The sequence below is a fragment of the Panthera pardus genome, unplaced genomic scaffold, assembly GCF_024362965.1.
Source record: "Panthera pardus isolate Hobbes unplaced genomic scaffold, ASM2436296v1 HiC_scaffold_17, whole genome shotgun sequence".
In the NCBI taxonomy this organism is placed as follows: Eukaryota; Metazoa; Chordata; class Mammalia; order Carnivora; family Felidae; genus Panthera; species Panthera pardus.
In genome coordinates, this window is record NW_026526732.1 from 38,125,203 (window position 1) to 38,197,291 (window position 72,089).

The 72,089-nt window shown below is 36.1% G+C and overlaps 1 long non-coding RNA gene across 1 annotated transcript; it reads right to left on the bottom strand.

Moving 5' to 3' along the window:
• Positions 1-21,992: 21,992 nt before the first annotated feature.
• Positions 21,993-23,936, bottom strand: LOC128777648 (uncharacterized). The gene is made up of 2 exons (XR_008422897.1): positions 23,900-23,936; positions 21,993-22,182 (listed from the first exon to the last, which is right to left on the bottom strand). It is a non-coding gene; the product is annotated as an uncharacterized LOC128777648 (long non-coding RNA).
• Positions 23,937-72,089: the final 48,153 nt, after the last annotated feature.

Consider the following 72,089-nt stretch of genomic DNA (forward strand, 5'->3'; position numbering starts at 1 on the left):
TTCACTAATCTCCACCCCTCTCTGCTCTCTTTGTTATTTATATTCCCAATGAGAGTTAAGGGATTTTTAGAGTCAAGAAGACCATTTACAGAGCTTTCCTTTGAAAATTTTCATCTTGGTCTGGCATCTCACTTTAGAATTTCATAGCCCATTACATTCTAATATTTTAATTAAAACTTCACTTTAACATCTGGCCTCAATAGTGGTTTTTTTTTTCCATAATAATCCTAAGTTAAAGCAAATATTTAAATGCTGTACAGACAAAATATTTCCACGTTTAAATTAATAGTAGCGTTACAAATATTTGACACTTGATATAAATCTTTTTTTCCCCATAATCTCTGATGTTACAGAATGAGGCATAAAAGGTTAATGAAATAAAAATGATTGGGTTCTCTTTGTTGTGGCTATTGCCATTGTTGGCCTGGCACCTCCATCACCCTTCTTTGAAAAACAGTCCTATATCTTGACCATAGAGGTCATCATGAGACTGAGGCTGGATAATTCATAATTTGCTTTAGTTCTGTCTACATGGATGGGTCTAGGAATGGGGATATGTGTCCAGGTAAGTCAATCAGAGTTCTGCCCCAACCAGGATTTTTCTGTTAATGATGATAAGATCTCTTTCCTTAATGATCATGAAGCTTAAATTCTGAGACATCAGAATTTCCAGGAGCCATGTCCCTAACACCCAGAAAGAAGCACTGATTAGAAGTAGAGAGTTTCCGACATCCAGAGCTATCTTATTTCCTGTTATCTTCCTTTAGTGATCCACTCTGGCATCTTTCCTATAAATCTCCTTTTTAATTTAAGCTAATTTGAGAGCTGTTTCTATCACTTTTAGCCAAACATGGTTAAGATATTGGTAATTCATTTTTTTAAATGTATATACTATGTGGGATCTTAAAATGTTTCAAACCCAAATTAACAGAAGTAAGCTCAATTTTAAGGGCAACTATAATACCATTGATATTAAAGTAGCTGTGATAATTGAAAAGGCATGAGCAGGGGGTGCCTGGGTGGCTCTGTCTGTTAGGCGTCCTGACTTCAGCTCAGGTCATGATCTCACGGTCTGTGGGTTTGAGCCCCACGTGCGGAATCTGTGCTGACAGCTCAGAGCCTGGAGCCTGCTTTGGATTCTGTGTCTCCCTCTCTGTCTCTGCCCCTCCCCTACTGACACTCTGTCTCTCTCTCTCTCTCAAAAATGAATAAACCTAAAAAAATTTTTGAAAAAAAGGCATGAGCAAAGAATAAAAGAACATATTCTATTATTTAACATTCGAGGGAATGAGTTGACAGTAGCAATAGAAAACAACCATATATTCTCAATTTAGGAATTTTGTGACATCTAAGTGGCTTATACCTCTGTTTCTTCTAGGTACTTTGTGGGGACTAAAGGTCAGTGTAGCAAGTTCAAATAAACTAATGGGTAAAGAGCATTACTTTCAATTACAAAATATATATAATAGGAAGACAAATGTATAAATTTCTCTTCTCAACAAAAACAAAACATAAAAGAACATGTAGAGCATTAATTAAATCTAAACATTTCAAAATACATGTATTTACTTTCACCTGTTCATTACTGTTTTCATTCAAAAAAAAAAAAAAAAAAAAAAAGAAAGAAAGAAAGACTTGAAGAAGCAGAGGAACACTTGGATTCCAAACTTCCAATGATTTGAATCCCCCATCCAAAGAGTCTCTAAAATACTTAAGGTACCTTGTGTTTATAGAATCTTCTTATGAATAATTTGTTCATTATTATTTGCTTCTGGCTTCACATATTTTCCATAGAAATTCATTTAATTCTCTCATAATTTAGAAACACCACATAAGTAATATAGTTTCATATTTAAATGGCTAGCTGAAGTAAATTATATTCCTCATTCTGCTATTGAATGCATTTTAGATTACGGGACAGGAAACAGGTTCATGTAGAGTGAAGAAAGAGTGTATCAAATTAGTAATTTATCTGTAATCCAGGATTTCAAAAATTTTCTAAGTAGAGTAAAACCTTGGATTGCAAGTAACTTGTTCTGCGAGTGTTCGGTGAGACAAGCAAACATTTCTTTTAACTTTTTTAACATTTATTTTTGAGAAAGAGAGAGTGTGAGTGGGAGAGGGGCAGAGAGAGAGGGAGAGGCTCCAGGCTCTGAGCTAGCAGCATGGAGCCCGATGTGGGGCTTGAAATCATGAACCATTGAGATCATGATCTGGGCCCAAGTTGGCCACTTAACCGACTAAGCCACTGAGGTGCCCTGACAAGCAAACATTTCTAATAAATTTTAACTTGACAAATGAGTGATAATACAAGTCTTGCCATACAAGTAGTACGTGATGCCAAACACCACATGATCACAACTGAGCCAATGGTTCTTCTCTCTCTCTCTCTCTCTTGCTGCGTGATTGTGGTTAATCATTACCCATGCTCAGATGCTCGATCTCAGGCCGTGTTTCGCAGAAATAAGAGATTTTTCAGAACACTGGAAGGTTCCCACAACTGGCAAAAGTGTATTTTTTGTCACTTCAGAGCACCTATGGACAGTCCTTTGCTTTTCCATATAAGAGTAAGCTTAGGAATGCTTTGCTTCATTATAGGTCAGGCTGCCTGCAGATATAGACCCTTTCTCCTGCTGCCTTATTGCCAGTTACATTAAACACAGTATATGACAAGAGTTTATTAATACCGTACTGTAGTCAACATCCATGCTACTGTATACAATGGCCCCCATGCAGAAAAAGATTCCATCCAGCCAATAGATAGCAGTGATCCCATTAGTGACAGTGAAAGTCTTCCTACACAATAACCCTTCTCTCTCTTATCTCCCTCACAGCAGCCACAAAGGTTTTCAAAGGTAAGTGCAGGTTAATTTGTTTATTTTTCTTTATATTTTGTATTTTATTTAGTATTTGTATTATATTACAGTATTGTAATCATTTTGATATGAGTATTTTTGGGTTGTGGAACAAATCATCTGAGCTTCTATTATTTCTTATGTGGACATTCGCTTTGATATACAAGTGCTTTGGATTACAAGCATGTTTCTGAAATGAATTATGCTCCCAAATCAAGGTTTTACTGCTCTTTGAATTACTTCATTACTCACTCATCACATATTAAATTGGGCTTTTTAATTTAACAAGTACGATAAGAAGGCATTTTCTGTATCTTATAGAACTCTTACGATCTATAGAGGAGGTGACCAGGCAAAATCAGGGCCTACATTAGAGCGCGATGGTGTCTCTAATGGAAGTGTGCATGTGTATCTACATAAAATGTAATAGGAGTACAGAAGGAGGAAGACCTAAATTTAGGCTTGTGATGGAATTAAGAAATTGATGGGATCTTCAAAGAACAGGTAGCATTTGATCTGAGAATGAATTCAATTTTTGGTTTAGGCATGAAAAATATATACTGATGTAGAAGTGGCTTTGGTCACCATCATCTTTTCAGGGGTCAATATACATATATTTACACAGCTACTGGGACATAGATGCTAGATTCAGGTTTGAGAAGGATAGTTGAATGTAAGAGGTGTTAAATATGGCTGGGAGGAAGGCAATTGCCAGCAAAGCCAACTGAAGTCTATTAGGACTTCGTAAAACACATGGGGCTTCTGAATGGAGACCTCATATTCCTTAAGGCATAGTTTATTTTTTAATTATATTTTTATATTAATTATAAATGAATATTCTTGAAGTGCCAATTTTTCCAAATAGCCTGCTAATAAAAAACTATATGTTTATTTTGAAAAAGACAATAGTTTACAAGAATCTTATCATCATAAAATAGTTTTGTTGTTAAATGGAAATGAGGCCATAAACCAAATATAGTAATTTATCTTTTTACTTTATATTTTCTCTTTGTAAAGTAGAACATTCAGAACAGAAGAAACTTCAAACTCTATTGTTGGAAAAAAGTATCTATTACCTTTCATGTGTTTCTCATAATCCTTTTAACTATCCCAGATGATTGTCAAAGCTATTTATATTTAAACAAGGTTTTTCTTCCTCTCAGTTTGAGTTCTCCAGCTATTGGATACTAAAATGAAATGGTGAATTTGTGGCATCAAAATCCAATCTAAGGCAACCGATTGTTGTTGTGGTCAATCGTGACTTTTACGGTCTCACTGTAACAAATGAGAAAAATTGCAGCAAAAAAGAGTATTTGTACAAAATATTCAAACAGTAGTAAAAATTGTCCTTATGGCAATAAATAGATAAATAGCTAACATAGCTCCTCCTTAATTACAGTCCTCTGTTTCTACATTCATAGAAATATAAAGCAACCTTTTTTTAAAAAAATAGTACCTCTCCTCTTTTAAAGACCATATTCTTGGGGCGCCTGGGTGGCCCAGTCGGTTGGGCTTCCGACTTCGGCTCAGGTCACGATCTCACGGTCCGTGAGTTCGAGCCCCGCGTCGGGCTCTGGGCTGATGGCTCAGAGCCTGGAGCCTGCTTCCGATTCTGTGTCTCCCTCTCTCTCTGCCCCTCCCCAGTTCATGCTGTGTCTCTCTCTGTCTCAAAAATAAATAAAACGTTAAAAAAAAAAAAAAAAAAGACCATATTCTTAAATGCATGCAAATATACACAGCTAGTATGAAAATCACCATGTACTGCCCCCATTTGATCAGATTAAATATTAAAGTTTGTGAGGAGCAGTGAGAGGCCAGAAAGGAGGTGAGTTGATCTCATCTTCCAAGGCTTTGAAGCACATTTTTGGCATCTAAACCAAAGACAAACATATTATCCATTGCTGCAGTACTTTGGCACAAATGTGCATTATGCACAAGGGTCATATATTTGTATTTTTCTCTATTGTAATGGATTAAGGTTGAATCCCATAGCGCTATAATATTTGTATTTACAAATAGAAACCATATTTATTCTGAATGCATTTGTAACTAAGTGTACAATTCACAGCTTTATCGCTTGTTTTATGAGTCCATTTGGCTTGGCACAGAAAAAAAATAATTAATCAAGCCTGTAGATTTTAGGGCCTGGTCTTTATTTATGCAGAAACTGCTTATTTATTAACATTAACCATCTCCCATTTGGTCTCAAAGAGACGTATAGTTACATGGAAACAGAATAGCTTTCAGTAGATGATTGCACAACTACAGATGCTTTTTTCCGACACTGTCACAGCTGAGGAGGTCCAACCAAATGAAAAACAGTACTGATGAAGTGAGAAACAGAAAAGCGGTACCATGCAAACGTTATTACATAATAAAATGCAGGCCAGCACACATTTTTTTTACTCTCTTTATTAAATTTATGTGAATCAAGAGGAAAGGGTGAAAAGCATATTTACTGATGATAAAAATTATTCTCTGGATAATTTCAGTCATCTCATTTAAAACTTATTCTATATACGTTTCTAGTTTTCCCCATTTCCTTTTAGCTCTCTGTCATCTACTCCAAAGTTAAACTTTTTGGATTTAATAAAGAAATAGAATTTGCAGGTGGTAAGTTCCTGAACAGACGGTCTAATATCAAGTGATATTACAAAACACTTAAATGAAAATTAGTAGGCTGTCTTCACTAATCCTAGTCTTTAACATATTTTCAGATGATTCATCTTAACTTGTTTCGACAGCCATGTTAGTGTGTGTCTCTCTTGCCCCACTGGGAACAATGCCAGCCAGATAATGCATGAAATCATGAGATGTGTTATGATGCTATCCCTGAAAGATTTCCAGCCTAAGTTATACTCAACAGCATTATACTACAGGGAGCCTAGTACCCTGATGGATTCTTAAAGTACATGCAGATGTGTTTTCTGAATAAGCAGTGCTAGAAATATTGCTTATCCTTCTGGAATGTGCTAATATAGAAACAGATACAAATATTAGAATAAGTAATTGTAAAACATATAAATGGATTATGAATATTCATTTATTACTACCTAAAGTGCTTTTTTTTGCATTACTTTATATATATGCATGTGTACCTGTGTTGATATGTGCATATTGTGTATATACATACCCACATACATTACATATGTATTTCTATATAAATTTTTGCTGAATATTGAATTGTTGTACTTCAAGTAATCATCTCAAAGTATATTTCCTCATATTCAATTAGTGAACCTATACTGGAATGGAAAATAATTTTGTTCTTTTCATTTTTGCTATCAATTATTAAACATTTATGCTTCACCAGGAAACTATGTTGAGTGTTTAGCATATATTATCTCATTTAGTCCTTACAATGACCTTATAAGGTAAATATTTTTGTGCCTGTTTTACTAAGGAAGGAATTGTGCATCTGAGAAATCAGAGCTTATGTGAGATAATTAGTTAATACATGGGGAATCCAAAATTCAAATTTAGGCTCTCATTCCATAGCCACTGCTCTTAACCAATATTTCTTTCAAGTCACCAAACCAATAAACTAACTCAATATATTAGCACAAAAGGGATATAAAAGTGATTCCAATTATGTATGCTTCATTAAAGAGGTCATACTAAATGAATAAAACATATTAATTTTAATTAAAAGCAGTAGGAGGGAATTTATTGCTCTGCTGAGTCTCTCGCCTTAAGTATCTTCCTGTTCCCTCACATCAACATCCAAAAACATTTGAAAGGAATATAAATTTAACATAAGGTGTGAGATTTTTTGACATTTTACATTTCTATAGTATTTCTTTAAATACTGTTGATTATTTAAATTCTACAGCATTGTCATTGCTCAAGTTAAAGTGCAGAATGCTTTGCACATTGTTCCTTCAATAGATTTCATCACACTTTTAATTTCTGTACAGTGAGTTCTATTCTCCTGGCATACATTTCCCCTTCTGCCTTTTGTACTCTCTTCAGAGGTGCATCCAAAGATAGAAAAGATAGGAATGGGATGAAAAGGGCCTATTATCATAAACTTCAGAAAAAGCAGAATAATATATTATCAAAGTTTGCTAAATTTTTTTTACTGGTCATCTGAAATGTTTTTTCAGCATACATAACCTTTTCTTGTTCTTTTTCAGAGAGAGTACAAAGAAGATGGAACTAGCATTTATTGTAATATAAAAGTAAATCTAGAGCTAGCCCTACACATGGGCAAGTAATATTTGAGGCCCTATCTACTGGATTTGTTAAAGTTCCTATCACTCCTTTTCATTAGATAAGAAAAGCAGATGTGGTCTCCACCGAAAAACCCTTAAATGGCTCAATAAAACATGCTTAGATGCCAATGCGATTATTTTTGAGAGAAGATAGAGACAATCCCTTTTCCGAAATATGGGAAATTAAGTAGATAGTACCGACTTTGTCTTTTTCTTTCTTCTACTCTAAGTAAAACTGTATAAACCTTTTTTCAAGGACAGAGAAAAACAGTGCAAAGGAAGAGTACAGTGCCAAAAAAAAAAAAAAAAAAAAAGAAGGCTTAATTTTATACTAGGTATTTTCCAGTCTAACTGGAGGATAAAAAAAAAATTTTATGTTGCAATTTGCATGTGTATTTTGTATAGTAATCTAGGAATCCCAGCTTTAGTTACAAAAATACACAATTGAATGTAACTGATGTTGAACTGAAGCAACAGCAAACCAAGAGATTATGAATTCTTTACAGTCACTATAAAACCCTGATAAATAACATTATCATCCTGACCCAGTAGAGTCTGAGATACATTGTTGAAACTAAAAGAAAGAGCACATAATTTGGAGCTAGAACAATAAATGAAGAACAGGATCTAGATAAGAGCAGTACAGAGCATTCCCATATGAACAAGAGTCTAATCACTTCATGACAATAAGAAATTACAAGTTAATGCAAATTTGTACCACCAAAATTACAAATGCATGTACTCTTTGAACTGGATTACTAATTATAGGAATTGACATACATATGTGGTTATCTACTGCAGCATTCCTACAACAACAAAAAATTGGAAACAACCCATTCTTTCATTAAAGGGTACTAGTTTTCTAAATAATGGTATATTCTTGCAATAGAATACTATGTAGCTATAAGAAATAATAAGGAATCTCTCTATGCATTGTCTTAGTCTACTTGAACTGCTATAACAAATTGCCATAGACTGGGTGGCTTAAGCAACAGACATGTATTTCTCATAGTTATGGAGCCTGGGAAGTCCAAGATCAAGGTACCAGTAAGGATGCAGTTCTTGTCAAAGGCCATCCTCTTACTGGCTTGCAGAGAACCCTATATTCTCACATGATGGAGAGAGCTCAGGTGTCTTCTTATAAGAACACTACCTCATTATGAAGTCTCCACTCTCATGACCTCATCTAAATATAAGCACAACCCAAAACTTCCACCTCCAAATATCATCACATGGGGGTTTAGAGGAGGAGGAGAGAAGACACAACATTTTCAGTCCATAACAATACTAGATAAAAGCTTTCTAAGACCTATCAAGTGAAAAAAAAACACTGTGCAAAACCACTTTATAGAATTCTATGTGTTTAAAAGGTGGAGCAAATTAGAAGATATATTGATATTTTCTGTTAACTTATGTTTTAGAAATTCAGAAAGCTTACAATACCGGGAATTAATAAAAGTGTTTACCTGTGGATAAGGAATGAAAACTGGGAAGATTCAGAATAGAAGTACTTAGCACTTTTTAATATCTAAATTATATGCCTGTATTAAGTAAATGATTAAATTGAAGATAAAGGGGAATGCCGGTATTGAAATTGGGCCTATAATTTTGTCAAAAATTCAATACCTATTAATGATAAAACTCTCACTAAACTAAAACCAAAATGTTGAACTGAAACAACAACAAACCAAGGGACTATGAATTCTTTACAGTCACTATAAAATTCTGATAAATAATGTTATCATCCTGACACAGTATAGTGTGAGATATGTTGTTGAAACTAAATGAAAGAGCATATAACTTGGAGCCAGAACATCTGAAGATAAAGAACATCTGGAAAAAAAACTTTATAGTTATTATATATTTAATGGTGAAAAACAAAATTCTTTCCCCCCCAAGATCAGGAACAAACCAAGGATACCTACTCTCATCCATTCTATTAAACATTGTACTGAAAATCCTAGTCAGGGAAATAAAGCAAAAGAAATAAATACAAGATATACACATATAAAAGAAAGAGGCAAAACTTTCTTCATTCACAAGTAACATAACTGGTATAGAAATTTATATGGAATCAACACAGGAAACTATGAGAACTAACAAATGAATTTAGTTAGGCTATAGGGTACAACTCATGAAAAAATATAAGAATACGCAAAATCAGTTGTATGAGGATGAGCTTTCAAAAAACAATTGGAAGTTCAAAATTATAAAATTCCATATACAGTAGTAGCATAACTATAAAATACTTAGGGATAAGGTTATCAAAATATATAAACTACCTGTCCCTGAATATTATAAAATACTGTTAAGAGAAATTAAAGACATGTGAAATAAATGGACTGGAATATCATATTCATTGATAGGAAGACTCACTATTGTTAAAATGTCAATTCTGCCCAATTGATCTATTGATCCAATGTAATCTCAAACTATGACAAGCTTTTTGTAAAAATTGGCATAGTGATTCTAAGATTCTTATGGAAGTAAAAAGGAACAAGTAGAGCCAAAACAATGTTTAGAAAGATGAACAAAGTTAGAAAATTTATACCACTTGATTTCTATACTTACTATAAAACCCCAGTAATACAGATTAGACATACAGATCAATGAAACAGAAGAATCTAGAAATAAACCCACATATATATGGTCAGTTGCTTTTTACAGTGCCAAGGCAATACAATGCAGAAAGGGTAACCTTTTCAACAAATCGTACTGGAACAATAGAATAGCCATATTATTAAAACAAACAAACAAAAAAAGAACTTAGTTCTTTACTTTTCATTAAATATATGGAATTAATTTGCAATGTATCAGAGGTCTAATATAACAGCTGAAACTATATAACTTTTAGTAGAAAACAGAAGAAAATATAGGATGCCTGGGTGGCTCCGTCAGTTAAGTATCCAACTCTTGATTTTAGCTTAGGTCATGCATTATCTCAAGGTGGTGATAGGCATGGAGCCTACTTGGGATTTCCACTCTCCCTGTCCTTCTGCCCCTCTCCATGCATGCACACACACTCTCTCTCTCTCAAAAAAAAAAAAAAAAAAAAAAAAAAAAAAGCTTAAAAAATAAGAAAAGAAGAAAATCTGTTACGTTGGGATAGGCAAAGATCTCATAAATTGCACGTAAAAAGCATAACTATATGATTAAAATATTGATAAATTAGACTTTATCAAAATTTTAAACTCCTTTGAAAAACATTGCTAAAAATAAAAAGGCAAACCACAGAATAGGAAAAATTCACAGTATGTACATCTGATGAAGGGCTTATATTCACAATACATAAAGACTTCTGTGGCACCAGAAGCTCAGTCAGTTAAGCATCCAACTCTTAATTTTGGGCTCAAGTCATGATCCCACAGTTGTGAAATCGAGTGCCACATGCTTGGGATTCTCTCTCTCGTTCTCTTTGCCCATTCCCTGCTCCTGTGCGTGCGCTCTCTCAAAATAAATACACATTTAAAAAAAAAAAAAGACTTTTTTACAATTCAATAAGAAAACAAACTGAAGTAAAAATGGACAAAATATTTGAACAAATATTTTGCAAAAGCAGAAAAATAGCCAATACTCATACAAAACAATGCCTACCACCTTTCTTTACTGCTCAGTGACTGCCTGAAGGCAGGGCTGGTGTGTTGATTGCAAAGATAGAAAAGAGAATTTGGGGGAGAACTGGATATGATTTATGACTTCAATTAGACTAGTGGTTAAATAGGTGTACAAGTATTTGTCAGAACCATCCAACTGTTCACTTAAAATGGGTACATTTTATTTACGTGAGTTATAGCACAAAATTTGATTAAAAAAGAAAACATTATAATACAAGGAGGCCAAATGTAAAGAGAGGGAGAAAGAGTGGCCAAGGAGGTAAGAAAAAATCCCAGAGAATGTATGCATTAGATACCTCCTGAACACTACCTAAAATACTCTTGGCCACACCTCTTATTACAGCCACGCAGCAGTGACGTTCTATGCTGTCTATGACCAGCTTTGCAGAGTTGCAACCTGACAGTTTCCCACCTCTGCCTGTGCTCTGGTTCTATCAGTTCTTGCCTTCTCTGATACACGGTACCAACTCGGCACTAAAAATTTCTCAACCTGAAAGTATAGGGAAGTTAATGTTCGTGTAGCTATCCTAACCAACAGGGTGTTAGAGACAATGAACAAATGTAGTCAGCTTCAAAATGCATTACATAAGCTCCTATAGAAATGCCCATAAACTTGTGTTGGCTTTTCCTCCTTCCTTGTTTTATTCTTTTGGGTCCTTACTTCTTCCTTGGGATCATTTCACAATAAACCACTCTCATGCCAGCTTTGATTTCAGGCTCTGCTTTCAGGGAATGCAGAGTAGGGAATGGTAGGAAGGCAAGTAATAGTAAAATAACAATAGCCAGGAAGTATTATGTGCTTACAATGTGCTAGACACTACTTTAAGATTTCTACATATACTAACTTATTTAAAGCTAACAACAACCCAATTTATATGTGACAAAACAGAGGCAGGAAAAAGGTTAGCAGCAGGTAGGAAAGTGGTCAATAAAGACAAATACTATTAAAAAAATATATGAAATTCAATGGATTTTATAAGTAGGCTATTACTGATGAATTTCATGCAAGCAACTTCAGTGCAGTAATGAAAGTAGAATCTAGATATGAGAAGACTTTTTTTTTTAACCTTAACTGAAAATCAAGACCTGACTGCAGAAACATATAACATATAAACATATCTCTTGGAGAAATAGTGAGAAATACTGTGTTGGATAAGCTTAACAAAGCCTTTATATCCGCTCAGATTCTAAATGTTTCTAAATTTCTTCCATACAGTGAATTTGATATTGACTTGAGGATATGCAGTAAAGGAATTTTTTTCTGGGATTTTCAAATATATGGATAACAGAGTGACTAAAGTAAAACAATAATGAAATGTGTTGATATAAGAGAAGAACTAAGATTGAATAGTGGTAAGAAGAAACCCAAATATATTCAAGGCCAACTCTGATGGCCTTTACTCACTTATCATGATAGAACTTTGGTATCCCAGAGTGAATTCATCAAAATAACATATTTCATGTTTTAGTTTTCTTTGTGTCAATGCTGGCTTTGTATACTATCATTTCTCCATAAATGCTAAACAAAAACAAAAACAAAAACAAAAACAAGAGAAGTATGGACATGAAGTCCAACAAAGGACTATTGATTTGAAAGTCTATTTAACATTTGTCATACTTTTGCTCAAATTTTCAGGCCAAATTGTTGGTCATAAGTAAACTTTAAGACTTTAAATTTGTGGTAAATGAATGTCACATTTCTAATGAACTTGCAAGGTCATGATTGCTAACCATCTGTTTCTGTTGTTACTCAATACAGTAACAAAATGCAACAAGTTCTAAGAATCCAGCCTCAAAATCCTGGCTTCTTATTTTGAATCTAATCAACACAAAGTTCAGATTTGAAAGTTAGCCAGTATGTTCAAATATAAATCCCAATAAACAAGACAGAAGTTGATATTCTTAGTAGACTCATGGCAATTGGTGTCCATCTGCCATCTCTTGTTGGAACATCATTCCAGCTAGTATTTTCATCGTTGTATCAAATTCTATCATTTATCAGGTGTTCATCACATTAAAATGAAACTAAACTTGAAAAAAACTGAAAGCAAAACTTCCTAGGATGTCTGTACACTCCAGAAACAAGAAGATGTGTTGCAGAAATAAATATGTGCTGGCAACACATCTCTTCTCATATTTCAAGGACAAAATTGAAACCATATTTCCATGGGGTGCAAACATTGATTGCTATGTGTTCTTATAAACAGAGAACTACAAACAGTACTGTAGTATTCTCTTGATCCTCCTTTACTTTTATGTGAAGTCCAAAAATGTATCAGTTAAAGGAGCTTCTGAATTCAATTCAGAAAACAGGGATTCATATGTCAAGAATAGAAGCAGAGCATACTCCAGGTAAGAATAAAAATAAACAAAACCACAGTCCTGTTCAATTTGAAAGATTTAAAATTATTATTCACGAACAGATATAAAACAAGTGAGCACAAATCAAAGATTATCTCAAAGCTTCATTTAATTGTGAATTTTGTGCTTTCCTTTCCCTTCCTCCCTACACTCCCTATAGGTGTGGTCATTCAGTCCCATGCAGCCAAAGCACTTAATCCCTTTCCACCTAATTCCCTTCAGGAGCTTTATCATCACTCACAAGGCACTGCATTATTTAGCTTCTGCCCTTTTATGGAGCCTCATCTTTGTCCACTCTTTTTCTTTCTCTAGTAAGCCCCAGTAACATTGAATTTCTTTCAGTTCCTCCAATTTCTGCCCACCCCACCCCATCCCTGAGTCTTTCTGCGTACGCCATTAGCACATTATTCCCTCTGCCTGAAAAACCACTTCCCATCAGAGTTCACGTGACTAACTTATATGCATGCCTCGGATTCCAACTATAATGTCACTTACTCCAGGAAGATGACCACCCCCATCAAGATTGTTTCAAGAGTCCTATTATATTCTTTCAATTCATCCTTTTCTTCTTCATAGCACTTACAACTAGAGCCAAATCATTAATTTTCAAACTATGAATTTATTTAGTGTTTGAGGGCAGGTTTTTGAAAGGCTGATATCTTGCCTGTTGTTGGTCATTGGGTCCAAAGTACCAAAATTAGTGCTCTAAACACATAAGTGCATGAATAGTTGTTTGGGAGGGAAGAAGGCAGGCAGACAAAGGAGAGAGGAATAAAGAAAAAAGGAGGTGGGGAAGAGAAGAATGGAAGGAGGAAAAAAAGAGGGAAAGGAAGAAAGGGAAGAAGAAGAAATAGAGGAAAAATTAAGTGTCTATTGGCCAAGTTCCGTTGTATAAAACCAGAAGGCAATTATCCAATGTTATGTATAAGGATACAATGACCAGTTAGAAAATTATGTTTAAAATCTATCTCAACAAAGTATCAAGATTCAAGGGGAAAAAAAATCAGAGAAAGCAATCAAATTGCAAGTAGGAGCATAGAGTAGGATGTAATCTTATATGTTAACTTGACTAGCTGAAGGGAGGGGCAACGGGGGGGGGGGAGTGGGTGGGTGGAATCTAGATTAAACATTATTTCTGGGTGTGTCTGTGCGAGTATTTCAGGATAGATTAGAATTTAAGTCAGTGGACTCAGTAAAGTAGATTGACCTTCCTAATGTGGGTGGACATCATCCAGTCCACTCAGGGCCTTGAATAGAACGAATCTGCCCCTTTTTTGCTTCCTGCCTGCTTCCTTGAGTGGGACATCACATTTCATCTTGTCTGGCCTCAGACTGGGATATAAACTATTGGCTCCCTTGTTTTTCAAGCCTTTAGACTCAGACTGAATTACACTATTGACTATCCTGGGCCTTTAGCTTGCAGATAGAAGACTGTGTGACTTTTCAGGATACATAATCACATAAGCCAATTCCTCATAAGTGAATGAATGAATGGATGAATGAATACACACACACACACACACACACACACACACACACACACACACACACCCTATTGGTTTTGTTTCTCTGGAGAACCTTGACTAAAGTAGAATCCAGAGATGAGGAGATCAAGGAAGGACCAGTGATTGCAAAGAAGTATTATATAGTGTACAATCTTTCTGATATAATAAAACCTGACCATGTTTTGAAGTCACAATTTTATGAAAACAAAGGATTCTTAAGAATGATTACACCACAGTTTCTAGCCTCCAGAGATGGCTACCATCAATTCTTTTCTTCCCTGTTTGTGTGTGCCACTCCCCTACGGGGAGGTAGAATTTATTTCCCCTTCATTTGAGTCTGGGGTGGCTATGTACTGCTTTGATCAACAGAATGCAATAGAAGTAATATTCTGACCTGAGACTTTAAGAAGACTGGTAGCTTCTGCTTCCTTACCCTTAGAATTCTTGCTCTTGAGAAACTCTCCTCCCTTCACCCCATGGACCCAATCAACATGCTACATGAAGCCAAAGACAAAAGGAAAAGCCATATTGAGGAGAATAGAGGCACTCAGATTGATAGTCGCACCCGAGTCTCCCACCAACAGTTAACCTCCACAGCCAACCGTGTCAGTGAGCATCTTGCATGTCCTAGCTGAGTTGAACTCTAAGATAACTACAGCATCACATAGAGCAGAAGAACAACCCAGCTGAGACCAGTCAATCAAACAACAATGCTCTTTTGAGCAACTAAGCTTGGGGATCACTGGTTTCAAAGTAGATAACCAAAGGTACGCTGCCATGACATTTGTTTTACTCCAAGAAACCATCACGGAAATATATGCTACAAACTTTGAATATTGTACAGAGAAGTTCTGACTTGCATTTCTAGTTCTTCCTATTGACTAATTTATAAATATCTTCAAAGATTCTGTTTGGGTTTCTTCTGGATTTTACTTCACATGTTCTTCAACCTTTGTATTCCTTCTTCTACACGGTCCATGCTTTACTCATACTAACGTGTCCACTTTAGGCTTTTTACTTACTTGATAGTACTATTTATAGGCATTTTTTAATATTTTCATAAGCAAAAGCTCAAAATTTGCCTTAAATGACAAGTCTTTTTCTATGTAATGCAGAAAAACATTATGATTTCCTTTAATACGTTCTACAAACTGATGTACTCAGTGCACACACTATACTCAGAAGACAAACAAAAAGCAACTACATTTTTTCTTAAAACTTCCTGTTAAACTCACTTCAACAAATAATTCTTTCCCTGCCCTTGAGTGAAATCTTGGAGGAATTCCTATAGCTTTAATAACAGCTCATAAATAATTTATGAATATTCTCCTTTTCAAAGTCTGATAAAGTCCAGTCCAGTGTGATATTAGAACTCCAATCTAACTTAAAGCTTCTCCCTTCCTGCAGCTTGGGACTACACTGGGCTTGGAAGACTTATAGAGATAAGGGAAGAGGGGGTGGAGGGCTGAGTGACAGTTTTGTCATAGCATCCTGGTTTCATCTCCCACCCTCCTCACTTAACTGGTGCATTTGAAATATGGTGTTGGAGTATGCTATGTGCAGAGATTTGCATCCTTTCTCTCATGAGGGACAATTGTGGGTTAACGCATGATATGCCTGCTGGGGAACTCTGGCTTTATTTCCTTGATATAAGAGATGTCTCCTCTGGATGCCACTATTGAGTCTTCCCTCAGCTCTTGGTTTATAGCAATTCATTTTTTTGATAGCATACTTTCTCCTGTATAAGTCCTATCCGTGGGATCTGTATGACAATCCCAGGCCAGCTCTGTTTTGTGAGATCCACATTGATTCTGGAAACAACCAATTTCCCTTTCCCCTACTATAAATGCACCTCTTTCTCAATATGGTCAGGCTGTTTGATCCAGCCCTTAGGCTTCACAGGTAAGAGTCACATATCAGTCATTATGCTCCTCTAACCACCTAATGGGGACATATCAAGCTCTCAAATGATATTCTTCAAGAATCCTGTAGTTGGTCTGAACTGAAAGGAATCTTCCCTATTACTCTTCTCCCCCAGCAGGATAGAAGGAATACATAGTACACTATCAGTGCTCTCTCAAGAAATTCATAACCACATCTTCACTCTCTAGTGAACACTGTCTTTTTCTTATGTAGGCTAGAATCAGATGATGAGTCAGTGGAAATTCATGCCCTCCTCTAATGTTTGAAGGGCCTGCTCAAGAGTACAAACGGAGGCCCACCTAACATTCATATATATATTTAGAAGTTTAAGTCAAGCTAATAAACAGTTAAATAAAATGTGTCCTGTCCTCCAGCCTTGACAAATACACCTTTCTAAAAACTAAACTGAAAACTACATGCATAGCTCTGGTTTGCATGTGAACTAAAATTGATAAAGACTACTGACTTTAATTATTACTGGGTATTTTCTGAGCATGCTTTTGCCAAACTAGCAATATCTGGGTAAGCAATAAGATAAAGACAAATTCTGATTATTATTTATGTCCTAAAAGTTATTTGCCTTACCTTCAATTTAACAAAATCACTAAATATGTTATAATCAGTAATTTTACATAATTTATGTTTTCTTGACAGTGATGCCAAATTAAGCAACCTTTCTTGAGTCAATGTAGTACTTCAGTATGATTTTATAAATGGTAGTTTGTAGAAACTTTTTTTTTCTGACTTGGTAGCAATAAAATTAATACAATTACTTAAGGAGTACCTGGGTGGGTCAGTCGGTTGAGTGACCGACTCTTGATTTCAGCTCAGGTCTTGATCTTGGGGTTTTGAGGTTGAACCCCATGTCGGGCTCCAGGCTGGGTATGGAGACAACTTAAAAAATTATTTAAGAAATTTAAAGATTTGAAAATAAACCATAAATCTTACCTATTTTTTTCAAACATTAAAATGGGATCAGAAATATTTGTAATCACAGAAATGTGACAAAATAGTTTAATTTCATTAAATAAATTACTATTGCTTCAGCAATCCTCACATTTTTTTGACAGAGAGAGAGAGAGAGAGCATGAGCAGGGGAGAGTGGGGAGAGGGGAGAGGGGAGAGGGGAGAGGGGAGAGAGGAGAGAGGAGAGAGGAGAGAGGAGAGAGAGAGAGAGAGAGAGAGAGAGAGAGAGAGAGAGAATATCTCAAGGAGGCTCCACACTCAGCACAGAGCCCAAGGTGGGGCTCAATCCCATGACCCCAGGATCACGACCTGAGCCAAAATCAAGAGTTGGATGCTCAACCGACTGAGTCACCCAAGAACCTCTCCTCACATATCTTTTAAAGCAATATCTGGATTCGCACAGCAATGTAAACTCACTATCATACTTCACTTATGCTATGTTTATAAGTATATAGACCTTAAGCATAATATAAATTATTCGATACTGCTGTTTTCACATTGCTAAATGTTCCTCAACCACCATGTCCAATAATTACAAATAACCATCCAAATTTATGATTACTTCTGAAACCATAAATGAAATATGAAAAGGAGGAAATAGACACCAAGTATTACCATGACACCATACTACATTATGTAAGACTCTATAATGTTTGTGCTAAGAGGAAGGATTTGACAAGCTAATTAATTTGTCTTTTCTCTTTACACCTTAAGCCCTTTTGCTTCTCAAACCCTCCTTCCACTTCAAAGCTGTGTCCACCACCAATACTGGCAGTTGAATAACCCACACATTTTCAAGGTATTCAGAGGAGTCACCTTTCGGTTCAGAAAGGGAACTTGCACTATGGGAACAAATGTCAACAGTTGTTTCAGAGGAAACCATATGATTCAAAAGAAGATACTCAGTCCTCTGAATATTTCAGCAACATTTGTAATATTTATTTGTTATGGCCCAACATTCACATAGAAGACCTCTGATTATTAATTTGTGCTGATATTGGAATATAAGTAAATATATTTATAAGTATAATATAAATATAGGTAAAATGGTAAGCCCAGCCATATCTGTAGGTACTTCCATTTTTAAGGAAAAGGTATAATTTTATAGAGATTTATATATTGATTTGATCTTCATGTTCGCAGCTCAGTTTTTAATTTGATGAATTACTGTAGTTTTGGAAAGTGGCAGTTCCATGGTTTATTTCACCAAGTTTTTTCATCCAGCAGGCATTCAGCAATGTCAGTGTGCAAGGCATACAGTGTGTGCTTCTCCAGGCAATGCAATACAACTTACCCTGCGTGAAGATCCTATAATAACTTTTTAGTTGCTACGTTTCTAGTTTGAAAAATTGAATCAAATTCTGTCTTCTAAAGAGTTCATCATGTCTACATTTAAACATTAAATTACTTAAAAAAACATTGAATTATTAGTCTCAAAATGCCATTGTGATATAACTGGCACCATATAGCTATTCAAAATGTTCGATGGAATAAGACACACTAAAGTAAATTATTAACCTCTCTAAAGTATTAAAAAGAACAGCTTTCATGACATATGTGAGGGGTTTTTTTAATTTATGGTTTCACACTATTTTTTTCTTTTTATTAGATTCCTCCTTTCCATGAATCAAGCACTATCATAGGTCATTTCTTCTTTTACTTATAACATTAGACAGAGGTAAATAGCTGTGAACTGTGAAAGCAAGTCTTTTAATTTCCTTGTTAAAAGCCAAAGTTTAGCTTTCTGATACAGCCATTCCGAGATGCTACAAATCGGGAGCTGGAGGCTTGGTGCCATACAAGGAAGGCCACAGCCACACCACTAAAAACGGAGAAAGGGCTTCATTTGTTCTTTAATTTATCCTTGTTCATTGGGGATAAGCAGAACACACCAGAGTATGGCACTCAAGGAAAAGACCCTTCATGTCTCTGAGTCTAAAGTGAGGACACCATGGCAAGCCAGTATAGATGGTCTAAAATTTCTCATATATTCCCTTCTGACAACTTGTCTATTCAGGAATGCTCTGGGGGGTTGATGCTGAACTGGGGTTCATTATCATATAAACTTGAACCAAAGGTATTTTTCTGAGGGAAATAAATTTATCAATCTCCCAAATATATGGAGTTCTTATGGTTTTTTTATGCAATCAAGTCTTCAAGATGCCTATTAAAAACCATGTCATTTTAGGGGTACGTAGGTGGCTCAGTTGGTTAAGCAGCCGCCTTCGACTAGGGTCATAATCTCACAGTTCGTGGGGTCAATCCCCACATCGGGCTCTGTGCTGACAGCTCAGAGCCTGGTGCCTGCTTTGGGTTCTGTGTCTCCCTCTCTCTCTGCCTCTCCCCTGCTTGTTCTCTCTCCCTCTCAAAAATAAACATTAAAAAAATAATAATAATAAAATAATTAAAAAACCATGTCATTTTACTTGAAAACAAAGGATAATGAACAACAAAATTCTTAAAATTCTGGGATGGAAAAGTCTTAATTATAAACCAAACATTTTTCCACTTTAATGAATTCCTAATCTGGATCAACATCTCATTCGTACTTTATAATAACATCTATGTTCTGACTTAAGGAGGTTCTGGTCCAGAGATTTCCCAGGTTATAGATCAGTGTCAAATCAGTATATGTATGGATGAGCCATTCAACTCCAAAGTTCTCAGATTCTTGGCCTTTGTAGCCTCAGTGAACCCTCCCTCCCCCATACCTTCCCCTGCCACACAAACATCATTTCAATCACCATACCCATAGCTACTTCTTGGACCTTGATTACCTCCATCCCCTAATTTTAACTATTCCATCCCCTAATTTTAAACTCCCACATTTGTCTTTATTTTGTCCAAAGTTTAATAGTGAGTGTTAGGTCTGTCTATTTTGTTTACCACTGTATTATATATAATTTATCTTTCAGAGCCTCGCTTCTTGATATTATATTCTATATTCTATATTTGTTTATCATCTCTCATTCCCCTTGTACTATAAAATACATGGGGTCCTGAACCTTGTTTTAATCATTGCTGTGTCCCCAACATCTAGTAAAGTACCCAAGTTATCACATGTGCTCAGTAAATATTAGTTGAATGAATAAATAAATGAGTGCTACATCAACATAGCACCCTGAACATGACCTGTTGTTAACAAATATGCATCGCATAAGTGAATAATGAATAATAACAGCCAATACTTATTGAGTGTTTAAACTGTGCTGGCTAATTCTAATTGCTGTAACTGGTTTAATCTCATTTTATCTTCAAAATTCCCTGTGGAGTATATGGTATTATTATTGCCATTTTACGGATGAACAAACTTAATTATGCAAACATACAAATAAGCCAAAATAAACTTAGACACTGTGTAATTTCAACTAAGGCATAAAGAAAAGAGGAGAAAAGACCTGAAGATTCCCACAGCTTCCCATAATGTAGGAGTGGGCTAATGCCTACCCAGGACAGTGGAATGTGGGTACCTTAATTCCATCCCCAGCAAAAATTTCTGTACCTCAATCTTTTAAAAATAATGCTCACTGTAATGTATCCAAGTCTTTTTTGAGAAGGAGTTAGGACAAATGCATAGTCTGTTTCCATGGCCAAATATCTCCAGCATGGTTGGATGCCACTCACAAAGAAGAAAGGACAAAGATTCACAGTTCTGAGGTATCTATTCTTAAGTATTCTGTCCTCTAACCCATTCCCTTTCCCCAAAGCAGAAGTGCATTTAATGCTTTAGACCACCAGAACTAGTGAATGAGAACTAATGTCAACTAGTACAACCTCTAAGCAGTGAACTATTTCTAAGACGACTGGGCCCCATTCACATACTTCTTGTAAGATTACATTTACCACTTTCTTTTTAAAGCATCTCATACTTACTGAGAACAGAATCTTTGCCATCTGCAGTAGTGCAGTTTTGATCCATATTGAGGATTTTTCCTAGGACTTTCTCTTTAGTATTTTGGTTGGGGATAGTTTATGCTAATGATAAAAGAAATGAAAAGTTCTTTTTTGATTTCGTCTTCACTTCCACTGGAAAAGTAATCACTGACATTCAATAGCTTAGAGGAAAATTAACCTTACCACTGAATTAAACTTTATGATGTGTGAATTTTAATTAGGTGAGTTTTTCAATTGCTCCTATAACAAGCTAAGTTGTCAAATAAAAATAAACTGAACCGTGGAGAAAGGAATTGATGTCAAAGATCTCATTAAAAGGTAAAACAAAGTAAAACACATTGTAGCTGGAATGATTAGGACTTGAGTGGTTGACAGCACAGAAGCGGCAGTGGATTTTGAAACTTTTATAGTTTAACTTACAAGAGTCATAAAGATTCCAGTTTGTATAGAAAGAAGGTCAGGAAGAATATAATGCCACTGCAGGGTACAGTCAAATCTTATCTCTCCAGGACCACCCATCAATGAGGAAAGAAATTAGTCATGAGCCATACAAAAGTCAAAAACAAAATTAATTTAGGCATTTTGGGGGATAAAACATACACAAACACATCATTCACTTTTTAACTCCATAGAAAATATAAAGCTCTGTTCAACAAAAAGTAATATATATGCATCAATCCCATGCTTTTTTTTGGTAGAGTGACCAGCACAAGTCTGAAGAGATGTGTTGCCTTACTTAACAAAGGCCCCTCCTTCTTCCTACCATCTATTAACGTCTTCTCCTATTTTATTGTTTGTTAGTCAATTCATTAGGTGACAGGTGTCTCCATAATTCATGGCTCCTTCTCTTCTAATTGCAAAAAACAAAAACAAAAACAAAAACAAAATGCATGCATGAAACAAAACCTTCCTTTGACCGTATGGCTCCCACTAGACTACATTCTAGCTCTGTCATTTCCTTTTCAACCAAGCTCCTTGAGAATAAAACTAACCCTAATTCTATCCTCAAAACACTGTAATCCACCTTCTGTCCCTGTATTTTCTTCCCAACTACTCTCAAAATTCCACTAATGGTTTCTGTCTGCAAATCCAAAGAGCAATTTTTAGTTTCTATTTGATTTCTTTTGCAACATTTGTCATCATCTCCTACTCACTCCCTGGGTTTTTGAAAGACTGATTTTCCACTCACATTTCTATCTACTTCTCCTCCATCTCTTCCATTGACTCCTCTTCTCCTCTATACACTGAAACAGTATGCAGTCAAGGATTCTATCCTTTCCTCTTTGAAGCCTGATTCCCAGATATTTATACCTCAGGTCCCAGAAATCTATATCCAGCAGCCCAATTAACATGACCCATTGTGATTTTCCATAGACTTTTAAATTTAGCATGGGTCAAAAGGTCAACCCCTCTACAAATATTTCCTCCTCCTCCATCTCTACCTAAGCAAATGATCCTGCAATGCCCTTAGGCACCAGAGTCAGAAGTCTGGGAGGAGCCTGCTCCCTTATTGTCTTTTACATTCTCATGTCAGTTCAGCATAGCTTTTTTTTTCTTTCTACATCTCATCAATACTCTTCAATAAATTCCCACATCTAATACCATCTACCTTAGTTTTGACTTTTATAACTTACCTTGTGAATTGTATCCGTAGTCTATATATGTCTTCCTGTCACCAGTATAATCTTTCTCCTTTCTATTGTCTCTCTGCTTCCACATTGCTGTTTCTCAAAAGCATATCTAAGAATTTCTTCCATCTGAATTTCTGTAACATCTAAATATCTTTCCCTTAACACCCAAAGACTTTATGAGAGTCTTGTGGGTTAAGGTAAAGCAATTAGACTGTATTTGAAGTGCAATGAGACCCACTGAAAAGTTTCATTCAGGCGGGTGTAATAATTTGATTGATACTTTGATAAAATCACTCTAGTTGTAGGGAGTGAATTATAAGGTAGAAAAGATTAGAAGTGGGGACATCATTTAAGGAGGTTGGCAGTCAAGGTGATGGTGGCATTCGCTAGTATATGAATTGTTGAGACGGAGAGGTGAACAAATTCAAGAAATTCTATGGAGATAAAGGCAAAGGGTCTTGCTTTTGGGTTTGACGTACAGAGTAAGAAAATGAGAAGACTCAGGAATAAATGGCTCCAAGTTTTACGCTAAAGCAAGTTGTCAGATAATTGTGCTGATTACTCAATTTGAGAAAAAAGACTGTGACAGGAAGTTTTGATGGATGAGGGTGTGGGGATTGGAGAGAATCAGGTGATCTGTTTTAAGACATTAAAATTTGAAATTCCTGTTAGACATTTCTATGGACTGAACTATGTCCTCCCACCCTATCCATATGGTGAAGGCCTAACTCCCAATAGGACTATATTGGAGATAGGGACTTTCAGAAGATAATTAAAGGATGTCATAAAGGTGGAGGTGATCTATAAAACTGGTGTCCTTTTAAATTCTCTTTCTTCCTCCCTCTTCCCCTCTCCCTTCTCTCTCTCCCCTCTTCCCTCCCTCCTTCTCAGCAGCAAGGCTTCCTGAAGACAGCAAGCCAGGAAGAGAATTCTCACCTGAAACTGAACTTTGATCTTTGGCTTTCCAGCTTCCAGAACTGTAAGAAAATAAATTTCTGTTGTTTAAACTGCCTATTCCATGATATTTTGTTATAGCAGCCTGAGCTGACTAAAGAAACATCTTGGTGAGATAATAGTTTGATATATTTCCGGATGTTTACTTTTCTCCTCTCCCAAGCTCTATTCACACAGCCATGCTATTCTGTACTCAATTGAATTAAAGTAAGGATCGAACTGTAGAATCTAGAGAAAAGAGGGAGACTTCTTGGCTTTGGATCCTTTTAAAACATTAAAAGATTCCTAGCATGGATAAAAATGATTGGGAGAGATCTACTTAAGCAGGTCAGGCCTTTGCTCTACCATGCCCTTGCCCACCCCTGCAATCCTCTTCCCTTTCCCAGCACTCAGAAAAAAAGAGATTCTCTGAGATGAAGAAGAACAAAGAGATGGCAGTGATGAGAGTAGAGAGGTTGGTAGTACAGGTCAAGAGGGCTAGACATAAATGGGCCACATGGACAGGAAAGGGGACTAGCTTAGCAAAGGGCCACAGTGAGGAGCATTGTTAACTACCTAGGAACCATGTGGAAGTCATCATCTGATGACTGCCCTGGCCTACTTTTTATGCAATCACTGTCCATCCCTTGTGCCCAGAGGTTATGCAAGCTGCTCTTTTCATCAATGTCTAATAAAGGCATCTCTTCAATAGCTTCTGGCACGTCTCCCAGCCACTGCTCAGCAGGAGTGACACCTGTTGGTGCTTCAGATTTTGCTTGACTCTTCTCTGACTTACCCCATATGGACAAGTACACAAATCATTTCTCAATATCACAGTGACTCACAGTACTTGAGAAAGCCCTAGATAGTTAGTGGGGGAGATGGTGGTCTTGAAGGGAGATTCCCACACCTGTAGTGAGTGGAATAGAATGCCAAATGAGGCCACTTCATGATACTTCCCATACTGAGACAATGATGAAATATATTCAAGTAGGTAGTTGGATATGATTCTGAAGCTCAAAGGAGTCACAACACAACAGAGAAATATAAAACCATGGGAATAGATGAGATCACATAATGAGAAAGTTCAGCCAAACAAAAAGGGAGAGCCAAGTCCTGAAAAATAACAATCATTAGAGAGAGCACCAAAGAACAATGAAAGAAGGAATGGCCAGTGTGGTAGAAAAATAATCAGGAGAACAGATACAGAAGTCAAGGCCAAGGAGGTCTCTGATAGGGCCTAGATGTCATATTGTAGGTTGCTGACAGGTCTAGTAAGATGAGGACAGAAAAAGAGTTTATTGGCTTCCATGACATAAAGATCAGCATCAAGGAAGATATGGGAACAGAACCAGATTGGAGGACATTGGAAAGTGAAGAAGAGTTGAGGAGGTACAGGCAGAGTGTGTAGACAATTGTTTATATAAATTTGGATGTGATAAGGGGCAAAATAAAAAATGGGTTAGTAGAGAGAGTGCTTAAAAAACAAGCTTCCTTTTTTTCTCCTCTATCTTTTGGTTTTTCAACATGGGAGATATTGCAAGATGTTTAAGCTGGTGGAAATGCCCCAGCAGAGATGGAGTGATTAACTAAGTAGAAGAGAGAAACAATAGTAGAGATAAAGTTCTACATAAGGCAAAAGTACATAAGTACATAAATTTCTACATAAGGCACTGACCTTTGATTAAAGAAGGGACACTTCTTCCAACACAGCAGGAAAGAGGAAGGCAGAGTGCAGATGCAGGTAGCTGGTAAGTTTGGTGGTGAGAAGATGAGGGAATTATTCTAAAGTCTTCTATTTGTTAAAAAAAAAAAAAGTGAGGTAAGATTATCAACTAAGAGTGCATATTTAAAAGGTGGGAGAAGAGGGAGGTTTAAAGAGAGAAGAGAAACTGATAAGAGTTGTCTTAAAGAATTCCAAACTGAGCCTAAAGAAGGATGGATATTTTTTTTCAGGTATGTGGTGGAGGGAGAAATGCAAAGAATCTGAGGATATTTTGACTATACTGAGGAGATTACTCTTCTCCGAGAGAACACTGCCTCCCATGCATGCTTTGAACATTTTTATTATCACCTGGAACTGTGATTGCTGGTTATGTGCATGCTTTGTTATTAGACCATGAGAACATGTTGAATAGTCTATATTTCACCTCAAAATCAGTTGGCACTAAAATGTTTGCTGAAGGAGTTCATAGAAAAACCTTAGGAGATAACATCAATATAGAAAAAGCCATTCGACTCTTTTAAATTTCACAAGATATAGACTGGACTTCAGCACCTGGGTTGCCATGAAGATGGGAAGCATAACCCTAAACCTGGAATGATCAAACCCTAAGTGAAGAAATGCCATCAGAGCAGAGAATGCTGAAAAAGCCTGAGGCCAAGGAAGATCAGTGAGCCCTGAAAACTATTGCCTTCTTCAACGTGGGCAGAGGTAATGTAACATTGAGAAAACAATCCTCTGATGGTTAATGGCTACATGATCTATTTCAACATGCTAGGGTTTCAGGACTAAGGGGTGTTTTACAACCACCAAAAGAAGCTCCTTGTTGTAACTCAAGTTAAAATATGCTGAGCACAGGGTTTTTATTACAAGGGATCTTAGTAACTTACTTAGCTTGTCTGACCACAGGCAAAAATAGCTTCAGGGAGTGTTATAGAAAATTGGCCATTGGAGGGAGAATGGGGATGGGGAGAGTGAACTACAGGATAAAAACAGATCACTTCAGTAGATATGTATTTAGTACCTACTGTGTTCCAGGCACTGCATTCAGTTGTAAAACCTCAAAGTATACAGCTTATGTCAAGACAACCTGCTCCAGTTCACCAGGGGCAATGTGTTATGTTTATTGTATCCACCTCTGTGTATGTAATATATTATATTTACTTATACTCTATGTCTACTTCTCCCAGAAAATGTTCCTTAGAATACTAGAGTCCCATGAGATATTAATAAACATTCTGAGGAGAGGAGAGTTTCCAAACACAAGTAAGTTTTGGAAGTATTAGGTTAAACAATGAGTTTCTTTATGGCAGGACATCTAGGAGACTTTAAAGGGCTAATAAGTGTCGAAGTTTTCTAAAAAAAGGGGAGGAAAATAATAATTCAGCATTGCCAGACTTACTTGATTATGGACTTTTTCCATGAAACAACTTTTAACACCTCAAAGGATTAGTGTTTCATTGCTTGTGGAATTCTAAATTGTCTAATGTGTGTTTTATATTAAATATATACAATAGTGTGTATTATATGTTCATATGTGCTAATTATCTTCTTTTCCTATTTGAGCCCCAACTTTGAACAAATTGTGTAGATATTTTATTCATCACCATGAACCATCAGTTCATTTTAAAAAGATGCTTTCATTTTAATTTATATATTTTTATATCAACAGCAAAGAGTTATAATTATATATATTCTTTTTTTTTATTTAAAAATTTTTTTTAACATTTATTTTATTTTTGAGACAGAGAGAGACAGAGCATGAACGGGGGAGGGGCAGAGAGAGAGGGAGACACAGAATCGGAAGCAGGCTCCAGGCTCTGAGCCATCAGCCCAGAGCCCGACGCGGGGCTCGAACTCACAGATCTTGAGATCATGACCTGAGCTGAAGTCGGACGCTTAACTGACTGAGCCACCCAGGCGCCCCTATATATTCTTAACAAGTTCATAAAAAGGACAATGGAGTAAGAACAAAGGCCTGAGATATTTTATCTTAAACGAGAACACCAAGTCAATATTCAGGTCTCAGGAGAGATACACTTCACAATATCAACTAATCCAAGTATTTTACAATATTCAAGAATGTTAAGATTATTTCAAAGCCTTAGACACCCAGCAAAATGATACTTGATGCCTTTCCTAGAAACTTTTATCCAAAAATGTCATGGTATTCCAAAAATGTTTAAGTCAGTTTTACAAATAATTTTCAAAATTCCTTATGCCCACAGACACTCAGTTTGACCAAATATGGCCCTGTCCATATTTATTAATTTTCAGGTTTTATCCTCCTAGGTATTCCTGTGTTTCATGTGATATTAGCCATCGTCAGCTGTGTAGAGCCAGATGATGTGACTGAAGACCAAGTGTGGCAATTACACAGTTAATATAAATGCATGACTCTCAAACCAAATGATTCAGGGATATACATTACATTTCATGATTGAGTTCTCTTTGGGGATTACATTTACCATATCTTTTCACTCTGGCACAATTGGCACAGACTTAAAGGCAGTTTATAATGGAAGTAATTTGGAGTCAAGAAGGGGTCAATGAGGCCCTGAAGAGTATAAAAACAGTGATACTCAGAGGACTCCAGTAGAAGGCCATTTAAACAAAAGGAAGGAAGGACAGAAAAGAGATTATGTGCCACACATTTTAAACGCAGGGCGTTTTTGAAAAATCATCATAGTGCTTAAATACCTGTACTGGTTTCCCATTATTTGCAGCATCAAGTCCAGACTTTCTCATTTGGCAGACAAAATCTTTCACCATGTATTTCTTTCATTTTCTGCCCTCACCATACTATCCTTCTCCTTACTTTCCCTTTCCCCAGATTATACTAAGTTTCTCATTGTTCCTCAAAAACACCCACTTTCCCCATACCTTTGTCCACTGTTCCTTTAACCTGGGATTCTGTTCCTTCTCCTTGCCCCTGAAGATTCACAGAAGATCTCACCTCTCCTCTGGACATTTCCCTGACTCTCTTTGGCAGTTTATTTCTTTGTTCTTTTTCACCCACAAAACTTCAAACATTTCTCATCTATAGAACTGTTTTTATTCCCACTAGACTGAATTTCTCAGAAACAGGGACAAATGACTTACTCACCTTTGTGCCTCTGCCACCTGGCCCAGGGCTTGGCCCGTGGAGGAAATTCAACAAATGTTTAATAAGCAAATATTGAATAAATGTTTAAATGAACAACCTGAACTGAAAAATAGTCCTGACACTTTGTGTTATTTAACTATCATTTTTATTTCTTTTGAGAGAGAGAGTGTGGTGAGGGAGCGGCAGAGGGAGAGAGAGAATCTTAAGCAGGCTTCACACCCAGAAAGAGCCCCATGGGTGGGCTCAGTCTCCCAACCATGAGATCATGACCTGAGCCAAAATCAAGAGTCAGATGCTTACCTGCTTAACCCACTGAGCCACCCAAGAGCCCCTACTTAATATGTAAACTAATATGTAAACTGAGATATAAAAAGATATTAACTTACCTGAGATCACATCATTACTTGCTATTGACACAATTTTGTCAGCAGTATAATATTTTCCTCCCCCTACTTTAACTCTGTCTAAAATTATACTTAGTTAAAAGCCCTAGAAAAGAACCTCAGCCAATTTTAGCTTTACAATCTCTACAAACAATGTATTGACATAAATAAATTTCCAAATCCTGCATTAGCTCTCTGTAACACACAAAGAATATACAAATTTATATTTAGAGACTGTTGTAGTCAGGTTGAGCTGCTGCAGCGGATATTCCATAGAGTGGGTTCTTTATAAACAAGAGAAATTTATTTCTCATAGTTCTGGAGGCTGCAAGTCCAAGATCAGCGTGCTAGCATAGTGGGGTTCTGGCGAGAGTCCTCTTTTGGATTGCAAACTGCCAACCTCTCCTCATAGCCTAACATAGCAGACAGGAAGCAAGCTACGCCTCTGGCTTGCTCTTTAAGGGCACCGATCCCATTCATGGGATCCACCCTCATGACCTAATTAGCTCCCAAAGGCCCCACCTCCAAATGCCACCACTTGGAGATTAAATTTCAACATATGCATTTTGAGGAGACACCAATATTCAGTTCATAATAAAGACCACTGTTGTTGACTTTGTTTAAATGATTCTTAGCAACACCAATGGCTTGGGGAGTGTTGCCCATCAGTGTCTCTTCCAGACAGAAATGTAAAGCCTAGAAGTACCTAGACAAATTACCTCCAGCCCCTAATGTGAGGTTCCCTAATTCTAATTCCAATGGTTTCTAATCCTTGTCTTGGAACTTCAAAAGCTGTCACATAAACACTCCTAATTTCCCTGAAAGCTCTCAGGGCTTTTTATTTTCCCAGAAATTGGGGTATTTGGGGATGGTCACATCATACCCACTCTCCCCCCCATTGGTTACATGAAAGTTACAGTGTGCTTCCCCTAGTTTCAGTTCTGAAAAGCCTAAAACGGTTTCAAACACTTATCTAGAGTATGTAGCGAACACTTACTCTGGTAATGGCTTAATTTGAGAATTGAGTATTTAACACAGAATAATAAGTAGAGACCATATAATGGAACAGTTAAGGCTATTGGCTGTGGAGTCAATATGTAAAGCCAATAGTCTTAACTGCGATACTATACTGACACTATAAACCAACGTCATGCTATATGATGTTTTACTGTGAGCCTGGCATGTGCATAAGAAGCATAGAAATAATGAACACAGAGGTGATGATGATGTTGAAAACAATGATGCCAAAGACAATCTTCTGCACAGAGAACTAAAATTCTATCAATAAAATTGCATATGCAGTGCTTTCTCCATGGTGGATATTTAATAAATTGTTGCTTTATTTGGACTTTCTTAGACACACATTTAGGAAAAAAATAAAAACATTTGTGGAACCTCCTAGAAGATATTTTATTTTAATGTTTACTCATTTATTCTGAGAGAGAGAGAAAGAGCTTGAGCACAGGAAGGGCAGACAGAGAGGAGGAGAGAGAGAATCCCAAGTAGGCTCCATGCTGTCAGCACAGAGCCAGATGCAGGGCTGGAATTCATGAACTGTGAGATCATGATCTGAGCTGAAACTAAGAGTCAGACGCTTAACTGACTGAGCCACCCAGGTGCACCCAGAAGATATTTTATAGTAAAGACTTTGAAGGACAAAATAAACTTTCTATTTTATTTCAAACTCCAAAAGGTCAATGACAATTCTGGACATACAGTCAATGCTCAAGGGTTAAGTGTATGAAATGTTGAGTAGTAAATACATGTCAGAATACTTTGCCCTAGACAGAGCGAGGAGAGTAGTACATCCTGTCTCACATTTTCTTATATATTAGTCTTTTATATTTGGGAAATTAATATTTTTTGGTTTTTTACAATTTTCCAACAACTATATCATAATTTGATTTTGGTTTTGGCACAAATTACAACTGAATATACCATGGGGGTTGGTTCACTAGAGGTAGCCTAACCTGCTAGCAAGCATCCACTTTTCAATGCATTTAATTATTTTTTCATTTTGACTGTACATGGGGAAACTTCTGAAATCATGAAATTCATTTCTTGGAAAAATACCCTTGCAAGTAAAGTCAACCTTTTCTTGTTGTGATGGGAAGGAAGTCATTGCCCAAGGATGATATTGAGTGAAGCAATTGGATGTGAGAAAACATATCCCGGTAAGACAGGAAGGAGTTCAGGATAGTGCTAGCACGTTTTCTTCTACACATGCACACTTCACTAGTTCCTTTTTGCTGCAGTATACTGTTAATGATTACACATGAAATATATGTTTTAGATAAATTATTAGGATAAATAGCAAATTTGCTGATGCCTCTATGATGAGAATGACTCTACCATGTTTTCTATTAGAAAAAAGAACAAATAATTTGTAAAATTATGTCAATAGGTGCTTTAGCTTGTGTAAAATTATGAGTGAAAAAATAGTAAATATTGTAAAGATGTTAGATTATAAGAACATATCCCACAACTGTGTGGGACTCAACATCAATTTTATTTAGGAAAAGTCAAGAGGCTATAGAAACATTATCTCTAAAGCTATAGTTGGTATATTACTAGTTCAGGTACAGAAATAATTTTTATCATGCGGCAATATTTTTTTTTAATTTGAAGGACCATATAACTTTATATAATGTGAAGTAAACTGGAAAGGCAGCATCTTTAGACCATAACCTCATACATATGTTATCCTCCCAAGCTAAAGAAACACATAAAGAAGGTTAAAATAACATTCAGCCCCAAATGAAACTAGTTTGAAGAAATTGCCTTAGTGAGAATACCTAGGGGAGAGAGAGCATAAGTTTTCAGGTGGCCCAAACCAAACTGACCTCAACTTTAGGGCCGTGCAGTTGACAGGGTATTTAAACCAGGCTTATTTACCATTCCACAAAATGCAGGGTACCAAGAGGCCATATTTCTTTGGCAGACATATATGAAAGTGTAGGTCATGGTAGATCTCTTTTGAGACTGCTTTAATAAATGTTTTAGCCAAAAGTATAAAAATATATTGCTTCCCATAACTGTGAATTTAAGGTTCTGCCAACAATACACCAAATATGCACAAGCTCTTCCATTCTTATGATAGAGTGTCAGTTAATATGGTTTTGCCTTCCCCTAATATGACTCTCTCCTAGCCTTCCAAACCAAGGTACGATGACATAAACACTATGGAAAAAATCTAAGCACTGATGCCAATGTTTGGAAGAATGAAAACATTTTTCTATTACCACATTGCTAAATGATTGATGAGCATTAAGCCATTAGTGGGTGAGGTGAAATCTAAAAAGAGAATTTTTTAGAAAGCTATGTGGTTGGAGGTGGAGTTCCAGCCACAGATGATAGTGGCACGCCCATTAAGAAACTTGCATGGAAAGAGAATCATGAAGATTCTGTGAACTCCAATGTAGGTCATGAAAAGCTAGTTAAAAGTGCAGAAAACCAGGGAACTGGTTTCAAAGTGGCAACAATTACAATAATAAGGGATTAGAACAAGCTGTTTTGGATCTTTGAAAATATACTGAGGTTTTTTGCTAACCCATAAATTTATTAGTCATAATTAATAAATATTCCAAGAAATGCAAAAATAATTACAAAGGGCAAAATGATAACTGTCATTCATAACATTCCTTAATAACCAATCATTTCACAAGCCATCTCCTTCCTTCCATAAAGCTCTTTGCCATTTCATCCCTCCTATTCTCTACCTCCTTAGGTAGAAGGTCCACTTATGTTTTTGTTTGCTTTTTGTTTGTTTTTTGAGATCCCTCCTGACTATGGGTCACTGCACAGAAAGTGAAATTTTGGGCAAGAGTGTGTCTTTGCTCAACCTACCTGTCTCAGTGTGGTCCTTTGATCCTTCGTTGATCAGGTGTTCAACCAGTTCTCAGGTTCCTTTCAGAGGGACTTGTTCCAGATGTAGCTGTATATTTGTTGGGTCCGTGGAAGGAGGTGAGGTGAAGATCTCCCTACACCGCCATCTTGAACCACCTCTCCTAGGAAGTATTTTAACAGCATGTGTCAATATGACTACATCACCCTTAACTAAAAGTTGCATTTATTTATAGCATATTTATTCCGCATTCTGATTAATCAGCATTGAAATTAAGACATTCAAAAATGTAATTCTCATTTTGGAGCCATGATCTGCTCCCGTTTATATCCACAGTGGCTGTCAATCAGAATTGTATACATGAACTAAAGAACAGGTCATAGCCTCATGAGTTTCTAAATACTTGGAAAATAAATTATGTTGATGAAAAATCATTTAAAAAGTTTAAACTCCCAGTTTGATAAATATAAAATGTTAATAAAAAAAAATAGTAGCTATTTTTGAGAACTTATCTTGTGCCAGCCACAGACCTAAGTGATATATATATACTTTATTTTCATTTAACCCTCTCAACAACCCATTTTGATCCTATTTTACAGATGAGGAAATGGGTACATAGATGTGAAAAACTGCACCCAAAGTCACAGTAGGTAGGAACAGAGTCAGGAACTAAGGCAGTTTAACTGACTATTGAACCAGTACTGTCTTACATGAATGTTGATTTCTAAGAATTGTTTAAAATAGAATCTTCTCCTGTATATGGATCTATGGTAACATGTTATTGTGTCCATGTCAAAAAGAATATTCAATATGGCTATGGGCAATATTAAAATATAATGTAATCATTTTTAAAAATTGAATACTGTGCCAGTTATTAATACTTCTCTACTCCAAATTCACTTTTTTCACTTGCTCTGTGAAAGTGGATCTGAAACCTCTATTTTTTTTTCCCTGCCAGCTGACACTGCAGCTCTCTCAGTAGAGGACACTGGAAAGACATAGCGGAAGGAAAAAAATCCGCTTCCGGGTTTACACTTTCTCACCAGGCAGGCTCCCACCGCACAGGCTTCTTCTCCAGCGCCAGGCTCCTACAGTGCGGAATGGCCAGCAGCTACCAACGGCCAATAGCTTTCCCGGGCACACCCCTCATGTGGTACTTCAGAGTATTTCTGATGAGAAACCTCCCCGTGAACAGCCTTCCCTCAGCACACCACAGGGTCGGTTTTCTAGCACATTGCACAGTGTAGCAATCATGGTGACTTTTTTACCGTCCAGTGTCTATGTTCTCTCCAAGACCTGGATTGCAGTCTCAGGAGAATGGGGACTCCTCACTGAGTGTCTATCCCACGCTTAGGAGTAGTGACTACTTACATCTTCTTTTCATGTATTCATTAGAGTTCTCTCCACTACTTACTAGCCAATCCCAGACTTTACCAATCCCTGATATAGTTAATAATATGTTACATTTAATCTGTGTGGGGTTTTTTCTCTCCTAATTGAGTTCTGGTAGCAAGAGATGCTTACCTCAACTGAGAAATTTTATTGACAGTACTCTTGTCAGAAGTAATTACCTACATGTATTTTATTAAACTAAAAAAAGTGAACTTACTAGGAAATACAATAAAACATTGTTTCCAAAGGTGCATTTTATTTATAATTATTAATTTACTTGAAAAGTTAAATGCAATAATCATCAATTCAAGTTAAAATCTGTAATATCTTTATTTTATGAAAAGGAAGTATTTTTGTTTACTGTTTTCTTATTACAATATTTAATGCGGAGTAAATAAGGAAAGCTAGGTAGCCTATTGATCATGACTAAATATTATAAGGCATTTAAGTTAATAATTACTAATTATTTAAATTTATTCAAATAAAACCTAAATATACCAAATTTAGTAGGTATATGCTATAATCATTATCAGGCTCTCCAACTTAATATATATTTAAATGCATTTTAAAACCATTAACCATTAGACCATTAAACATAGCCTGAGCCCATATTTCACAAAGCCTTGGGAATGTTTCAAGCCAGAAAGAAAAAATATATATATTAGTTGAGTTTAATTCTTTTCAGCCAGTTATGCCTAGGGAAATACATATTGGAATGTAGAAAGTCAGTTCTCATGTGTTTGAAGTGAAAAATTAATCAGCAGGTTTGTGGAACTTGTTAATACAGCTATTGGTAACTTCTTATATCCATAAAAGTCAAATCTAAGAGAAAGTTGGCAGAGAGCAACTGATTTTCAAACACAGTGAGTTTCATCACTGGTCTGACTTCTCAGTGACCATGACTGAAAGGCAAATGACCAGCAGTGCTTACTGAGGAGTTCACTGCCCATTGAAAACATATGACTCTTAAAACTTTTGTTTATGAACAGAAGTGTGACTTTAAGGATTGGAAAAATCTATTTTAACAAAAACTAAACTTTTCTGAAACTTAAGACCACCTTGTGCTGTGACTTTCTCAGTTCTCATAAAACAAACTAGGCTTTACTTTGTCATTACTTAAAAGGAAGACCACCAAAGAAAATCCAAGGTGCGACTACATGCAGTGATTCAATAAATAGCCCTTTTTGTGGAATCAACATTTAATATTGCCTTCAAAATAGTGTTCAAAGCTGTCCAACCACACACATAGTCTACGTGGACTGCTCTGGTTCCCTGATTTCCAGTTCAGACATTGACTTCTTGGAAATTGTGAAGTCAAGGAGCAGAAGTGGAAATGTTCTAAGATTGATTCAACTGAAGGTGCTGGAAAAGTAGCAGGCTTTGGTATACAATAGCATATGTATTCAGATGAGAAATGTATTCAGATCATTTCTGGATGGAATCTAAGCTTCCTCCCTTAGCACTGTTACCCTCAGACAATTCACTTAACATTTATGATCCTTGGTTTCTTCATCTATAAAAGAGACATAATAATTCCAACCTCAGAGTTCCTGTATGGAATAAATGAAATACTCTATGTAAAGTTTCCTACACACAGTAACTGTTAGCTTCCTTTTATCCTCATTCCTGGTAACCTGCTTTTGTCAAACACCAGTTCAAGTGTTCTGACAAGACTTAGATAACGACGAAAAGGAGGTGGAAAGGAAGATTTTGGAAGTCACGAAAACTAGGACTAAAATATGGGGAGACAAGCTGAGGAAAGTAGAGGGCAATTTAGACAGTAAAATGAATTTGTTGCTGTTCTGCTCAGATTATTATTTTTCCTTTTTATACTCTAAACTTTCTGCCATTGCATTTTTTGATATCCAATAACTTTCAAGGAAAAACAAATAGAATATACCTCACCACACAATCAAAGCACAGTTTACCCAAGAAACCACAGGCTCCATGTGTGATTATTTATATAATACGAGCATCTTCTAGGTTAATAGGCAAAGAAATTCCTGTGTGACGTGAGAGATTCTAATTATTAGAATGCTTTTATTCTGTTTTAAATTATATGACAAAGACCAGTCACGCTTTTTGTCAACATACACACAAGCATAGTTTTCAACCTTAATATTATCATTTGTATTGTTTTGCTCATTCCTTTTTCATAAAGCATTTAACACCGAAAAGAATTCACTAGTCCACCATCAACAGATAATTTTAAGACAATACAAAAAAAGAACTTTTATTTTAAAGTGAAGTCTAATAATTAAGTAGACTCAGAGAACAACATGTAGTATATAGAAAATTTTAAAAAGAAAGAAGCCACTTGAACATGGAATTCTGAAAAGGGGTCATTTAGACACCAGAATTTTGTCTATAAAGCATGCTTCACCTAGTCCAAATATCTGTGTATAATATTTACATGGTCTTTTAAGTAGAAACTTTATGAGAATGACTTAAGGATTTATTCGTGATTAAGCCCATCTTCTATAAGAGTTATGTTTCTATTTTGCACTTCCGTCTAAACCAACTATATAGTAGTCAACATTCTGATATTTATCTTTAGCTTTTCCTCATGAGTCTAGAGATAGACCTTGTCGGGTCCAGATCATCTTTTGTAGGCCTTGTGCTCTTGTCCAACACAGTCTGGCCTTTTCTGATACTTCTCCTTTTTAGTTCTGAACTCTTAGCAGTGTTCACAAACAGACTTATTAAACTAGTCTGGTTTTTCTTTGCCTCTCAAACAACTACCTGTTCTGAGATTGCATTCTCTCTGAGAGATCATCGCTCTACAGCTCTGGTCCTTATGACTTCTTGGAGATCTTTTCTTCTTTTTTTAAGTTGTAAGACTTTGGTTGGAGAATTTTAAGCCCCTCTTGATAGGTAAAATAAAATTATGACCTTCCTAGAGTCATAATTGAAAATAGGTCCTTCCATTACTCAACCCTTTGACACTTCATGTGCAATCCATTCTACACAACATTCTTTGACAACAGTGTCAGTCCCTAAAGGTCTAATGTTGTAATGGATGATATATGTAAGATCTTAAGCCCAATATTTTGGTAAATGCCTATAAATTTTATTTTAGGCAAATTTTGATATAACACATTTTAACCATATTTATCAAAAATACATTTTGTCTGTGATTTCTTCTGATATATATTTTTAATGGCCATTAACATTCTATAAGATGTTTTAATTTTTTTAATGTTTATTTTTGAGAGACAGAGAGAGCACAAGAAGGTAGGAGCAGAGAGAGAGGGAGACACAGAATCCGAATCAGGCTCCAGGCTCTGAGTTGCCAGCACAGAGCCTGACACAGGGCTGAAACTCACAAATGGTGAGATCATGACCTGAGCCAAAGTTGGATGCTTAACTAACTGAGCCACTCAGGCGCCCCTCTATTAGAAGTTTTAAACATAGGTTATCTATAAGTAAGCCATTTGAGAAATAAGCAAACCAAATGATGGTAAGTGGAAATTATTAAAATAATACATAGATCAGCTTTGCCCCAAAATTTTACTAAAATGGCTGAAATCAGTGTCTCAAACTAAATCTATATGATTTACTTTCTATCAACAGGAACTAACACTATCTCTTTAAATATATGTGTGATGAAAGCACGTTTGGAGCCAATTAAGAGACTACTTCAAAAACACTTGCTTTATGTGTACACAGAATTAAATCAATAAATATTTGAAAAAGGCAACCATAAGAGTCAAAAGATGACAAGCACCAAAAAAGTAAGAACACATGAATAGTTTTCAACTATTCACAAAATTATAGAGAGGATAAAGTTTAAGAAACATGGGAGAATAACATAGTGACATGTAACACACAGATGCATTGTATTTTTATTAGCAAACAAGAAATCAAGGAATAAATTCAGAATGTTACACATGACTTTTTCTTTGGCTCATTGTTTTGAAATAATTTCAACCCTACAAAAATGTTTAAAGTTAATTAAAGAATATATCCTTTACCAGAGCATGAGTGGCTCAGTTGGTTCAGCGTCCGACTCTTGATTTGGGCTCAGGTCATGATCCCAGGGTCATGACAAGCCCCATGTCGGGGTCCATGCTGAGCGTGGAGCCTGCTTAAGATTCTCTCTCTCTCCCTCAGTCCCTCTCCCCTGCTCGTGTTCCCTCTCTCCCTCTCTCTCTCTCTCTCTCTCAAACAGACAAAAACAACAAAAAAAACTATTTAGAAAATATATCCTTTACCAATTTTTTAGTGTTTTACGAAATTTGTTTTATCATTCTCTGAGAAGGTATGTCCTAAGAACAAGAATATTTGCTTATATAACCATAGTACAATGATCAAATTCAGTTAAGTGTAACATTGATAAAATACTTTTATCTAATTTGACTTAATCTATAGTCTATATGCCAATTATTCCAACATACTTTGTAATATTTTTTCCCCCTCCAGTCCATGATCCTGTCTAGGATCAAGTATTACATTTAGAAGTCATGTTCCTTTAGACTCTTTTAATCTGGAAAAGTAGCTCTACTTTTTGTCGTCATTCATGACATTGACATTTTTGGAAAAGTTATATATTTTTTCCAAATATATGAGGTCATTCTGATACCACCAATTACAGTCCAGCCTCACAAGGGTTTTCCTTGACATCCCTGTTCTATATTTGTGTCTCCACAGTGAAAACCGTGGCTCCCACCATAAGCACACTTACCTATTTTCCTGCTTCCATAATAAACAACAATTTTAGAATTCCTACATTTATACAACTAGAAAAAAGAAAACTAAAAGTTTAATCTTAGAGTCAAGTTACTGTATTCAAATTATTTTGATTAGTTCTTTTTATCCTTTCAATGTAGTTATGTCATTTATTTGAAATACAATTACAGTTGACCCTTGAACAACACAAGGGTTAGGGGTATGAACCCCCCATTCAATTGAAAATCTGCATATTATTTTTTAGTCACCCAAAACTTAACTACTAGCTGCTTACTGTTGACCAGAAGCCCTACTGATAGTCTATTAACACATATTTCATGTGTTATATATGTTATATATTGTAATCTTACAATAAAGCTAGAGAAAATGTTATTAAGAGAATCATAGAAAAACACATTTGTAATACTGTGCTCTATTTATCCAAAAAAAACCTCATGTATAAATGAAGCTGTTCAGTTCAAACCCGTGCTGTTCAAGGGTCAACTGTGCTTGAAATACTGTTTGCAATCAGTTTGGTTTGTTTTTTTTTTTACTCCATTCTTGTTGATATAATTTTATTTTTAAATATGTAAAATATTAATATGCTTCAAAATGCCAACACTGTACATAAAGGTCTACTCAGAGACCTATCTTCCCTCCCACATCCTTTTCACCCCATTCCTTCCTTACAGGTAACCACTTTCAAAGTTTCCTGATTTATCCTTTTATGTTTCTTTTTGAAAAAGTAAATAGATACATATATGTTTCCTTATTCCCCATATTTCTTATATAATAGGTAACTTAATATACAGATTCTTTTATATTTTGCTTTTTTCACGTAATAATGCATCCTAGAAATCACTTCCTATCAGTTCATAGAGCTTCTCCTCTTTTTTTTTTTTTTTTTTTTTTTAACAGCTGGGTAGTATTCCATTGTGCATCTGCACATTTTTTTTAATTAATCTCCTATACTTAAGCATATAATAATTTGAAATTACAAGTAATGCTATAATGAATAACTATATGCTATAGTTGTGTATAGTTGGAAGTGTATCTTCAGAGTAAATTCCTAGAAGATTAAGATTTTCTCTCTCCTTCTGCCCCAGTGCCTCCTAGAAGTGGGATTTTTGGGCCAAAAGGTAAGAGTGTACAGTATATAGTTTTGATCAATTCTACTTTATCTAACATCAAGATCTAACCTTCTGATTTAAGTTCTCTTTATGTACCTGCTATATCTTCTCCTATACTTTTACTTCTAGCCTTTTTAAATCTCTTGTATATTTGGCATTTCTCCTATAAATGTATCGAGTTGTATTGTATCAACCAATTTGAAAATCCTTCTCTTTTCATAGATGATTTAGAGCCAGTCACAATTCACAATAACTAATGTTTTGTGCCAGTTCTATCATATTATTTTATGTTATAATTACTTGGTCACTATGGTTTATTTGCCATTTTTTTTTTCTCCTCATGATTCTTCGCTATCTTTAAAATTTTGTTTGGTCTGGGAAAGTTTGTATCTTTGTCCTATACGCCCAATTTTGGGTTTCAACACCCAATTTTCACAAAAAGTTAATGGATATAAATAAAAAGAATGTGATCTAAATAAAAATGTTTCCGAACACTAATGAGCACTTTTATCACACATTACAAACTTAGTTTTATTTATTTTTTTAATGTTTATTTATTTTTGAGAGCCAGAGAGACAGAGCATGAGTGGGGGAGGGGCAGAGAGAGCGGGAGACACAGAATCCCAAGCAGGTTCCAGGCTCCGAGCTGTCAGCACAGAGCCCTACATGAGGCTCGAACTCAGAAACTGTGAGATCATGACCTGAGCTGAAGTTGGTTGCTTAACAGACTGAGCCACCCAGGCACCCCATAAACTTAGTTTGAATAGGGCCTGGGAGTGTAGACCACTGTGGTAGAATATCTCAGCTGAGAAAGAATGAGGCTCAAGTCTTGCCCAGAAGATTTAAACCATAACACACATGGACCAAATTCTTCTTGAATCTTCTTGAGCTCAGTTTGCAAATGAATGACCTTGAAGGATAAGGGTTCAGGACACTTCGCATAACCTGTTTGTATAGGTAGGGTTATGATGGCTACACCTCCTTATTCCAAACTTTACTTTGCTCCCACACTGTTATTTTGATACAACTGAAAGTTCAACTCCCCAGCTAAGCCCCAGTCCCTCCTAATGAGGGAAGCGTAACACTATCCAGGCGTCTCCCAGCACAGTGATCCAAATGTCATTGCTCCACACAGTCTGATTTATATCAGCTTGGTTAAAAATCACCCACATGTTGGAAACCCCTGTGGAGAGGTGTGCACTGGCCCCAGGCCATAGCTCGCTTCTTCTTATTTTCTTCTCTCTGCCCAAAATATGTGGTTGGAGGGACCTGCTGTGTATTTGTGAAATTATCCTCATAGGGGCTCAGAGAAGAACTTTGGCCTCCTTGAAATAATTTACACCTAATTTAGTTAAAGGAGCATAAATGATGGGCCTGCTTTCTACCATCAATAAGAAGCATCACTTGCAAGATTTTTCATGCAAGGTCTGAGCACATGCAGCAAACACTTTCTATCTTCTGGGGCTAGAAAAATCTCTCAGAGTAAGAGATTATTTTTGACAATATGGTTCTAAATCCTTGGGAGAAAAAAAAAAGTCAGGGCAGATGGCCGGGGGCCAGTCAGGAAACCCTTAATCACCCAGAAAAACAAGAAACGGGAGAGGTCATTACTCTTAGTGGGCCAGACTGTAAAACAATGTTTTTAAGTCGTCAGATTTATAGCAAAGCACCTTGAAATATCTCAGGCAATTATGAAGAACAAGACTGCTCCAAAAGGCATTGTGAAAAATTTTCTTGCTTATTTTCCTTAAACAAACAAAACTGCCTAACCATCTTCTAACCTCCCTCCAGAGCTTTCCCTATTGTATCTATCACTGAATTTTTTCACCATGGTAGATTTAGCACAATGACTAAATTAACCCCAAACATCATAATTTAACAGAAGGAGAAATTAACTGGGGACAAGATGCACACACTTATTCCTTTTCGAGCATATAATGTGCATGTAATATCTTCCACCTGCAAGTATAAAAAAAGACTATAAGAGATTGACAAGAAGGCCTTCTGGTGGGTGGGCTATACTGGACCAGTAGTCATAAATCCTGAAATTAAAGGCAGGAATAGAGATTAAGAAGAAAATGAAATTAATACCTGTTGAACCCTACCATGTGCCAAGCTTCCTCCTAAACTCTTTCATTATAATCATTATATCATATATGCAGTAAATAATTTAATACAACAAACTGTGGGGGGAAGGGAAGCTTATTATCAATCAGTGTTTTTATAAATAAAGAAATTGTGACACCAATTGGGTTAAGAGACACACCCAACCTCATACAGCTGGCATGTGGCAAAGTTAACACTCATTCCCAAAGTCTATGCTCATTCTAGAGTTCTAAACTAGCAGTGGCGGGACCTAAAACATGATATAACAAAATATGCAATAATAGTTTACCACAACAAAAATTAATAATAATAATAATAATGGCCTGTCCCCATGTCATTCTTGCTTCCAGTACATTTTCACCAACATACTGATAATGCTATTTTATCTGTACATGTAAAGGAGGGAGGGTGAAAAGAAGAATATCTATAATCTTGAACTGTTAAGCCAGGGCTATTATGAATCTAACTCAGACTCTAAAGAAACTATGATCAGGAATGAAAGGAAGTCATTGTACAAGAACAGTCCATTATATAAATAGGAAGAGGCCAGGAAAAAATGTTAAAATCTCTAGAAACAGTTGACTACTATTGTAATGAAAATAAAATTTGATTCTGTTTGAGGTGATATTAACATTCAGTTTAGAATAATAACAGAGCACGAGAGGAAGAAACTCTGCACCTTATTTTTATTATCACATACAAGATAAAAAAGAAAGATGGACGGGTTTTATAAAAAGCAAACCACACACAGAGAACAGTCCTGCAGTAAAAAATTGATGCCTGAAACAAGAACTGAATAGAGGAATTTTGCATCTAGCACAAAAATAGAGAATCCAAGTTCATAATATCTTAAAAATCTTAAAACCACATGAAAAAAAGCTGCCACTAGCTGTTAAACTAGCTATTAAATTAGCTGTTAAACACAAAAGCCTTACAGTGAGGACACCCAAGCTGTTAGAAAGCTCTGATGCTGAATGGGAATGTGGTAAGAAAAGACTCAGGTCATAGATCAATAGTTTATTATTCACATCTAAGTGGTCCAAGTAGTATTTCTGATTTTGAAATTTCTTTAGGGCTCTTTTCATATGAAAGGCATCACATTTTCTTGAAGAAATAACATGCACTTAGAAGTCAGGCAAACTGTTTTAGCCCAACCAAGTCACCTAGTAGGACACTTAACCTACCTGGGCCACAGTTTCTTCATCTATAAAATAATAAAGAAATACTGGGGTGCCTGGGTGGCACAGTTGGTTGTGTCCAACTCTTGATTTCTGCTCAGGTCATGATCTCACACCATGAGATCAAGCCCCATGTCAGGTTCCATGCTGAGCATGAAGCCTGCTTGGGATTCTCACTCCCTCTCCCTCTGCCTCTCCCCGCTCACATTCTTTCTCTCTCTCTCTCAGAGATAAAATTTTTAAAAATTAAAAAAAAAAAGAAATACTAACAATATTGTTATCTATATTAGATTATTATTAAGTAAAAATTAGATTCAGGATCATCTAAGATCATTTTCAAGGGTAAAATGCTGATTTTGAGCTTTATTTTGTCAATAAAGAATTTTGTTTAAAAGACTGGCTCATAATCCTGAGTTTCTTAGACTCCTCTCCCTGAAATGAAATCAGGCTAAGGTTTTATGGGAACATGGATAGGAGATCACACTCCAACAAATTATAGACATATATTCCTTTTGACCTTAACACTTACTAAGTTATATCCTGCTGCTATGACTTAAAAAAGAATGATATATACTGTTTCTAGTACATAATTCTTTTTTCACAACTAGCATACGAAGGTGAATATTATTGATGCTAAGATCAAGTTTCCTGGCTCTCAGCAAGAATCATTCCATTTGTGTTAATTAACCATTGGAAACCTGGTAAATGTTTGTCCAAATGAGTAAGTGGCTGCTATTAAGAAGATATAGAAAATTAAATGTGTTATGTAAAGTTATACATAAGAGCTAAAAACTATAATTTATAAAACTATAAAGTGACATGGTAATTAAGATTATACAAGGAATTTAAATATAAAGCTGATAAATTATTAGAAGAAACATGCCAGTCAATATGAAATATTGATAAAATAGTGAAGATTTTTTATGGAAACAATAAAGATAGAAAGTAGAACCTAAATTATGCTGAAAGAATTAAGACCACATGTCTATATAACAATAAATCAATACTTTGGGGTAAATTCATAGTTTAGAGGAAAGCCTCTCATTTTGGATCAGAAAGTAAATTCCTACTACATGCTATTTATAATAAATATATATTTTAAAACTTGATTCAGAAAGTTTAATAAAAATAGTCATATATACAACATTAAAATGCCCATAAATGGAGTAGCATGGTAACCAGATTTCCAACGTAGTTCCCAAGACTTCCTGTGCCCTGATGTGCATGCTCTTAAGGTGGGAATATGATGAACTTCACTCCCATAATTAAATTATGTTATATGACAAAGTTGATCCTAAAGAGGGAAATTATCTAGGCAGGCCTAAAATAATCACATGAGCCCTCTCAAAGCAGAGAGTTTTCTCCAGCTAGTAGAAGAGAAAGCCAGTGATATGAAGCACTGGAAAGATTTAATGTACCATTTCTGGCTTGAAAATGAAGGGGCCACTTGGCAGCCACTAGAAGCTGTGAGCAGCCCTGAGCTGATAGCTCAAAAGGAAACAAGGACCTCAGTCTTAGAAACACAAGGAACTGAATCATGCCAACACAAGTAAACTTGGAAGCAGCTTTTTCTCCAGAGCCTTCAGACAACAACTAAGTCTTAAACCTTGATTTCAGCCTTGAGAACCCAGCAACACTGTTCACATTACTGACATACAGACTGGTGAGTAAATCAATGGGTGGTGGTTTAAGCTGCTAAGCTTATGATAATTGTTATGCAGCAACAGAAAACTGATACACAGAGGAATGCATTTTAAGCTCTATTAAAGATTGAATTGAAGCCATTAGATATTAAACAAGACAAAAAAGGCATCTTATTACAAAAACAATGCAATTCACAATAAATATATATAGCAAGTATGAACAGATAACCATAAAATAATGTGGCTCAACACACTGAGAAAACTACAGTAAACACAAAGATAAATATATACAAACACGTTAGTAGAAGCAAACTTTAATTCATTTATTTCAGTCCGTATTGGATCAAGTGAATAAAAATTACATAAAGATAATAGAAGATCTAATAATATAATTAGTGGAATAGTGCTAATAGAAATACTTGACCTTGGTTTCCTTAAAAAAGTTAATACTATTTGCTTTTAAGCCGTTGAATGTGGTTTTCACTTTAATTTCTAGTTTTAATGATTTGTTACCAGAAAATGTGAACTGAGGTGAAATAACATATGGCCAATTTTTTTGTCACAGTTCAGCAATATTACTCCTATTGTAGGTGTACAAATGTTAATTAAAGTCAATGGTAGAGGGGCGCCTGGGTGGCTCAGTCGGTTAAGTGTCCGACTTCGGCTCAGGTCAGGATCTCGCGGTCTGTGAGTTCGAGCCCTGCGTCGGGCTCTGGGCTGATGGCTCAGAGCCTGGAGCCTGCTTCCGATTCTGTGTCTCCCTCTCTCTCTGATCCTTCCCCGTTCATGCTCTGTCTCTCTCTGTCTCAAAAATAAACTTAAAAAAAAAAAAATTTTTTTTTAAAAAAGTCAATGGTAGAGATAGTCTACAGAGAATAGAAAATGAGAAAAGGAGCTAGAGAGGCCCATGGGGAGTCCCAGTATTTGAACAAAGGAAGAAATGAGTGGCTGAGAAGGAATTTCCAGAGAGACAGAAGGAAAATTAAGAACTTAAATTTCTTACACATAGGAAAGTTTTCAGGAAGGAGGTTGTATGGACAATGTTCAGTGCTGCTGAAGTTCAAAAAGGATACGGAATAAAACAAGTTCTACTGGATTTGTTGACAGGGTTATTGATTACCTTAGAAGAGGACATTTCAGTGGAGAATGTGAGGAAATGGATAAAGCAACTTTTTCCCCCAGAAATGTGATAACAAAGATTGAGAGTAGCTAGAGGGAAAAGTGGTATTGAAGAATTCTTTTTAAATAGATGGAGATTTGGGCATATTAAATGCCTATGAGAAGGATCTTGAAACCAGAGAGAGAGATGGACAGGGAGAGGGAGATTCATGAAAGGGAAGGGCTAATGGAAGGATTTCTGGAGGTGGAACATCATTTTCACTCAAAGGTCCCTCAGTATCTAGATGTGAAAGAAGTAAACAAGGTTGAAGACTAGAACTAGTACTTACGACCAATTTTTTTTAAAGTCTTTGAAAGTGATAGAGTCAGTTTATTCCAGGGACCATTTTGGAATGTATAAGCAGAAGGGTTTTTGTGGCATATTCTCCTGTGGCATACCTATCCTTACCATGGTATAGTTAGAAAACTGAATTTTAGAATTAGTTTGTATTCTCCTATACCATGTGCTAGATATTTAAGTTGGACAAACCTTTCTGAACCTCAAGTCTCTCATCTTTAAAATGTGGATGGTAGGGGTGCCTGACTGGTCTAGTCAGTGGAGCATGTGAACTCAATCTCGGGGTTGTAAGTTTGAGCCTCATGTTGGGTGTAGAGATTATTTAAACATAACATATTTAAACATTAATAAATAAAAATAAAATGTGGATGGTAATTTCTATCCACAATACTGCAATTAGGTAATTAAGGTGATGAACATGAGGTGTATAAGACAATGGTTGTCATATGAAAGATGTAGAACACTAGACACCACTAATCCCCTCCACTGCATACACACACAAACTCATTAGCTATGTTCATACACACTAGTTTTGACCACTATGACTCACCCAAATTGTATTTCCAAGTATATACCCACATGGAACTGATATAACAATGAGGACCATCACACACACACACACACACACACACACACACACAAACTGGCAAACAGCTACACACCTAGCTAGCAAGATAGATACGTTAATAGCTGTAGGTAATATTACTACAAATTCTCCTTATCTAGGCAATTTTTATAAAGCCTTTAAAAGTAGTATGTCAGAGTTTTCTTTAAAAGTAGTATGTCAGAGTTTTCTATAATATTTTGCTATTGTTTTATGTCATAATTTTTTAGATGTTTGTTTCATAGACGTAAGAGTAAATGAAGACTGATGAGTCAGATGGAATTATGATTATTATAACAGTGAAAATTAGAAAAATATCTTCCATGAAGCCAAAGTTATGGGGAAATCTAGGAAAATGTTTTCAATTGTAAGAATTTAAGGCATAAACCCTAGATTTTAGTGATAAAGTTAGCCAATCATAATATCACAGGGGGAAAATATTGCTATTATGCAATAATTAGTATGGTGAAGTGACTCTATCTTTACAAGATTAATAATAAGCTGAGGACAAGATTCATCATTCTCTTTTTGTTTTGTTTGTTTTGTCTTGTTTTGTTTTTCATCATTCTTTTTAAGGATTTCCATAGCAAAAGCCAAAACTTTGCAACTCATATAAACAAGGCCATATAGCAGACATTCAGTAACTATATGTTGACACATATACAGGTGTATATGTGAGTGTATGAATATAAATGTGAACATATAGTAAAACATTGAATTATAAACTCAGTAAGCAGGAAAAGAAGTGCTTATATAAAATAAAATGAGATTTGTTGTAATGCTCTGAAAGCCAACAAACCTAAGTCTGAACCTTGGCTTCCACACTTAATCACTGTATTAGTTTGGGTTTTCTAGAAAAACAAAACCAATGGGATGTGTGTATATACATAGAAAGAGACTTAAGGAGTTGTTTCAAATGATTGTGGAGGGTTGGTGAGTCCAAAATCCTATGGGGGAGACCCACAAGCTAGAGACTCAGGAAAGAGTTACAATTAGAGTACAAAGGCAATCTGCTCTTGAACCATGAAGAGCCAATGGTGCAGATGGAATCCAAAAGCAGTTCATCAGGAAAACTCCCTCTTGCTTGGAGAGGATCAGTATTTTGTTCTATTCAGGTCTTCAACTGATTGGATGAGGCACCCACATTGTGGAGGACAATCTGCTTTACTATAATTCCCCCAATTTAAATTTTTTTTTTTTCAACGTTTTTTTAAATTTATTTTTGGGACAGAGAGAGACAGAGCATGAACGGGGGAGGGGCAGAGAGAGAGGGAGACACAGAATCGGAAACAGGCTCCAGGCTCCGAGCTGTCAGCCCAGAGCCTGACGCGGGGCTGGAACTCACGGACCGCGAGATCGTGACCTGGCTGAAGTCGGACGCTTAACCGACTGCGCCACCCAGGCGCCCCTATAATTCCCCCAATTTAAATGTAAATTCCTTCCAAGGGCACCTGGGTGGCTCAGTTCGTTAAACATCCAACTTCAGCTCAGATCATGATCTCGCGGCTCATGAGTTCAAATGCTGCATTGGGTTGTATGCTGACAGCTCAGAGCCTGGAGCCTGCTTCCGATTCTGTGTCTCCCTCTCTCTCTGCCCATCCCTCACTTGCACTCTGTCTCTCTCTCTTTCAAAAATAAACATTTAAAAAATGTAAATGTAAATCCTATCCAAAATCACCTTCACAGAAATAGAATAGTATTTGACCAAATTTCTGGATACTTTGGCCCAGCCAAGTTGATGCATAAAATTAACCATCACACTAGCTGTTCAAGCTTAAGCAAATAAATAGCTGTATCTGAACCTCCGTCTGGGTAAAATTAGGTTAATAATATTTACCTCTTATGGCTGAAAGATTATGTACATATAGCTAGCAAATAGGAGGCAATTAATAAATATTAGTGTTCATCTACATATTTACATGTTCAACAACACTCAACTGTAATTGACATATGATGATGAAACAAAACTAGAAATGGAAGGAAAAAACAAAAAAAATGTTTTGAATATATGTACTTATCACAGAGTAATAAAGCATAATGCAAAGGAGAATAGTTTATTCATGTTTACTCTCTGTGCTTAGAGTGAAATATATTTTATGGTGTTTCTACAACTTGATTTAAGGCTCCATTTGGTGCAATGCCCCAAACCAAACCTAGGTATGTGTTTAATGATCACTGATATGCTCTTTGCCATTCTGGAGCAATCATCTACTGTCAAATTCTTGACATATAAAACCAACAGAGCTTCACTATTTTAAAAAATGTTTCACTGTATTGCCCACCTAAAAACAAAGAAATATTAATGAACTTTCATTGGGAAGTTTAAAATAGAAATTTTTAAGGATGGCTGAATGCAGCCAGTTAAAATAGAAGCTGTTCATAATCCCTGACTTTTGCTCCAAATTTTACTAAAGCCTCTTTTTGAGGTTTGAGGAAGTTCAGCATTTTCCTCCAATTATTCTTCATTTTTGCCTCTCTCTGCAGTTTTGGGTTCCAGCTGGAATCAGACATACCCAAATGCCCCAGATGAGGCTGTTCTCATAAGATATCCAACCCAGTTTTCAAGATTTGAGAGGTTCAGATAGTTCAGATAAGGTTTGAGATCAGTAGCCAAGCACTTGGATACTTCTCTAAACTGAATCTTCCAAGTTTTGCCCAATATTAGCTCCTATAACTTGAGATAAATATTACCTCTAATAATCTCTCCATATCTTAGACACATCTGGATCTCACAGAACGTTAAGATATTACACACTTAACGTTTTACATGTTTTTTTGTGGAGATTTTTGTTTTGTAATATTTTAACAAATTAAATTACAGTCAACTGAGGAAAAAAGTGTTTGCTGAGTCACTTATATTTTTGCCAATTAAAAATATTATTTTATACTTAAAGATGTACAAGTGTTAGGCTTAGAAATGGGGATCACCTAATTCTATGGCAGACAGGGCATATGGTACACAACTACGACTCACTATTTTCCTCCCACATAACCAGCATAAATAATAGGTAAATATTTTGGAATCCAGATAAAAAGTCAAGCACAACCAATTCACTTTTATTTAAAAGAAAACAGAGCTCAAAATGGCAACTAAGCTGAACACAACTCTTCCCTCATACTGGAGATCCCAATAAAATGATAATAGAGAATAAATCTTTGACAGTGAAGACAACAGGAAAGGGATAATAGCAAGTAGGAGATTGTAAGAAATTTATGCAAATCAGAAATAGGGGTGTTGATGTGGTTAAAACAGAGCAAGAAAGGGGCAGTCCAGAATGTATAGGAGGGAATTACAGTAGGAAGAAAGCTAAACTCCCACCCAAATGCAAAATGATTGGAAGCACAGGATCAGCTAAGGCAGTGGTAAGATTGAGAAGGGAGGCCAAAAATGTGGGCAATGTGAGTGTTGTGATCTGCAGCAATCATTGCTAACATTATCAGTGACCTCATTTCCTTTCAATGCAAGATAGACCCTGCATGATTGTAAGACTCTTTGAGGAATCTTGCTCAAAAGAAAAGTCGAGCAAAACTAAATGAGGGCTTAGAGAAAATAAAAATTCTACACAGGCATAAGTAACCAAAAAGTTTAAATATAATAATATTTATTAAGTACCCAGCATGTGCATGTATTTTGTTAATGCTGGGAATATAGCAAAAACAAGTATATTCCCTACATTCCTGGGGCCTACTGATAAATGTTAAAGAAAGAAAAGAAAAGATGCACATGATATGTTATCAGGGCTATGATGGGTTAGTGTGGGGTGCTATGGAAGCATACAGGGAGAGTATCTAATCCAGGCTTAAAGTGTCAGGAGAGGCTTCCCAGAGAAAATTTTATAGAAGCTGAGACAGTAGGGCCTACCTCAGCAAATAGTAGAAAAGACTATTGGAAAAAAAGTTAAGAACGATTAAGTGATTTCTTGCATGCTATATCTCTGTATGACTGTCATCAAATGAACAGGTAGACATTTTAATGGACCATTACATGGATTTAACTCAAGACAAACTTACTGAAAAGTGACCCACGTTTACTTCACCTTTACTGCAGAGAAGTGTCATCCTGTAGCAATTCAAAATGCCTTACTGTGTACTAGAGACTGAATGTTTCCCCACAAAATTCATTTGTTGAAACTTAATCCACAACGTGAAGGTATTTGGAGGTGGGTCTTTCAGAGGCAATTAGGTCATGAGGGTACAGACCTCACAAATTAATGCCCTTATAAAAGGGTTCTCTTTCTCCTACCATGTGAAGATACAGTGAGTGAGGATACAGTGAGAAGAGGGCTATCTATTGAATAGTGGAAGTGAGGCCTTGCCAGACATGGGATCTGCTGGCCTTGATCTTCCAGCCTCCAGAACTGTAAGAAATAAATTTCTCTTGCTTATAAGCCACTGAGCCTATAATACTTTGATATAGAAGCTCACATTGCCTAAGACACACTGTAATATTCTGGAGAATAAATTTTTCAAGGGAGGAAGATAATAATAGAGTGAAGAGGTAAAGGGTAGAGAGAGATTTGCCAGAAATCAAATTCTTCTGCTCTGTTAAAAATCAGATGAGAGAGTTTTCCAATGAGATAAAATATTTCATTACAAGAAATAGCAATACCCAAGAAGATCTGTTGAAGAAACGACAAACTAAATAAAAAAGGGCAAAATCTGAAAGCCAGAATTACATTCTGTCAAGATATATATACAAGAAAACCCTGCTATTTATAAAGTAAAAATTGGTGGAATTAAAGGAAGAACAATATAAAAATACTTAAACCCTTGCAAAAAAGTAAAAGGTCAGAGACCACACCTGATCTCTGCCACAGCCAGAAGCTTTGAAGGTTGAAGTTCCAAACACTAGACAGGAAAAAGCACAAAGGCTTCAAACAGGCTTGCATGGGGGTTTATTAAACAGAGGAGAGAGATTGATGAAACAAAAGACACTGGTTAGGACTTAAAGATCTCTTTAACAGACATGGAAAAATTCTCAAAAGTGGTAAAATATATTAGAAAACTCAAGAGTTAATTCATGGATGGGGAAGAAATTTAATACTGAGTTTAGAATAAATGCATATACAATATTTCCATAAATCTTTTCACTTCTTTGATGGTAAAATAGGAATTGTCAATAAACGAACATAGGCAATATGTGAAAAAATACCACAGTTTATAAATAAAATATTTTAGAAGATAAATTGAGTAATAAATGTGAAAACATTTTGCAGGGTATTAAGTATAACACAAATGTAGAACATTGTCATTAGAATACAGGATGTTTGACTCTTAGGTATTTACAATTTATAAGTAAAACTTATTATGTGCTGTGTGAAAGTGCATGGTGGATATAAATGAAAAAGAAGGAAAGTAAAAAGGTTATAGCTTGTAAACATCAGCACAGTGATCAATTATCAAATTAGTCAAACAACAGAGCACATCTGCAATCACTCAGAAGGCCAAGTTTCATCAGATTAACAGTTGTAAGATATTGCTGCTAGTGGTAAGACACTTAATTGTTTATTAAAATAAACCTTCGTTTCAAGAAATTTTTTCTGGTAGCATAAAATCATCTTCAAATTAAAGTCAAGCCAATAGAAACTTTCTTAGATAAAGCATAGTCATGGCATCTTTGTCTTTCTTCCCCATTCCACTCCTCCTAGCCTCTCTGCATCAGTCTATTTCCCCCCTATCCAAGAATAAAGACAGAAAGTAGGGAAGGGGGAGTCATGTCATTTGATTCATTCAACAATACCTATTAAGCTGCTAATTATGCCAAGCACTTGTCTAAGTGCAGGAGAAAGCAGTGAATAAGAAAGGCAAGTCCCTTTTGTAGAATATCCCACACGTTAGTGGGAGAAATAATAAATGAGGATGTAAAGATTGGTAGGTACATAGATAGATATAAATGAGAGAGACATTAGAGGTAAATGCTATGCAAAGAAAATCAGCAGGTGACTACTGCAAACAGGATAATCAGGGAAAGTCTCTGTGAAAAAGGGCCAAATCAAACATGTAGGAAGGATCCAGCCATGTAAAAATTAGGGAGAAATCAATTCAGGCAGAAAGAAAAGAGTTCATGCAAAGGCCCTGAGGTGGGAGAAAATGTAGCACTTTTAGGAAGTGCACAGTAGGACTGAAATGCTTCTGGAAGAATGGTGGATGAGTGGGAAGATGGGATGCTTATAGGCATGTGGTTATGGAAAGATCATGTAGGCATTTGTAAGCCACAGAAAGACGTGTGGATTTTATTCTAGGAATGATGGAAAGCATCGTTGGGTTTTTCTCAAGCAAATGGTAGGATTTGATTCAAGTTTGAAAAAAAACTGCCCAGGCTGTTCTGTGGGACAGAGGAGAAGGTCTGAAGACAAAGAGGGAGCTACTATCTGCATTCAGGTGAGAGATGGTGGACTAGGCAGTTAGTAGAGCAGGTAGAGAAAGGGGACACATTGAATTCTAAAAAGGTATCAATTAGGAAATATATCATTTAGTGTAATATGTCAAACTCAGATACCCCAGAAAGGAAATAAAGGCTAGAATATGTTCCCACATCATTTGCCCTTAGAGTTTTCAGACACAGAGCATCTTGTAGAATTTGGGTTTAACACGGAACTATTAAAACCGAAGAAACTATGCCATCTGGAACATTTCAACATATGCAACATATGCATATGCTGACATATGCAACAATGGACCAAATTTCCAGTTTTCTCACAGTGGCAAGAATTATCTGATTTTGAATATGTAATGTTTTCGATTATCCTTCTGCATCCAATTTGGTCGCCCCAGGATCAGACACATTATCATCAAAATAAGTAAATATAATGGAAGGGAGGCTGATGCACATTCATGATTACTTGCCTCTGCCAGAGACTGTACTCTCTATTTTTCCATGTATTCCTAAGAATAACCTTGGGAGATATTATTACCCCCATTTAATAAGTGAGGCATAAGGAAGTTAAATAGCTTACCCAGATTCATCACTATTAACAGAACCAAGATTTTAAATTCTGTCTAAATCCAGAGGCCGAGTCCTTTCCAACTGTGTTACCCCTTGTCCTCTTTTAGCAGAAAATTTCTAATTTCTATTAAACATTGCTAATAGTTTATGCCCATGGTTTCAAAGTATTCAGTAAAAAAAAGGAATAATCTAGTATTTAAGTGTCAATGTCTTAATGATAAAACCATAACAATCTAGTGCATATTTTACCAAACTGTATTTTAATTACTATTTTTTCAGTCAATTTTTCAAAGGTTTCAGCCTTATTAGTTAGACAGTGCCTTAAGAGGTATCAGAACATACGTTGACCCAGCTATTTTCCCCTCTTTTTCAGCCATAATATCAATAACATATAAAACCCTGACCTTTTCTCCCAAATCCTCATCACCTTCTTCCTTCCCTCATGCGCTCCCAAGCTGGGAAGTTAAAGGAAGCAGGATTTACAGTCACTTTAAGAGATAAGCCTATAGAAATGGTTTTCTATGAGACATACAGATGGCCAACAGACACATGAAAAGATGCTCAACATCACTCATCACCAGGGAAATACAAATCAAAAGTACAATGAGATATCACCTCATACCTGTCAGAGTGGCTAAAATCAACAACACAAGAAACAACAGGTGTTGTTGAGGATGTGGAGAAAAGGGAATCCTCTTGTACTGTCAGTGGGAATGCAAACTTGTACAGCCACTTTGGAAAACAGTATGGAGGCTCCTCAAAAAGTTAAAAATAGAACTACCCTAACAATCCAGAAATTGCATTACAAGGTATTTACCCAAAGGATACAAAAATACTAATTCAAAAGGATACATGCACCCCAATGTTTATAGCACCATTATATGGAAAGAGCCCAAATGTCCATTGAATCATGAATGGATAAAGATGTGATATATATATGGAGAGATACACACACACACACATACACACACACACACACACACACACACATAATGGAATATTACTCAACTGCAAGAGAATGAACTCTCACCATTTGCTATGACATGGATGGAACGAGAGTATTATAGTAAGCAAAATAAGTCAGTCAGAGAAAGAAAAATACCATATGATTTTACTCATATATGGAATTTAAGAAATGAAACAAATGAAGAAAGGGAAAGAAAAGAGAAGGAGGCAAACCAAGAAACAGACTTTTAACTATAGAAAAAATACTGATAGTTATCAGAGGGGAGGCAGGTAGGGGGATGGGTGAAATAGGTGATAGGGATTAAGGAGTGTACTTGTTGTGATGAGCACTGGGTGTTGTATGGAAGTGTCTAATGACTATACTATACACCTGAAACTAATATTACACTGTATGTTAATGGTAATGTATATAAAAACTTAAAAAGAAAAAAAAAGAAGTGGCCTTCTATGAACCTAAAGTATTTGATCTTCGAAATTGTTGCTCTGTTCCCCTTTAGCACGATGTCATGTCCACTTCAGCCAGGACTTCTAACCTTTGAGAAATGATGTAAAGAGTGAAGATTCTCACTTAGGGTAATCATAGCTATGGCTCTTGTCTGCATAACGAACATAAAGTAATGAACATCAGATAGGGAAAGGTACCTGCCTTTTTTTTTTCTTTTCATATTTGAAAGGGCCAACAGAGCTCCTGTGAGCAGAAATACTATGCAAATATTTATTTTAAGAAAAAGCTGAAGGAATCTTGTTAAAAATGTTTGTTCAGATTCAAATGTCTTGTTATGCTCCATTTTCTTAATCCATAAATATTTGAACCACATTTGTCTTTCCTACCTGACTCATTTCCAAAACTTTTGCCTCTAAATTTCTTTTTTACAAAACTTCTACCCAGTCAAACTGGGAGACCAAAGATTGAAGCTAACTATTTTTCAAAGAAAAGGGTTAAAAAATACACTTTTGATTTTATGCCCTCCCCATTTCCAAATAAAAAGAAACAAAGAAAGATGAACTTTGCTCTTGGATTTTAAAAAACTATAAAAGATATTTGGTAAGATTTGAATATGGAATGGATATTAGACAGATACAGGTGATTACTACTAATTTATCAGGTGTGATAATGGTATTAAATTAGGAAAGAAAATATCTTTATTCTTAGAAGTATGATAAAATATTGATAGTGAACATTTACCATGTACCCAGGTCACTTTTTTTTTTTTTCCAACGTTTTTTCATTTATTTTTGGGACAGAGAGAGACAGAGCATGAACGGGGGAGGGGCAGAGAGAGAGGGAGACACAGAATCGGAAACAGGCTCCAGGCTCCGAGCCATCGGCCCAGAGCCTGACGCGGGGCTCGAACTCACGGACCGCACCCAGGTCACTTTTAAATAATTCAGAAAAAAAATGTTACATACCAAAAGTTAAACACAACATGGCAAAAATTTTTTTAATTGAATCTAGGGAGCCAGTATACAGGTTTTTTTTTTTAATGTTTATTTTTTTACTTATTGTGGGAAAGAGAGAGAGAGAGAGAGAGAGAGGAGGGTAAGGGGCAGAAAAAGAGAGAGAGAGAGAGAGAGAGAGAGAGAGAGAGAGAATCCCAGGCAGGCTCCACAATGTCAACACACAGCCTGACACAGAGCCGAGTCCGACAAACCGTGAGATCGTGACCTGCCCGAACAAGAGTCAGACGCTTAACTGGCCAGGCTACCCATGCACCCAGTGGAGCCAGTGCACGGTCTTAACCGGAACTAGTGGCTGGCTAGAGCAAGAGGCAATAGTGAGGTGACTGCACAGAACTGTCTATAACTCCCTAAAATCAGTAGCAATAGCGGTAAAATCAGCATACTATTGTACAATTGTTTAAACTTTTCTGTATGTTTCAAATTTTCATATTAAGCACTTGAAAAACTAAAATGCATAATTTGAAATAATCACCTTTGGGAAGAATGTCTAGAGTGAATGGTCCATTTTGAAAGTGGAGAAGACAACATCTCCTAACGTTAAATATTTGTTTGACAACCTGGCCAATGTCTTGTCTATATGATAGAGAAGTAAAAAGAAAGTGAAAAATGATTTGGTCAAAAAAATACTGTCGAGTTAGAAAACTTTTGTTTCTTGTGGCCAAGTGGCAAATCAAAAGTCAGTAATACTTAAAACACACAGGAAAACTATTTTATCAAACCATAGTAAGGTTGAGGTACCTGGGTGGCTCAGTCAGTTACACGACTGACTCTTGATCTTGGCTCAGGTCATAATCTCATGGATCATAAGTTTGAGCCCCACATCACGCTCTGTGCTGACAGTGTGGAGTTGTTGGGGATTCTCTGTCTCTCCCTCTCTTCTTGCCCCTTCCTCTGCTTATGCTCTCTCTCTCTCTCTCAAAATAAATAAACAAACTTAAAAAATCATAGTAAGGTCAATTCATAAGTAAATTTGTACACCCATCTTGAAATTTGAAAATATTCATGTTAAAAAATATTGTCTGTCTCAGTGCTTCTCAATGTACTTACTAATCGGCATGGGATCTTATGAAAATGCAGATTATGGTCAGTGGGACCCGACAGTCTTCATTCCTAAAAAGCTCCATTGGTGCTATTATTGCTGGTTCATAGACCACACTTTGGATTATTAGGGCCTGCATTACAGTCCAAATACAGGCCCAAATAATCAGTGAAAGTCAAAATGCAAAAAGGATCTGTCTCCCACAACATTGTATATGTATGATACAGTCTTTCCCATGCAGATATTTATGGATATTCTATACATCTATATATTTAGAATCTTGGAACTAACATGCACAAATTGCTGAGATTTCCCTTTTTATGCAAATATCCATCAAAAGAGTTGTATTCTATTTGGTCCTCTCTTTTGGTTAATTATATACTGTGAAAATATATGTATAAAACAAAACTTCAGCTTTAATTTTATAAAATGTTTAAATGGAAGATAAAAAATTGTGTTTTCCTGATTATTTGGTAAAATTATTCTAAAAAATTCAATACTCTTTGTTTTAAGTTTATTTATTTTGAGAGAGAGAGAGTGCACATGCACACAAGCACACAGAGGAGGGGGAGGGCAGAGAGAAAGGGAGGGAATCCCAAGCGGGCTCCCAGCTGTCAGTGTGGAGCCCATGGCAGGGCTCCATCCCACAAACTGAGATCATGACCTGAGATGAAATCGAGAGTTGGACGCAACCAACTGAGGCACCCAAAGATCCAACACTTTTAAAGCAAGTCTTTAACATTCACTCTTATACTCTTATAGTTTGGAATTCTGTTAAATTAAATTTTATCATTGATTATAATAACAAATGATATTTATATTTTCATTAAGTTACCTTTAGTTATTTGTCAGTACTATATTCATGATTTGACTTTTTAGCAAAATTAGTGGAATTTCAGATGTCAGCTTTAAAAATAATTAAATATAGGGGCACCTGGGTGGCTCAGTCAGTTAAGCCTCCGACTTCAGCTCAGGTCATAATCTCACTGTCTGTGAGTTCGAGCCCCAAGTCGGGCTCTGTGCTGACAGCTCAGAGCCTGGAGCCTGCTTCAGATTCCCCGTCTCCCTCTCTCTCTGCCCCTCCCCTGCTCATGCTCTGTCTCTCTGTCTCTCTCTCAAAAATAAATAAATATTTTTTAAAAAATTTTAAATAAAATAATTAAATATATATAATTATATATATTATATATAATATATATATTTTATATATATATTATATATAATATATATATTTTATATATATATATAATATATATAATATATATATGATACTATGAGTAAATTGGAAGCATATAATATATGGCTTGATGTGCCTGAGAGTGTTTTCATTCTTTTTATTCTATTTTTTAAATGTTTATTTATTTTTGAGAGAGAGAGAGAGAGAGAGAGAGAGAGACAGAGCTCAAGTGGGGGAGGGGCAGGGAGAGAGGAAGACACAGAATCTGAAGCATGCTCCAGGCTCTGAGCTTTCAGCACAGAGCCCTACACAGGACTTGAATGCACGAGCCAAGCCAAAGTCAGACGCTTAACCAACTGAGCCACCCAGGTGCCTGAGTGTTTTCATTCTTGACAGGACTTAAAGCTTTGGTGGCTACGGTAGGCTGTATTTTACAAAAATTTTTGGAAACACCTATATAAACATCTATACGTTATCCCATCTACATGTTCTTTTTACAATGTGGCGATACTCCTCCCAGCAAAAGGTTATATCTATATTTTCTCCCCTTAAATCTGCATGTGGATCCTGAGAAACTTAACAGAAGACCATGGGGGAGGGGAAGGAAAAAAATTGGTTAGAGAGGGAGGGAGCCAAACATAAGAGACTCCTAAAAACTGAGAACAAACTGAGGGTTTATGAGGGGGTGGGAGGGAGGGGAGGGAGGGTGATGGGTATTGAGGAGGGCACCTGTTGGGATGAGCACTGGGTGTTGTATGGAAACCAATTTGACAATATATTTCATAATAAAAAAAAATACCTAGAAGTAAAAAATTAAAAAAATTTTTTTAAATATCTGCATGGGAGCTTATGACTGACCAGACCAACGTAATACAGCAGGAGTGACTTCCAAGGCTAAGCCTCTAAAATCCAGCCACCATGTTGTAAAGAAATAAAGGCTATGTGGAGATTAAAAAAAAAATGTGGGTGTTACAATAGCCCAGCTAGACTTCCAGCCAACATCAGCATCAACTACTAGCCACGCAAATAAACAAGTCTTCAGTACTTCTAACTTCCAACCTTTGAGTCTTCTTGCTGAGACCCTAAACATCATGGAGCAGAGAAAAACTATCCCCTCTGTGCCCTGCCTAAAGTCCTAATCCATAGAATCTGTGTGAAATGATAAATGATTAATTTGTTTTAAACCACCAAGTTCTTGGGTAATGTATTATAGAGCAATAGATGATCAACATACATTTTGGTATCTGGAAGTGGGTGCTGCCATAACAAAAACCTAAAGTGCAGGAGTTTAGGAATTGCATGAAGAGCAAACACTGGATGAATTTTGAAAAACCTGTATGAAAATCTAAAGGGTTTGAATAGACTCTGAACAGAAGTCTTATAAGAACCTTGTAGTCTTCTACAAGATTGTTGGTAAAGGCAAAAAAAGAAATAAGGGAAATACTATTGGAAAAAGAAAAGGGATCTTGGTTATGTTGCAGCAAAGAGTTTAGCAGCGTTGTTGACTGTGATAAGGTGAAAATGTAAAAATTGCATCTAACGAATTGGGTGATAGGGTCAAGGAGATTTCTAGGCAATACTGAAAGTACCACACACGTGCTTCTTATAGTAAAATGCAACAGGAGAGAGAAGTAAAAGGCAGGACTGTTAAAAAGACAAGAATTGTGGTCTCTCCAGACTACAAACTATGCTAAAATTAAGAAGCTGCCTCTAAATAGACCAAATCCAAGGCCTAATTAGGGAACATGGTATAAAGATAAAACTAAAGGTATGACTGTAAAATTCTTTATTGAGACCTCAGGACGGGGTCCGGCAGTGCCTCAGAGAACTGTAGTCAGTTAAAAGGTCCTCCAGGAGCTTCAGTGCCTCAGGATCCTTGATCCAGTCATTTAAATAATTGGGCTTCTAAGGTTCTGTCCCTCAGCAATTTCAGCAGAAGCCCACAATGGAGCAAGGCTAATCCTGAAGGATTTGTCTCTAGAGTGAACCCCAGTAATATTCAAGAAAGACTCACAAAGCTTTAAGAGAACTGTATCAGTATAAATGCCACCAGATTGGATTAAAATGGGCAGGGATAGTACAAAATGAAAAGAACCTTTAGAACCAAAAATATAAAGCAGTCCAAGAAAACTATGGAAACACAAACTACTTTTTCTGGCAGATGGGAGACAAGGATGACTCAGAGATTGGAACAAAGAGAGTAGACACAAGAGCTGTAGAGAATCAATTCCAGGAACCAGCAGGAATGGGAGCTTATCAGGGAAGTGCCAGCATGTGCCCCACTGGATTTCAGAACTGTTATGAACTAGTGATTCCCATGTGCCTCCCATTTCCTCCTTTTTTGAACCAAAAGCAGCTATCTTCTTCCCGTCTCACCATTACAAGTTGGATGGAGGTGGGGGACAGATTGTTTTTTCTTTAGTTCACAGGCTTCAGGCTGGTAGGAATTAGAGGAGCTTTACTTCAGGAAGTCTATATAAAAAGCTTCATCTGTTCCTGGGCCTGATTTACATTTTAAGACCCTGGTCCTCAAGCTGAAGGTGTAATGAGAAGAAACTTTTGGGGTTCTTAGGAGGGAGTGAGTATATTTTTTTTTATTCGGGAGAGATATTCACCATTGGGCAACAGAGAGCAGCTTACGAAACCCACTGATCCTTACCTCCTGGTGTTCACATCTTCGTATCATGCCCTCCTACCCTGAATGGAAACTGATCTGTGTGACTAAGAGAATACTTCAAAAGTAACTGTGTGTCATTTCCAAGGTTAAGTCATAAAATGCATTGCAGCTTCAGCCTTCACCTCTCGGACTGATCCAGGGGAACACAGCCATCATATGTTAAAGACACTCAAGCAGTCCTGTGGAAACACCCTTATGAGGAGAAGTGGAGATTTCCGGCCAATAGCTGCACCAGCTCACAAGTCATGTGAGGGAACCATGTTAGAAGTGGATCCTCCAGCATCAGTCAAGCCTTTAGATTAACTCATTTCTTAGCTGACAGATGACTACAACCTCATGAGACACCACTGGGCCAGAACTGCCAAGCCATGCTACTCCCAAATTCCTGACCCACAGAAACCATAAAAGATAAATCATGTTAAACCTTTTTTAGCCTCTAGGTTTGGGGCTGACTTGTTACACACCATTAGATAACTAATACAGAGGACTCGTGGTTCGTTTATATAAAATAACAATATGTACCATTTTCTATACCAGTATTATAGTGCATGAGTTTATGGAGCAGTATGTTATTTGAAATACCACCTAATTATTTTTCCTTTCTCATTTTCTAACATTCCTTCCCCCCTGATTCCCCACCATTAAAATTAGTCCAAGAGCCCAAGGCTCATTGCATCAGGGGAGGAGAGGACAGATATCGTGCAGAATTTAAAAATCATTCCTGACATTTCTTGGCTGGGTTTCAAACTAGGTTTAACTTAGGTCCATAACAAGTCAATCATCTGAAAGCAAGAATATTTGATTTGTAAAAGGAATAATTTGTTACTAGAGAAATGCATTATTTTTTCCTCAAAGTAAAATCTCAAAACTGGAATTTACTTATTAAATACCAAGTCAGAACAGCTAGAGATTAGAGTGTTAGTCTAAATGGTAGGAGGATATGGCATAATAGTCATTTCTGCCAGATGGGTTCTGAGGAGGAAAGAGAGAGAGAAGGAATAAGATACAAATTGAAACATGTTATGACTTAACATCAAAGGCACTAAAGAGGGCCAATGATGTTTGCTTTCAGTCCTAGCTACAGCTCTTCTCAGGAAAAACGTATACACGATATTAGATAAAATCATTCACCCTTATTATTTTTTAATTTTTTCCATTATCTAAAATCAGTCTATTACACAGAGAATTCTGTACAAAAATATAATTGGATATATTGGTGGCTATTTAAGAAGTGGCCAACAAATCTACAGAAAAGTTTACATATAGAGAGAACAAATATAAACCATAAGTTTCTGTCAGTGATTCAGCATAATTGTGAAAACTAGTCCTCAAAAATTTTTGTTTCTTAAAATATTTGATTATGATCACATGGGCATACCCCCAGATTTAGCCACTCTTCCCTATGCCAAGCTCACAGCTGCTAGGGCACTAGGAGGCAAACACAAAAGATGTTTAGACAGGATATTCTTTATGTTTTGTGGATTTCAAATCCATCCTTGTTATGTATCCTTAGAAATGTGCAATGTTGACGTGGCATTTTTTATGCCATCACTAGCACTTAACCATACCCATTCGACAGATCTCAAAGCTCCCTTAATCAAAGCATTCTTTAACCTAATGGGTGAGGGACACCAGCACCTTGAGGAATTCTGTGACAGCCATCTTCTCTATACCAAAGATGGTGATGAAGGGTGCTGCATAGAGTTGGTGTCCCTGATCTCAGTAGGAATGATAGGGTCCCACTATTTGGCAATGAGAAAGAATGAAATCATGCCATTTGCAGCAACGTGGATGGAACTGGAAGGTATTATGCTAAGTGAAATAAGTCAGTCAGAGAAAGAAAGACATCATATGTTTTCACTCATATGTGGAACTTGAGAAACTTAACAGAAGACCATGGGGGAAGGGTAGGGGAAAAAAATAGTTACAAACAGAGAGGGAGGAAGGCAAACCATTAGAGACTCTTAAATACAGAGAACAAACTGAGGGTTGATGGGGGCGTGGGGGAGAGGGGAAAATGGGTGATGAGCATTGAGGAGGGCACTTGTTGGGATGAGCACTGGGTGTTGTATGTAAGCGATGAATCACAGGAATCTACCCCCAAAACCAAGAGCACACTTTACACACTGTATGTTAGTCAATTTGACAATAAATTATATTTTAAAAAATTTTTAAAAAAGACCACAAAGCAAAAAAAAAATTTAATTTAAAAAAATAAAAAAGATTTTAAAATTTTAAAAGTTAAAATAAATAAATAAAATAAAAAGGAATGATGGGATCCCAACATAAAAGAGACCATGGATGGAGCTTTAATATTGGAGATAAGGTGGGAGGAATTCCCATAATAAACCAAAGTATTAGAATGGGAATGAAGGTGCTGCTTGCCATATATAGATGAAAACATTCTAAGTCTGCTGGGAAGAAATCTAATTTAAATTGCCCAACTAAACATTCATGGCTTTTCCTCATTCCCAGACCTAGGACAGTTGACAGACCTATAGTCCCCTGACAGAAATATAAGCTAAGTCAATTTGAGAAAGGACCTTGCAATGTGACTACAGGTATATATACCATAAGTTTTCTATAGAGCTTTCCTCACAGCCACCTGTGGCCATTTACCAGGATGACTTTGCACAGCCTTCAAAAGAGTATTCTTTTGACTGGTGAACGAGATTACACAAGTACTTTTTTTCATGACTTGCGGTTTTTTAGGAGTAATTGCATTCTTTTATTTACCATTGGCATTGTAAACAATGCCTCAACTTATTGTTAATTATTTTTATTTTTAAAATTAAAAACATAGCCTGAAAACAGGCTATGTTACTTATGGTCTGGAAACTCACATTTGGTCTAGTCTTATATATTTTTCAGGATATGCTCAATAATGTTTATATGTTATTTTGGTCACATTTTTAAAAAATTTAATGTATTGCCATAACAATTACAGATAGGAACAGTTCTATCATTAATGTTAATATAAAAAGATAACTTTTATATTGCATATCTGAAACTGCACAGTCCCTTGTTTCCCCCATTAGAAAAAAAAATTATTTTTGTAAGATAATATCTGATAGTACAAATACTCTGAGGAACTCAACTGTCATATGATAAGTAATATATTAAAAAATCTACCATATATTATACCAGATGAATTAGCAGCTATATTCTATACAACCAGGAATGTATATAGCTGTAAAATATAGCAATTTTATACCAATTTTAGAATTTTTTCATTTAATCAAAGATATTGAAACTTTATAATTCCTATAGAGGTAGTTGATGACATGAATTACATAAATTACAATTGTACAGTCCTTGGGACCTTAGAACACAGAAAAACTTCAATTAATGTTAGTTTCTTTCTCTTTTCCCTATGTACTTAATAAATAAATGTTTGAAAGTGCATAAAGAAACTTAAAAGTTAGTATTATAATGCTTTCAGTACTCTGAAAAAGTTCAATAAATAAAGTCCTTCTAAATTCCTAAAGAGAGGCTTCTGAAACTACCTTCAGTCATTCATGTATCGCTAGATGATCCCTTTTTAAAAAAACAAAAACAAAAACAAATGTTTATTTATTTTGATAGAGAGAGAACATGAGCAGGGGAGGGGCAGAGAGAGAGGGAGAGAGAGAATCCCAAGCAGGCTCCGTGCTGTCAGCACACATGGCCCAGTGAGAGGCTCAAACCCATGAACTCTGAGATCATGACCTGAACCAAAATCAAGAGTTGGATGCCTAGACAACTGAGCCATCCAGGTGCCCCTAGAAGTTCCTTTCTTAAAAATATTTTCTCTACGTACCCAGTTATTTGTATGGTTTCTACTCACTAATTGCCTTTTTCATTTCTTTTCCTCTGTAAAGAGGGAAATCATTTTAGGATTGATTAAGCATTATGCCTATTTTAACCACAGCCACACCAGACAGGTGACTGTTAGCTATATTAGGAGCTGGGCATTTTAAATAAGTGGAAGGGCTGTGCAAAGGACAGAGGAAGAAAATGAGAACAAGCGTGGATACGGGGGGGGAGGGGGGGAGAAATGACTTCAGATTTTTTTCCTTGACCCAATCTGACTGCAGAAATTGGCATCTGGCCCCAAAAGCCAACATGAAATGGCAGAGGTACCTTGACTTTATCCAGGGAGTCATTTAGTTATTAAGGACAATCAAGCTTCATTCTGTAGTCATTTTTGGATAGGAAAAATAGATGTTTTATCAATTTAGTGCATTTGTCATAATGACTAAGGACTGGACATTAAGTTTAATGTAGCATAACCTTATGAAATGAAATTTTAAAATACTGATATTTCACTGTTTTTTTAGAGATATCTGTGAATAGCCAGATATAGTCAAACATGCCTCAAACATGTGCAGTATAGAGACATATTTCTTCCCAATAGTTTTGGAAGCCTCTGTAGGGAATGGCTATGAAAGGCATTTTTGAAAAAAAAAATGGGCTAAAAGACGAAGATGGAAAAAGCCTTAAAACCGTAAAAATAAGGCTCTGTACATATGTATTGTATGCTGGCCTCATCCAAAACAAAAAGATATAGGTTATTACCTTTTCTTGTAAAATCTTTATGTGACCATTCAATGCTCTGTATATATCATGAGCCTTTTATTTTTAAGTTAAAGTTATTAGATATATTACTCTCTAATTTATATCTAAGTGATCGTTAAATAACCATGTTCTTTAAATGGTAGATACTTAACTTTTACACGCTCTCTCCCTTCCCTTGCTCATCACAACTTCTGGAAAATAGTTGTATGCTTGTATCTTCTGTCCCCACTCTCTTTCACTCCTCATTGTGGAGGGGGGTTCCTTTGCAGTTTTACCTCTGTCTACACTGTATGGAAATCATGCTCAGCAGGTCTCCTCCCAATTGCTGAATCCAGTGAACTTTCAGTCCTTATCTGATTTAGCATTTAACTCTGTTGCCTGTTCATCTGATTATATAATGATAGGTACATATCATTTTACATACAATTTTTATTCAATGACAAAATACTATATGCTCATTGCAAAAAAATAAATGGAAACTACACTGAAGAGTAGAACAAAGCCCCCTCCTCACTATCCCATTTGTCAGGAGAACCAATGTCTACAGCTGAGGTTCATCAGACCGGACAATTTTCTGTGTACATTTAGTATATAACTTCAAATTTCAAATCCAAACTGAAAGAGAGGATTTGAGATGAAAAATAAAATATCCTTTACTCTCAATCCTCACTTTTGATAACCCTTTATAAAAATGTGTATTTCTTTTGGCGGTTATATCCATTATGTTTATATTCATTCACTTATTTATCAGCTTACATTGTATCTAACTACTACCCCATCATGAAGAATGAGGAATTTTGCTCACTTATACTGTTTTCTCACTTCCCTATTCCCACACATGCCACACTTTAAACTCTAAAAGGCATGTTTTTAGGTATTAAGCTTTTCTATTTGCTAATCTAGGTCTTCAAATAAAATACAACCCCTTATTTCTTGACTCATTCATTTTAGACATATGTCATATTATCTAATACTCTATTTTATGGCACTTCTCTTCTAGTAACTAAAAATAATTATTTCCTTTGTCTATAGGTAATTTTAAAAATGACATTTGCAATAATTATTTAAATGTAGCTCCCTGCAGAATCAACTGGTGTGATTAGACAATGAGTGGACATAGATCCCCTGCCATTAACTTTGTGCAGCTGGAAGGAACACATAGCTAACAAACAGGGAAGGGGGGAGAGCACGTTGTTTTTGTTTATATGTTTATTTTTTTTATGTTTATTTACTTTTGAGAGAGACAGAAACAGAGTGTGAGTGGGGGAGGGGCAGAGAGAGAGGGAGACACAGAATCCGAAGCAGGATCCAGCCTCTGAGCTGTCAGCACAGAGCCTGACGTAGGGCTGGAACTCACTAGCCATGAGATTTTGACCTGAACAAAAGTCGATCACTTAACCAACTGAGCCACCAGGCACCCCTGTTTATTTTTATGATGCTATATTTTCTCCTTATCATTAAGGTCACTTAGCTTCTCAATCACATGTTTTATTACAGAAAATTCTTTCTTTTCTAGGAAACATTCTTCCTGGAACTGTCTTATTCCCTGTTCTAATTTGCACTCTGGACCTACTACCTAACCATCATCCTGGAATTATTTTTCTTTTTAAAAAATCTTCTGCTATTTAAGTATTTTATTATACTTTGTTCTAAAAAAAATATGTAGCAAACCATCTTCCAGTCCTCTTAGGAGAGCAACCTAGCATTTAAAATTTTCTTCCCTTGGATTGACTTGCAGAAGACATCTCATTTTCAAGAAAATCCCAGGGGATGAAATCTTACAAGTAGTATTTGAGTAGGTTTCTTTTCATGTAGAAATTGCAGTGAAAATTGGTAATCTCAAATAACAGGCAATATTGAATAGATGCAATTTTAGTATTTGCAAAGGATTAATAATTTATGAAGACTGACATATTACTAGTGTTTGTAATAACAAGATTTTTAGTTCCTTGAACAAATATTTATCCAGAACTCGGTATGTTCTCAGCATTGTTTCATGCTCAGGGGATATAGCAGTTCCTCAGGAAGAGTTTATTCTAGTTGATGAGGCAGAGGCAAAAGATAAGAAACATGTAAACATTAAATATAGAATGAGAAGTCAATCCTTGATGATGCTGGAAAGGTGCAATAAGGAAGTGCTGGGGGATGGAGAGGGGCACACCTTGCAGGGGGGGGGTCTCTGAAAAGATGAAATTGTTTTTGTTTTTATGTTTCATAGTTTCTTCTCTTCATTTTATTTTTAAAAATTGTTTTATTTCAAAATAATCAATGTTATGGAAAAGTTGAACATGTAATACAAAACATTTTTTTTTTCTGAACTGTTTGAGAGTACATTGCTGGCTTGTTCCATCATTTCTGAATACTGTCATATATACTTCCTAAAGACAGGGATATTCTATTACATAAACATGACACACAATAGATTAAGTATTTGGTTTTGTGGTCTCACTTTTTCCCTTTCTTGAGTTCCTCTGTTGTTTTATTGGATGAATAGGAAGCAAGTCTTTCAAAGAGGATTGTCTCTGAGTGGTAAAATTTTCTAAGTCTTATGTACCTAAAAATGCCCTTAGTTTTACCAGAACTCATGATTGGTAGTCTGGCTGGGCATTTAATTCTAGGTTCCCAATCATATTTTTTTCTGACCTCAGTCTTCAAGCATACAGTGAGAAGGTAGACTCCCATTCATCAGAAGCAACAAGTAGAAGACCTGGAGATCCTCTCTACCTTTCATAAATCTCTGCCTAGATGAGGTCTTTTTTCTTTGTTCATGTGCTCCTTCTATTCATCTATGTGACCTTTGAAGCTGAGAATATATGCATTTATGTCTAAAAAATAAGTTATCTTCTATTATTTCTCTGGTAATTTCTTTAGGATATTTTGTCCTCTTTCTGAAACTTTTTGAAGGATCATAACTCCCCTGGATAGGTCCTCTAAGACTTTAAACTTTTCTTCTACATGTTCCTATATTTCTTGCAGCCTGATTTATGAGAGATTCCCTCAGGTTTATTTTCCAGAACTTCTTATTTTTTTCTCAATATCAGACATTGTAATTTATAATGTATTCTCAATAAGTCTTTATTGTTCTTTAGTTTCTATGAAGATGTATAAAATTATATTCTGTGTTCAGAATTACCTGATTCTTTCAGAGTTGATTCATTGGTTCATGTTGACACTGTGTGTGTGTGTGTGTGTGTGTGTGTGTGTGTGTGTGTGTGTGTGTGGTGATTATTTTTCTTCTAATATGATATTTGTCTATTTAACATCATGAACTGAAGTCTAGCTCACTTGAGACATTCTTGGCCTGGGTTCCTTCTGCCAGCATGTAATCTTGCTCCTCACCAGGAACACCTTCAATTGAATTCCCTTCAATGAGAGGTGAGGACTGTGTGCTCTGTGTGCTCTGAGCCCACAAAGTTAAATTTTCCTTTAAACTGCATGAGTAGAGAGCAGAGAGCTTATTCTGGGATTCCCAAGCCATTTTTTTTGGGGGGGGGGGCAAGAAGAGGTGGTAACTTGCACAGCTGTTCAGACAACAAGCACCAACCCTGATCTCTAACTTCTGTCCACTCGTGAAACTGGAACTTTTATCTCCAGGTTAGGAGCATTTCAGGGGCACCACCATCACAGACCATGATTTCTATCTCCATGGCAGCCTTTGTGTGTGCACAACTGGGCTGTACCCCTGCTCCTATATTTCTTAATATATCCCATATTTCCCATATTTTCAGAAATTCATCAAGATTATAGCTTCCATTTGAAAACTGCTATAAATATATTATCTATGGTACTTTCATATTTTATTTCAATGGGATTTGTGGAAGGAGAAGAGTATGTATGTCTAACCTGTCACTTTGAACCAGAAACCCCAGTTTTTCAACCTCAAAGCTTTCTCCCTCAGCCTACTCTCTGCCACTTCTTTGACTTTTATTTGTCCCATTAGTACTGACTTCTTTCCTTGTACCTTTCCACAAATGTTGATATTCCATCCTTGTCTATCTCCTCTTTTTCTCCTACTTATTTCTGTGAATGATTTTCACTCACTCCCGTGGATTCAGCTTTCACTGTAAGCTAGTGAACTCATTATACACGACTAGCTCTCATCTCTATTCTGGGCTCCAGCTTTGTATTCTCTACTCACTATTGTCATTTCATGCATATTTAATTTTCCACCCAATGTCAAGAAACAGTAGATACTCAATAACTTAATTAATTAACTAATTAATGCATAAATGATCTAGAACTAGTTCTAAGGTAATCTTTCTACTATACCAATACTATTTCCTAATTATTTTTCACAAATAACTGGGAAGAATTAATGAATATTAATGAATGATTAATAAATGAATGATTTGCTCAGTGTGAGCTCAACCCTGGGCCTCCTCTTTACCAAAATTTTTACCTAACTTATTTGCTGATAACACAATGTACTCAAATTTCACTCATCTCTCCCTACAAAAAAATGGAGACCAAAAAACTTGAGAGGGAAAAAGAACCACAACAGTTTCCAGTTTCCAACGACAACATAGCAATATACTTCTATTTCTAATTTCAGTTACTGTAATTAAACTTCTGTTATATCAAGTTTTTGAAGCTAAAACACTCAAAGCAGAAGTTTTCACTTACCTAATTGGCTACCAGTGCAAGTGTAGATTCAATCCATCTGTCTCTAAGTGGATATGTGTATCTCTGCCAGTCTGCCCTTTGTTTTGGCTTTAAATTACCCTTTTAAAGACTGATTTCCCATGGAAGAAAAGCTAACAAGAGTCACTCTTCTAGTCTGAGCATTTCAAGTATAAATTTTGATACTGGACATAGATTCTATCCAATTCTGCCAGAATGAAGAAAAGTTTCAAATTAGCTAAGGTTTCCTACCACTATGGATTCTTTAGATACTTAAAAACAAAAGAAAACGTAACAAGGTTCTTTGTCCACACAGTACAATTATCTGACACCTAATAAATTGGTGTGGTACGGACAATAATATCTTTCGTTCCAGTTCTAATCATTGACTGGTCCAGCCAATCTGCCTTCACATTCAAGGATTCCAAGAATGGTTACTCACATAATCTTCCAAAGAAACCATAAAACCTTTTTTAAATTTAAGAAACTGTAGGCAAATGAGATTTTCACAGGTTTGGAATCATAGGTCAACTTTTCTCTGGATATTCCAAATAAAAACACTTTATATGAATAATAACAGTAATAACAATAATAAAAGCTAACATGTATTAACTGCTAGGCAATACTCTAAACTCATTACATAGAACATTTCATTTAACTTTTGCAAAAACTTTTTGGGTAAGTCTTATTATTACCCCATAAAGAATTGAGGCTTAGAAAAGTTAAATGTCTTGGCCAAGTCATTTCTCCAGTTCATAAGTGGTAGAGCTGGGACTTGAACCCAAGCAATCTGATAACAGAGCACGTATTTTTAACCAGTAGGCAAGGTTATAAAACAGATTTCATCTTGTATGTCAGCTTTTATTGACAGTGACAATATGGAGAATGTTGAAAACATTCAGTCACTAGACTCAGTATGACAGAGTACCAACACTGACCAATGAGGTAAACCATGAGCACATTAGAGTTTATTTATTCTAGGTATGTATGTATGTATGTATGTATGTATGTATGTATGTATTTGTTTGTTTATTCTAGGTATTTCCCCTCTTAAGGAAAGTGAAAGAAACAGGGAGGGAGGGGGAGAGAGAGGGAGACAGAGACGGAGACCGGCAGACAGACAATTTGCCTGTGTATCTATAAACAACTCTCAGAAAACGCATAGTTTAGGTTAGACAAATTCACAGAATGTGTCAAACCCTGACAGCAATTTGTCTTTCTCTATGGTAGGCTTGTAACAAAAAACTAGTGATTTGAATAATTGCTCTACTTTATTTTCCTTCCCCCACACACTGATGGAGTATTTTTTTAAGATGAAGGAAGTAATATGAAGAAGAAAGAAGAGACGTAAGATGCTTAGAAAACTATCACTTGGATGACTGAGTCAACTGTGTTCAATTTCAAGGAAATTTCAAAAAAAAAATAAAGAAGACCTTAATTTTTATTTTCAGAGGGACCAGATAGTGGAAACTTGCACAGGTAATTAAGGAGGGATCATATTTCTGTGATATTCACCC